This window comes from Spodoptera frugiperda, chromosome 25 (genome assembly GCF_023101765.2).
Source record: "Spodoptera frugiperda isolate SF20-4 chromosome 25, AGI-APGP_CSIRO_Sfru_2.0, whole genome shotgun sequence".
Taxonomy (NCBI): Eukaryota; Metazoa; Arthropoda; class Insecta; order Lepidoptera; family Noctuidae; genus Spodoptera; species Spodoptera frugiperda.
The window spans coordinates 20,844,518-20,916,606 of NC_064236.1; the positions used below are offsets into that span (position 1 = coordinate 20,844,518).

General features: G+C 37.1%; 3 protein-coding genes across 3 annotated transcripts; all 3 read left to right on the plus strand.

Moving 5' to 3' along the window:
* Positions 1–27,043: 27,043 nt before the first annotated feature.
* LOC126912314 (activity-regulated cytoskeleton associated protein 1-like) lies at positions 27,044–27,607 on the plus strand. Its single transcript, XM_050703905.1, has one exon. The coding sequence runs from the start codon at positions 27,044–27,046 to the stop codon at positions 27,605–27,607; it is 564 nt and encodes a 187-aa protein (XP_050559862.1).
* Positions 27,608–36,641: 9,034 nt separating this feature from the next.
* LOC126912315 (uncharacterized) lies at positions 36,642–40,417 on the plus strand. Its single transcript, XM_050703906.1, has 2 exons — positions 36,642–37,243; positions 37,910–40,417. Exons 1-2 carry the CDS (start codon positions 37,109–37,111, stop codon positions 39,788–39,790), a joined length of 2,016 nt encoding a protein of 671 aa, XP_050559863.1. The 5' UTR covers positions 36,642–37,108; the 3' UTR covers positions 39,791–40,417.
* Positions 40,418–40,938: 521 nt separating this feature from the next.
* Positions 40,939–48,711, plus strand: LOC118275718 (piggyBac transposable element-derived protein 4). The gene is made up of 3 exons (XM_050704540.1): positions 40,939–41,465; positions 46,329–46,355; positions 46,429–48,711. The coding sequence occupies exon 3, from the start codon at positions 46,753–46,755 to the stop codon at positions 47,902–47,904; it is 1,152 nt and encodes a 383-aa protein (XP_050560497.1). The 5' UTR covers positions 40,939–41,465; positions 46,329–46,355; positions 46,429–46,752; the 3' UTR covers positions 47,905–48,711.
* Positions 48,712–72,089: the final 23,378 nt, after the last annotated feature.

Genomic DNA, 72,089 nt, shown 5'->3' on the forward strand with positions numbered 1-72,089 from the left:
ACTTAGATAACATCTTAGTATTTGCAACCCCTATGGCTGTTGATATCGTGAAAAATGAGACCAGCTATTTGGGCGATGGTACTTTCAAAATTGTGCCTAAACCGTATTACCAGCTATATACGTTGCACGTAGATTTAAGCAAAACTGAAAATTCTGGAATAGTGCCCGTTATTTATGCTCTTTTACCGGATAAAAGTGAAAGTACATATAATAAACTTTTTTTAATTTTGAAAAGTAAATTGTTTTTAAATATTACTCATTATGTAAGTGATTTTGAAATGGCTGTCCTCAATGCTGTAAAGAATAATTTCATTGATGTCGAACTGAAAGGATGTTTTTTTCATTATCAAAGGGCCATATGGAAAAAATGTAAAGAATTAGGTATAACTTCCTATGATGAAGGCCGTGAGTTCGTAAAGAAACTTATGGTGACAGCTCTGCTACCTTCACAGCTTATGCCGGAAGCATTTATATACATATTTGAAAATGAACCAAACGTTCAAAATGTACACACATTCAAAGAATATTTTCATAATCAATGGATTAAAAAGATATCATCCAACGTTTTGAGTTGCTATAATGAAAAAAATAAGACGACAAGCTCGTTAGAGGGCTGGCATCACCGCCTTCGAATTAGGATAGGTATTCATCCAAAGTTATTTTTATTCATTTCGTTACTAAAAAAGAAGGAAGATTCCAAGATTTTAGAATAAAAAGGAACCAATCTAAACCTACAAAGCCTTCTAAAAAAGATCAGGAGCAAAAAGAAATTATTCAGAAATGTGTATCAGGTGACATAGCCATTCCTGAGTGTATAACATTATTATCTCGGTTGTAAAATATCTTATGTTTTCTGTTATTGTTTTGTATTCCCTGAAAACGCAGGTAGAGGTGTACTGATACGTCTTCTGTAATAATTAAATGTTTTGTTTTTACCATATCTATTTGTTTTTTATTGTAACTGTACTCTGATTAATTGAGATGCAGAAGAAATGAGAAATTGAAGAGATGCGAATCTGAAAAAATGCGAATCCGAAAAAATGCGAATCTGCAGAAATGAGAAACAGAAAACAAGCAAATAATTCTCTGACTACACTCCCATATTGAAAGACTAGTATTGTACTGTTTTTTCTTATAAAATTGATGTCCTGCTCGAAGCAGAATGTTTCCAACTCCTCTTTGTATTATCACAAAAGACGATTTACCCAAACTGGCACATGCATTATTTGTAGTATTTAACAACAGTGAGTAACACAACGGGTGGAACGAACGAAGTTTATGTTAGGAAATGTATCGTCAGTTAAAATAATAATTATTATTATAATTTTATTATTATCACTTTTATTTATTTCTTTTATTAAATTAAGTCAATTGACAGGAGTCACCACTCCAAAAAGTTTAATTAGTAATATAGGTCGCCACACAATTAAAGGAAACATAATGTTGATTTTTAAAATTTGATTCTATATAACTCTGTTCTGACATTTTTATTTAATAACTAAATTTTTTTTTTTCGACTGTTGTTAGCGTGTTGACATTGTGACTTTTTTATTTAATTCTATATGGCATAACAAATAAAAAATCTAAAATCTAATGGCACTTTTTATTTTAAATCGTAGCAATTGTCACCCTCCCCCCCCCCCCGGTGACAACTGAGAAACATACTTCCCATTTGTCCCCTCTAGTCAGCTTTCAAAGGGAACAGTCGGCACGAATTGTCACCCCGGTAACAACTGGGAAGACAATTCCCAGCTGTCACTCCGGGGGACAGGTCTAGAGGGGACTACTGGGAATAATCGTTAAAATGTGGGCTATATGCTGGTGAAAATTTGAAGTTTATATTTGAATTAGATGCTTGAGAGCCAATTTCGTCGGAATTTGATTTTAAAAATCTAGCCAACTCATTACATGCACCGACGAAACAGGTACCATTGTCAGAGTAAATCGTTCGCGGTCGTCCTCTGCGGGCAACGAACCGGTCTAATGCAGTTAAAAATGTGGTGCTGCTTAAATCGGTGACAAGTTCTATATGAACTGCTTTAATGGCCAGACAAACGAATATACAGACATATGACTTTATGAGTCTGCTTCCTCTGCCCTTTCGGTTCAGTATCATGACGGGACCGGCATAGTCGACCGCCGTGTTGGCAAACACATAGTCAGTATGTAGGCGACTGGAAGGAAGGTTCCCCATGATGGGTTGGATGCTTTTTCCTGCAAAACGACAGCATTTAATGCATTTATGAACGGTCTGTCTGGCTAGGTTTCGACTATTAATAAACCAAAATTTGTGACGAATTGTAAAAAGTAATAAAAAGTAATAAGAGTATATTTACTCTTTAATGAAGTTGCAATATTGCTCTTTAAAATGTGGTTCACGTTTGAATCTACGTTCTAAGGACAAGAATCTGGACAAAGCTTGTTCGTAAGAATCACCAAACCTATCAGGCGACTCCTTCAATGGAATCGTCACTTAAAATCGCCCATCAGGCAACCGGATAGTATTATTTATAAAGCTTTGTTCACATTCAAGCTCTTCCTTAGATATTTGTTTACGTGTAGCGACTGTTTCTAATTCAAAAAATTTAGATAATTTATTATGTAATTGATCGTCATTGTTTTGTAAAATAAGATGATTGCAATGGACTGTATTAGTGATTTTTGAACGTTGTGTTGATACTGGGCCTGCTATTAAGAAACCCAGTTTAGATTTATTTAATGTTGGTTTATTTTTACCCAACGATATATTTTGAGAACCGAGTATGGTCCAAAATATTTTAGCTCCAAGAAGCATATCGACTGGAGCAGGTATGTGGAAGTTAGGGTCCGCCAACATAATGTGCGGCGGTATATTTAATGTTGAAACATCAACTTTAGTAGTTGGTATTAACTGAGTAATGCGCGGAACGACATGACAGGAGACGCTCTCGCTATAATTATTAAATAATGACGATATGGGTACGTCACAGCACTTTGTTAGGCATGATATTTGGGAATTTAACCCTTCGACAACGGTTAAAGTAGAAGAAGTAGGTAAGTTAAGTTTAGCACATAGACTTTCAGTTATAAAACTTGAGGTACTACCACTGTCAAGTATAGCACGTACTTTGTGGTATTTACCATTGTTGTCTGTCACATGGATTAAGGCCGTGGACAGTAGAACACAATTGCTTTGAATTGCTGACAATGTTATGTCTTGAGTAGGACCAGGAGGCTGACCTTGAATATCAGGCTGTGGCAAAGCGTGTAATAAAACGTTACTTGTCGAAGGTACAGGCTGCGCAGACGGCGCAGTCGTTTCATGATCATGAAGCAAGCTGTTGCGCCGCACGCCGCACGAACGACATGGTCCTAACCTGCATACACTGTCAGCAAGACCTTGACGTAAGCAATTCAAACACAATTTAAGTACCTTAACTTTGTCAAATCTGGTTTCTAAAGGTAATGACTTGAACTTCTGACAATGATAAAGTGCATGATTGCCTTTGCAATATAGACAAGCGAATTTACGAGCTGGAGGAGAATAAGTGTTTGCCACAAGTGTTTTGTGTCGAACATGTGTAGTGTCGCTCGACCGACGCTTTTTATGATTATTCTCCATTGTGTCCAAGAAATCAGCACGATCCTTTAGGAAATCATTAAACATTTTGAGAGTGGGCAAATCTTTCAACCTATTACGATAGGATTCCCACTTATGGCTCGTGACTGTGTCGAGCTTGTTTGAAATTATTTGAATTAGCAATACATCCCAGTGCTCAGTAGGAAGGTTAAGTTTTTTGAGTGCTCTGAGGTTCCTATTGACTGTATCGATTAGGTTAAGTAATGATTTTGATGATTCCTTCGCTAATTGTTCCAAGTTAAAAATGGCTTGAATGTGATTGTTTACTAATGATCTTTTATTATTATAGCGATCGCAAAGAAGTTCCCAAGCTACTTCGTAATTATCACTTGAGAAGTCTAAAGACTGAATTACTATAGCGGCGCTATCTTTCAATGCGGCTCGTAAATAATGAAATTTGTTGATATTTGGTATCGATTTATTTAAGTGTATGAGAGTACTAAATGTGTCACGGAATTCCAGCCAGTCATGACACTGACCCGAAAAACTAGGCAAATGGATAGTAGGAAGTTTAAGTTTTGGCCCACCTTCAAGCGCAGTACAACAAGAACCTGTCTCCGAGTGGTCGCTGCCCGCAGGCTCGGCTGCTGGAGCCAGCAGGTCTCGAGCGCGCGCGATCACCCTGAAGTACTTGGTCTCGAAGGCCTCGCGTTCTTTGTACTGCTCATCTGGAATTTCCGTGGAATTTTCTATATCGCACTGAATTGAATCGAAATCGGTATAGATTTCTTCAATTTTAGATAAACGGACATTCAATTCATTTATTTGTAATCTACTTAAGCTGTCACAACTCTCAACGGTTTGCAAATAATTTTCAAATAGCGTCAGCTTAGCTTTTAATGATGCACGCCTTTTAATTAAAGTTTTTACTTCTATGGTGAAGCAAGTGAAACTATATTTAAACGTAAGATTTGAAAGTAATGTTTAAAAGTGACTATTTATATTTTAAATGCAAGCTAAGTTTAAGTCAGTATAAGGATATACCTATTATGTTAATTGTACCAAACAAAGCGATGAAATGAGTTGCTAGAAAAGATCACAAGCAATTAGCTCAATGCAGATAATTCAAAGATAAGAAAAATGGAACGATTACTTAAATTAGCATGAATGTGAATGTGTGGGTGAACTGAGGGACCACACTGGGAATTCGCGAAATTAATGTTCTAGGATTTAGTAGTAGACCTAAAACAATTGTAGAACGAATCTGGAAATTTGTAAACAAATATATTAAAAACTACGACCCATAAAGTGTGGTCCCTCAGTTCTCAAAGACGATCAGCCAGATCTCGGAAAGTATCTTATAAAAGAAGGTTTTGTGAATACAGACATTTAGTAAAGAATTTGTAAAGATATCTATTAAATAACAGACCACAAAGCATTAAAGATAAAAAAAGTATAGCAACTGAACTGTGGTCCCTCAGTCCTTAAACAAAGATAAATATTTTAGTGAATATTACTGAATAAAACCGTTATTATTCTACATAAAGTTTTAGTAAAAGTCTTAAAACATTATGTAAAAAGAAATGGATCTTAAATATCGAAGCATTTCGAAGATAGCGATGATTAAAAGTGGTCCCTCAATCCTCTCCTCCACTGACATTTAGACACTGCTAGCTGCTAGACGAGAGGAATATCAGAAAGTCTAGTGTACTTAACATTTAGTAATAGTTTTCATGTCCGTAAGGATTGAGGAGCCACATCAGATTTTTAAAATCTGATTTTACCATTATTTAGCAGCAAGGAAGCTGATTTTGCAGCACGAATTCTAGATTTAGCAGCAAGATATATAACTAGATATATTAATGCAAAAGTGGCTCCTCAATCACCTATAACTCGTTAAGTAATAGATGAATATTTTTGAAAATTTTGTATCATTTAGCAGCAATTTTGCATATTACCGTCTACAAATTTCGCTTCTGTGGCGCTAAAATGTAAGAAAATACAATACTTGTAGTATGGCTCCTCTATCTAAATTTAACAGGTGAATTTCTACTGGATATGAGCGATCAATTATTATATTCGACATAATGATCATTTAGTAGGTGTTGTGTTTGTTTTTGCAGTATAGGAATAAAATAGTAAAACAGAGTAAATTTTATAGATGAACGCATTTTCTTTGGCTCCTCAATCCTGACGTTCTAATTATATATGTTTGACTGTACCCACCTGAGATGACAACGGAATCTAAAGCCAGAGATACTAGCATTTAGCAAATATGTCTGCTAAATATATCTGCACAGTTCAGCAATGTATTTAATTTAGATTCTGAAAAAACAATACTTAACTATTTTCTTGTAAATTCGTAGTGTAGGGTGACCACAGTTTGAGGGTATCTACAAATTATTATTTCTCTTACCAACCGACAATAATATTTATTTAACAAAGTGTTCATTAGCAGTGAAGTATTCTCGTTTGTATATTCACGTAGAAAATAAATACTTAACTTGGATTTCCTATAAATATAAAGTTAATCATCACGTTTGTGTCATCATAGTTGAATTGTGGGGATATTAATATGTGCAATATTGTGCAGTGATTGATAATTTAAGTGCAGTACGATATCCTGTTTTCAATGTAAGTACACTTTGTGCCGACTATTGCTATTATTTATATTTATTTATTTAATACGCAGTGTTCGGATTCGAAGTTTACAAATTGAAATAGAAAAAATTTAAGCACTTTCATGTTCTAACATATTTGTTATTATTACGTTATGAAAAAATTCAACAACCAGTCGGAACCTGCGACTTTCGTGTCGTACCATGCTATATAAAAATTACTAAAAGTCATTTTATCCAACGAAATATTATTAGATTGATGATTGGTCGCTTCGACTAGATAAGTGACTGAGGATATTTATTATTATTGTTGTTTCAGAACCATTATGCCGAAAGGCCGCCAATCGATAGTAGATCTGGTGGATCAACAAAAAGTATTTTCTAAATATGCTGAGATACTACAAAATCCTAACATTAAAAGTACTGACCCTATTTACCCGACTGCGCCAGAAGGAGGGTTATGTTTTTCGAGAGTATGTATGTATGTATGTATGTATAATTGTTTGGCACGCTCTGCAGCCTAAACGGCTTGATGGATTTTGGCTTGAGAGGTGTCGTTAGATTCGTATTTACTGTGAGAGTGACACTGGATATATCAAAATAATAAAAAAAACAAAATGGCGGATTTTTGGCGCCAAATTCGAATATTGCTCACTCTCTAGCCTGAACGGCTCGATGGATTTCAGCTTGATAGGGGTCGTTAGATTCGTATTTACTGTGAGAGTGACACTTGATATATCAAAATAATAAAACTAAAAGAAAATAAAATAAAAAAAGGTAATTTAAAAAACTAAAAATCCCGACTGCGTTTCTTTATAATATGAAAATGAAAAAACCCTAAAACAAGAAAGTCATCGTAAAATGTAAGCAGTCGGGACCCATCTATACATATAATAAAATCGTAGAAAAGTGCTGTCTGTACATTGAAAATAAAAATAAAAAAAATAGCAGGGGTTATTGTTATGTCGATGTCGAACCCAAAAATGTAATTAACTTTTTTTTTGTCTGTTTGTCTGTTTGTCTGTTTGTCTGTTTGTCTGTTCGTCTGTGCGCGCTAATCTCAGAAACGGCTGATCCGAGTTGGATGCGGTTTTCACGAATATATTGTGGGATGCTTAAATTTACATTTAGTGTTTGTTTCATGTCAATCGGTTCATAAATAAAAAAGTTATGTCAAATTAAAGAATCACGTCGAACATTCTATGCTTATACCATTAATCTCCGCAACTATTTGACGGATTTGGTTGAAATTTGGTACAGATATAGTTTAGAACCTTAGAAAGGACATAGATATATTTTTATTTCAAAAATCAAAAAATAAAAATAAGAAATAAATTATTTATAAATAATTCTATGTCGATCGTTACACGACTTCGGTTCATGTTATTGTTTTAATTTATCGAAAAAAAGTAAATTAATAGTAAAAAGGTATGAAAAAAATAATATCAATATAATAAAACATTTAGTACAAAGAAAATGCTCTAACGGAGTATAGATAATTCTATGTCGATCGTTACACGACTTCGGTTCATGTTATTGTTTTAATTCATCGAAAAAAAGTAAATAAATAGTAAAAAGGTATGAAAAAAATAATATCAATATAATTAAACTTTTAGTACAAAGAAAATGCCCGAACGGAGTATAAATAAATAATCCAAGTTGTCTTTATCCTCGATAGATGGCGTTGGGATCGAAATAGATCGCGCTATGGTTTCGTTACATTCATTTGGTTGGGTATCGGCCGAGCGCTTCGGTACTATCGTAGAAAAAGTGTATTATCAGTCGTATGATTATTTGTCTGTAGTGGTCCTGCTGTTTCGTATATTCTAAATTGGTTTCGTTGTATTTGTCAATTAATAAGTTTATTTGTTGGGTTTTCCTGGTTAAACTATTTAACGTAGGTTTAGTTTGATATCGATTATTAGTAGTTACTGTAGTTAGTTTTTTTAATAAAATTGTAAGTCTATTTTTTTTTAATTAGTTTAGATTTAAGTCGTTTCTTTTAAATTATTTAGTTTAAGCTTGGTTATTATAGCATAGAGGATAGATTGTAATATAGTTTCTTTTTTAATTGTTATAAATTCGTAATTCGTAGTTTTCTTTAGTTTTAAGTTAGTTTAAGTCCGTTTTTAAACTATTTTTTCAATGCCCTAAGTGAGTATACATCTATTAAATTCAAACGCAGAGCTCATTATGTTGATTTTTGAAGAGTTCCCTGGAATATCTTCCACATCTCATTTTTGAAGAGATCCCGCGAGATCGGGAACTATGTGGTTAAAACCAAAAATTTGCCGGAAGTCACTATTCCACGCGAACGAAGTCGCGGGCAAAAGCTAGTTCTAAATATAAAGACTTTGTGAGGGCACATACGGCTGGCTTTCTAGAATGGGTCCCGACTGCTTAAATTTTACGATGACTTTCTTGTTTTAGGGTTTTTTCATTTTAATATTATAATTTCTTAACCATTTCCAAAGAACTAGATTTTAAAATGACCCCGATAGCCTTGTATACATCATTAAAACGTAAACGTCATATATTTTTTGAAAACGATGTATCACTTCTTGAGCAAGAAACAACTGGCGAAATACATACTATACAAAATACAAGTTGTAACAGTAGTGACACAGATACGTCATTTAAAAGCAAAGATTTTGATTTCGAGAATAGTACACAAAACGATACAGTAACATTTAAATATCAAATGGACATGCATGACTGGAAAAAAATTCAGCCTATATACGCATATCAAAAACGAACAGGCACTACCACCTTTAAGAAATACAGAACCATGCCCAAGTTTAAATGGAGTAATCTATTAAAAGTAAACATTTATAAACATACTAAACTACCTTGTACTTGGACATTAAAGCGCGAAAAAGTGGTAAAAAATAAAATCTTTGTTAAAGGTAATTGTTCGCAATGTACTGCACATGCTAAAATAGAAAGTTATGAAACTACTGATAAAATTAACACAATCTACTGTAAAATAACGAATATAGACCGAACTGTCAAACACAATCCAACAAAGAAATTCAAGTTAACGCCCTACAAAAGACAACAACTATCAAAAATATTAAGATACAAGCCTGCAATAGTAGTTCATAATGAAATGGCTTCAGAGATCCTAGGTATTAAGAACGATGAAAAAGAGGTTGTAAATACACCAGCGTTGCCTTCTCTTTCCTGTTTGCGACAAATAAAATCTGAGGCCAGGAGAAAACAGTGGCTTGATCCTAATCCAATCATAGGTCTAGTGGTTATGGCCAAAAGTACACATAAAAATGTAATACGTTCTTTCAGTGTACACCCTAGTTTCTTTGTTTATTATTGGAATGAGAACCAAATTGATTATTACAATCTGTACCTACGGAAATTTGGAAGGGTAACTGTTACAATAGATGCTACGGGCTCATTCTTCGAAACAATGCGGCTCCCTGATGGCACAAAGCTGACCAAAAGATTATTTTTATATGCAGGTTTGATAACAGCAAATCTAAAGTTAAAATCCGTACCAGTATTACAGATGGTTACCGATGCACACGACAAGAATTCTATATTACACTGGCTAAATCAATGGAAAAAATCAGTTGATAGATCACCTCATGAGATTATTTCGGACGATTCTTCTGCCCTTAATAGTTTACGTTTTAATGATGTATACAAGGCTATCGGGGTCATTTTAAAATCTAGTTCTTTGGAAATGGTTAAGAAAATAGGGTCAGTACTTTTAATGTTAGGATTTTGTAGTATCTCAGCATATTTAGAAAATACTTTTTGTTGATCCACCAGATCTACTATCGATTGGCGGCCTTTCGGCATAATGGTTCTGAAACAACAATAATAATAAATATCCTCAGTCACTTATCTAGTCGAAGCGACCAATCATCAATCTAATAATATTTCGTTGGATAAAATGACTTTTAGTAATTTTTATATAGCATGGTACGACACGAAAGTCGCAGGTCCCGACTGGTTGTTGAATTTTTTCATAACGTAATAATAACAAATATGTTAGAACATGAAAGTGCTTAAATTTTTTCTATTTCAATTTGTAAACTTCGAATCCGAACACTGCGTATTAAATAAATAAATATAAATAATAGCAATAGTCGGCACAAAGTATACTTACATTGAAAACAGGATATCGTACTGCACTTAAATTATCAATCACTGCACAATATTGCACATATTAATATCCCCACAATTCAACTATGATGACACAAACGTGATGATTAACTTTATATTTATAGGAAATCCAAGTTAAGTATTTATTTTCTACGTGAATATACAAACGAGAATACTTCACTGCTAATGAACACTTTGTTAAATAAATATTATTGTCGGTTGGTAAGAGAAATAATAATTTGTAGATACCCTCAAACTGTGGTCACCCTACACTACGAATTTACAAGAAAATAGTTAAGTATTGTTTTTTCAGAATCTAAATTAAATACATTGCTGAACTGTGCAGATATATTTAGCAGACATTTCTGCTAAATGCTAGTATCTCTGGCTTTAGATTCCGTTGTCATCTCAGGTGGGTACAGTCAAACATATATAATTAGAACGTCAGGATTGAGGAGCCAAAGAAAATGCGTTCATCTACAAAATTTACTCTGTTTTACTATTTTAATCCTATACTGCAAAAACAAACACAACACCTACTAAATGATCATTATGTCGAATATAATAATTGATCGCTCATATCCAGTAGAAATTCACCTGTTAAATTTAGATAGAGGAGCCATACTAAAAGTATTGTATTTTCTTACATTTTAGCGCCACAGAAGCGAAATTTGTAGACGGTAATATGCAAAATTGCTGCTAAATGATACAAAATTTTCAAAAATATTCATCTATTACTTAACGAGTTTATAGGTGGCTCCTCAATTTAAACGTTTAGATTGAGGAGCCACTTTTGCATTAATATATCTAGTTATATATCTTGCTGCTAAATCTAGAATTCGTGCTGCAAAATCAGCTTCCTTGCTGCTAAATAATGGTAAAATCAGATTTAAAAAATCTGATGTGGCTCCTCAATCCTTACGGACATGAGTTTGACGGGGTGGAAGAATAATACGCACTTGAGTTTGCAAAGCAGTAACTGAACTACTTATTTAATTTTCAATAACAAATAAAATTTATTTCATTACAAATTACGCGCCAAAGCAGCCATGTTGTTTTTCTTTTATTTATTCTTTTTTTTTATTTATTTATTTTTTTTGTCATAGACAACTGTCAGCTGCCATTCGACCTGTTTGGTAACACAGGCATTTATTGCAGAATTAAAAAATTACAAAATTCAAAATAAGATGCGTGCCGGTTCACAATCGTCGTCGTCGCTCGCGGCTGATGTAGTCCGTGTCGTAAGCGTGTGTGCGTGAGACATCGGTGAACGCACGCATGCTAGGCGTTAACAACGACTGCAAAGAAGCAAAATTTCGACTTGATAAATTATTAAACGGAGTAGAGGAAGAATTTGATCAGTTAGATTCAGAAAGAAAATCGGATGAAACTTACAAAGATGACATTACTGAGGATTTTACTTTTTCACTATTTGGTTCGAAGATATTATTAAAACTGTTAAAAGAAAAAATCAAGTTAACATGGTGTTAAAACGTAATGAAAATTTATACTATTTTCCACCATTTATTCCAACATTAAGAAGAATAATATTAAGACTTCCATTGTGTTCAAATGTATCGTGCTCTTATTTCGATTCCGAAAATAAAGCACCATCATCGTCAGGTATAGAAAGTTACTTTAAAACACTTAGTTTTTAAAACTAATGTACAAAAATATAGAATCGATGAGTTTATCAAAAAATACTCAATTTTTATAGATAAACTAATAAAAACTACAGTTGCTGACCTAGGTGAAGATATAGTGAATAAAATAATCCCACACAAAAAACGGCCGAGAAAGAGAAAACTTACAAATGTAAGTCAAGTAAAAAAAAACGCCAGGAAAGTGAAATCTAATATTTCTACTGGATATTTTAATGCGGATTCAATTTTTTTCTGATCAACCCTCTGTTGTTGAAAATTAGAGAGGAGAAGCTGAAATGAATAAAGAGAAAACAAATCATAACATAAAATTAAAATGGAATTATTAATATTGATTATTTCAGGCAGAATAATATCCCAGATATGGAAGAATATAAGAGATGCGTGGATAAAATGCGACAAAAAGATACGTGAATCGAAATCTGGATCAAGTGCAAAACCAGTACATAAATACCAATAATATGATAATTTACAATTTTTGAAAAAAAAATACCCCACGCCCATCCCGATCTGGATCAAACATGTCGGAAGAAAAAAATCTGAAGTTACTAATTTTAACAAAAGAAAGAAAAACGAAGATATAAAACTTGTAGATAAGAGAATGATTAAGTTTACAGGAAACGTTAGAAAAAGATGACGACAGTAGAATGATTCTTTTTTAAAGGTATACCTCCTACCGTGGAACGCTTCAAAAACGAAGACATAATTAAATTTCAATATCAGGTAATTAATATTATAAGAAATATTCAATATAAACATAGTTATAGCGCTCCACATCATTCACGCACAGCAGATGCAATGGGGTGTCCATTGCATCTGCTGTGCATTGCATACTTTAAGTGAATGTAAAATACCTAAATCTTCCTGAAGTGATTCACTAACAAAACCTGGTAATTGGTCACCGTCAAACCACTGAAAATGGTATTGGTTTTCTACCAATTTCCACCCATTGTTCTCAGGAGCGAAAATGCTTGGTTGTTTTTTATTAGCATTGTTCCATATACTTAAAATGTAATTAGCTTGGCGAAATTGTTGGAAAAGCTCACTTTTGGATGGTGGTACATTGCTTGCATCAAAGTTTCTTATATTTTTAGGATTAAATTCTTCATTAACATTAGAAACGTAGTAGTAGTGTAGTTATTAATGAACAGCTGAAGTCTGGCAGCATTCACATCAAGTAATCCAGTAACATTGTAAATGTCGCAGATAAAGTTCTGTATTGTGTTAAACATTGTTTGTTGTATATGTTGATTTGCAAATGTATCTGGCTCACCAAATTCCATGCACGCTTGCATGGTATGGCACGATATTCATGTTTTTTCTTCAATATATTGAATGGTCTCTGTTTTCCTTTCTTGAAGAAAGCAGGATTATAGTCGCAACCGGTTAGAGTATGAAATCCGGGTAAACTTCTACACAATGACGGTCCCAAATACTCGTAGACCTTCGTTAAATCAATATATCTTTGCTTCTTTCCAGTGCCTGTGAATATCTATATGTTTGAATCGTCATCTTTTAAATTATGCATATGTCCCAACATTGTATTGTAGCAATATCAGTATCAGAACACCTAATTACAAAATTTGCCTTAGCATCAACATTACAAATATGATAAATTATTTTTGTGTCAGCCTCTTCATGTTTTAGACATGACAGACTGTCATCTACATTTGATAAAACTTTGTTATTATAAACCATGTAAGAATGACATTCCTTGAAATTAATAAAAACCTGACTATTGCCAATGAATGGTACCATTTCTGATGGTCTAACTTGGTGAGGTCCAGTAATGTTGAAATCGATTTGTGTAGACTCTTGTCGAAGGGATCTTTCGTAGTCTTTAATATGTAGAAGGTAAAAAGTACTGATCGAAAATTACATTACCAATTAAAGCAACTTACATACATAACTAAAATATAATTAAACATAACTATAACATATCTTGGCGCTTTAAGTTGAGTTACCATTTGAAGCATCTTTTTTGATATACCTCCAAAAGTTTTAGGGACATTTCTCATCGTGTGTAACAAAAAAAAACCATCAAATAATAAAATATCAATTTAAGAAGGTGGATTATGTTCAACGTCTTTTTCTAAAGATTTCATCAAGGTCGACTTTTGAGATTTGCAGGCTCTCGCAGACTGGGTTTTCTTCCCGGCTACCAGCCGGAGCCCCTCCCTGACGGCTTGGCGAAGCGTCTCCAAAAGGCGCGCACCTTTTGAACCCTCCCCGTCCGAAACCTCCATCACGGAGGAGTCCGAGTGAGCTGCACTTTTCAGGGTGCTAGCCGACACGGCCGGAATCTCAGCCGGTTTGGACCGGGCAGTGGCTGCACGCCTCTTTCCCTTCCCCCTGCCTCTACCCCGCGCAGCCGTAGGGATTTTAGGGGGGGGGGCCGGTACCTCCAGCGCGTTGGAGGACGAGGACAGTCCCAGACTTTCTTCCGTCCTGGGACGTTTAAAAGTTGACCATGTCTGGAGCCTTAAAATCACGCTCGCGCCAGACAGGATCAGGAGTCGGACTCCGAGTCCGATCCCTTCCAACTTGGGGTCCAGCGCCTCCCCACGGGCACCAGAGCCACTCGGGCCCTCTACTGCAACAACTGCAGGCGAGCTAAGCTCACCTGCCTACCTGCCTTCTCCTCCTCTGCTTTTTAATATAAATATTCAGTCCACCCAGGCAGTGCCCGCTGTACCTGGGTAAGTGTATATTTGTAACCCAACTAGAGGGTCCACCGGTCTCCTAGCTGGGGGTGCGCTCGAGACTGACACTACTCCTCAGCCTCCTCAGAACTTGGTATTGGAGCATTTTTTTTATAGAGATTAACTTCCTCGCGGTCCGTGCGATTAAGCCAAGACCCTCGTCCCGTTCAGAGTCATAAAACATAACTATGACCTCTTCCCGGATTACGATGTCAACGGTTGCAATCGAAGACAGCTTGTGCCCCGATGCTGCTCGTTGGCAGGGTGAGTGCACAACGAGCACCGTCCTTGCCTCTCCGCTACGCTCTCTGCTAGGTTCAGACAGTCATGCGAAACAATTGTAGCCAACCCACATTGGCAGATTTGGTATTTGTAGAGCATGCAAAACATTTTTTGAAAAGAGTAACGTAGTAGTTTCTTTCTCGTTCTTCTCCATTCGAAGAAACACTTTGGAACGAGCGCCTAGCTTCACTGACAGACAGACTGACGGACAATTCAATTTGACGTTTCAAAAGTGCCTTATTTAGGATTAATTGAAATAAATGCTTTGACTTTGACTTTAACATGACTCAGCATCCAAATTGTGTCGATGTTATTATACAGTTGCAAATTTGCAGGTTGTTCATTTTCGTTTTCGTGAATAGAAATTTCTAAATTATCAATCATCTTCGGCTGTTTAGGATATGGTTCTTCCTCAACATTTATCTCCCCAAATGTTTTTCGTTTTCTTTTTATTAAGTCTGAAGTTTCCTGAGTTCATCTGGAATGTTTGGGTCTACATTTTGGTATATTATCCCAACTGTATCGTGTAATGTATCTTTACCACTTTTGGTTTCAACATACCGATCAAAATTATCAAAGGCAACACCGGTGGATAAATGTGGAGTATATCACCTTTTTGATGATTTAGATAAGAGTCCTGACTTTTGGTATAGTTGATTACGTCATGGCTTCTCTATACACTATAATATACAGGGTGACTTTGAATTCGACGTATTCCTCTCGGGAGGTGATAATACAACTAATTTCCTACAAAAATAGCCCTGAGGTTATTGGGCGAAAAGTGGCCAGTTTCTGAGATATTCAACATTTTTGATTTTGGTAAAAATATCCCGAATTGATTACAAAAACATCAATAAATAAAAAAATACTGGTTGGATTTTAGTTATTTTAGTTTTAAACAGTTGCCAATACATCAGTTATCATTTATAAATACTAATAATGGCAGAAATATCATTCGTTTTAAAATAGCAAGTAATTTCCTATGAAATTTTGTTTTGTTCCACTAATTTGGTCAATAGATAACTGGATTTATTTCGAAAAAAATGTATTACACTAAGCGTACAAACTATTAGAAAAACTTCCTTGGTTTATTAGCTACCCAGAAACGTAAAATTATTTACAATATTCCCAAAAACAAATGAATTAATTGATGATAAGTAGAGTGTAAAGAGAAAAGCGCAATTTCAAAAACATCTTAATTTGCAAAATTTTGTTCAAAATGATCTTCCCTACGACGTATACATGCTCAAACACACTTCCTTATCCCTATGACGGTCACTCTTGGGCTGAATATGCGTTTTATTTCGTAATTATCTTCAAATCTGTTTCGGAGAAGAATTACGGCTTATTCCACTTTTCCCCGTTGGATGATCCCCATTGATGGGGATTAGTGAACTTTTTGTTCACTATTCCCCGTTGACCCAAAATTTTTATTTAATGGGGATAAGTGAACTAAAAAGTTCAATAATCCCCATTAGGTAGGTACAATACTGTAAAAGATGCTCATTTTCTAGAGGCGCGCGCGCAAGGCGTTGGCGGAGCGGGGTGCGAGTTAGCTCGTATGTGATTGGTCGACCCATCTTTTGTTTTTGTTTCGTAGTCGTTAAGGGTTAGTAGTGTGTAGTGTAGTTCAAGCGTGCAGTTCTTATCAGTTCGCAGTTATTAGTTTGTTCGGAAACGTCCGAACGAACATAAAAACTTACGTATAAATACTTTTTGTTTGCTGGCTGGCGACGGGAAAAGTGACGGCATCAAAGGGAAGATCGCGACTCGCCACTTTCGCCCGAGCAGCTGTATAAGCATCACATGTACGCGTCGCGCGCATAAAAATTATTCTTTTGTTTTCTTTTCCTCATATTTTTCTCATATATTTTTATAATCCGTTGTATAAATATACCAGTACCTATTATACAGCCCAAGTATTCTTTTCTTAACAAGTTTAATATAGGAATAAATAAAGGAAATGGCTGGTAGTTCAACTGACGTTTGTTTAGAGTACGTTAAAAAAGGTAAAGCTACCATACTTCTCCGGGCCGGACATCAATACAGTAAAAAATGCAAATATAAAAATGGTGGAGTTTTGTGGGAGTGTACCACAAGAAAACAAAGTAAATGTGCCGGATCCATCACTGTCATGGTAAGTTACTTATTATATTTTGTGATTAATAATGACAATAATAACTCAGGTTATGTGTGTTATCAATATCACGTTTATCAATATCAAAATTTTAAAATCAACGTTAAAGTTTAAACACTGTTTCTGTCATGGCGGCACGTGTGACGTCATTCTTTTTTCAAACAAGTCTATTACACCTAGTGTAAAAGAGTGTAGCTGAAGTGAATTGTATATATTTAATTATTATTACATATTTTAGTTAAGCATAAAGTGAAATATGTTTTGTTGAACTATTCTGATAGGATAACAACAATTTGTTATAAGTTTTAAAGGTTGTTAAATAGCCTATTTAATTTTGTATTCTATGTAAGTGCAATATTGTTTACTTAAAAAATAATGTAAAGTAATTAATTATTATTACTTAATTTTACAGGACAATCAAGTTGTAGCTGAGAAACGACACAATGTTTGTGAACCTGATTTTGCGCGAAATGAAGTTACCTTGAGGTTATTCAAACTAAAAACTACACTTGCGGATCCAGAAGCACCTGCTATTCCCACTGCTTACAACGCGGCTGTGAGCTCACTAAAAGATACCGGAATTGACAAAATAAAAGAATTCCCTGCCCTGAAGTCTATCAAAACAACATTATATAAACACAGAAATGCAGCATTTGAAGTAAGTAAAATTGAGTTCAAAAATGTTGAAGAAGTTAAAGTACCTCCAGCTCATCAGGAATTTATTTTAGCAGACTACAATGACAGTGGTATCCGTGTAATAGCTTTTTGCTCTGAATTTGCCCGACATCAAATGAAAAATTTGAAGATGTTCTTGGGTGATGGAACGTTTTGGATCTGTCCATCTCCCTTTTACCAACTCTACACCATTCATGGGGATTTGGGCAGTACAGAAAAACACATAAACATTGTGCCACTTGTTTATGCCCTCATGAGCCATAAAAATCAACAAACATATGAAATTTTATTTAGTATGCTAAAATCTGCATTACCTGATTGGAATCCAGAAATATTTAAATGTGACTATGAAGTGGCTCCGATGAACGCAATGCGAAATGTTTTTGTAAATATATCTATTAGCGGCTGTTATTTCCATTTCACCCAGGCAATATGGAAAAAAGGAAAACAACTCAAACTAACAAAAGATAAATTAACCAGAAGACAAGTTGCACTTAGCACTGCTTTGGCTTTGTTACCATCAGATAAAATCATTGCGGGTTGGTTTTATGTTGCCTCTCAAAGCCCTGATGATGATGATAATAGCAAGGAGTTTAGAAATTACATGCTCAGACAATGGCTACAAGATGATTTTATTAAAACGTGGTGTGTATTTGGACAGACTCATCGCACTACGAATTTAGTCGAAGCATGGAATAATAAAATAAAAAAGCGTGTGAAAATAAAGAAACCCAACATTATGAAGCTCCTCACAGCGTTGGCTGAAGATGCATCGTATTACGAAGTTCTTGCATTGGGGGTTTCTGAAAATAAAGGTATAGCGGAAAAAACAAAAAAAGCATCAATCGCGATAATTATATACAGGAGGTCCAAATGGAACTCATTAATAATGAAATTACGATTGGGCACTGTTTAGAAAAACTTAAGTGAGTGTAATCTTTGATTTTACAAGGTATAAGAAAGAAATATTTTCATGCTACAATTTTAAATTAATGATTGTAACAATCTGTGACTTTATTAGGTATAAGAAAGTTATATTTTTTATTTTAAATTAATAATTGTACAATCTGTGATTTTACTAGGTATAAGAAGTTATATTTTTTATTTTAAATTAATAACTGTACAATCTGTGATTTTACAAGGTATAAGAAAGTTACATTTTTTATTTTAAATTAATAATTGTACAATCTGTGATTTTATTAGGTATAAGAAAGTTATATTTTTAATTAATAAATGTAACATGATTCATATATTTTATTTTTTTAACGTACCTACCTAATGGGGATTATTGAACTTTTTAGTTCACTTATCCCCATTAAATAAAAATTTTGGGTCAACGGGGAATAGTGAACAAAAAGTTCACTAATCCCCATCAATGGGGATCATCCAACGGGGAAAAGTGGAATAAGCCAGAATTACGATACACGGCCAATTCCTTCTGTATAAACAAGGGACTTCATGTAAAAATCAACCGGCGTTAGGTTCTGGTCATTGTGCATGCCATGTAGTTGGACCGCCCTACTAATCCAATGCCTAAAAATCAATGTTTTCGACCATTGCCGCACAGTAGTTCGATAATGCACTTGACAATCGTCATGTGGAATAAATTCGTCAATCAAATTAATAAATTAATTCAATAAGTAGAATAAGTTCATTCATCTTGTTTCTAAATTCAAATTTAAAACAATGACCCTAGCTCATTCCTTAAATTTTTTTCGTAATTCTCACCATTTAAATTGTTGGATGAAAAGTAGGGTCCAATCAAATAATTAATTATGATACCCCTGCAAACATTTGAATTAAAACCGCGATGCGCTAACGATGGTTTGCTTTTTTCGGATTTTGTTGACTTTTTTGGTGCTAATAATGGATATTGTGATAGATCCAGCACACTATCGAACTACTGTGGGGCAATGGTTGGATACCTTGGTTCCCAGGTGTTTATTGGCACGGGGTCCAACTACATGGCAAGCGCGGTGTCCAGTATCTAACGCTGGTTGATTTTTACATGAAGTCCCTTTTTTATGCAGAGGGAATTGGCAGAATATCGAAATTCTTCTCCAAAACATAGTGACGAAATAAAACGCATATTCAGCCCAAGAGTGAACGTCATAGGGATAAGGAAGTGTGTTCGGGCATGTATTCGTCGTAGGGAAGATCATTTTGAACAAAATTTTGCAAACTCGTCATTCCCATATCTTGAGTGTCATTTGTATTTGGTATTTGTGTTTAATTATTTACCATTATAAGTTATTTTTGACCATTCATTCACAAACCGTTGTTTTTGAAATTTTCTCGCGCTTTTCTCTTTACACTCTACTTATCATCAATTAATTCATTTGTTTTTGGGAATATTGTAAATAATTTTACGTTTCTGGGTAGCTAATAAACCAAGGAAGTTTTTCTAATAGTTTGTACGCTTAGTGTCATATATTTTTTTCGAAATAAGTCCAGTTATCTATTGACCAAATTAGTGAAACAAAACAAAATTTCATAGGAAATTACTTGCTATTTTAAAACAAATGATATTTCTGCCATTATCAGTATTTATAAATTATAACTGATGTATTGGCAACTGATTAAAACTAAGATAACTAAAATCCAACCAGTATTTTTTTATTTATTAATGTTTTTTTGTAATCAAATCGGGATTTTTTTACCAAAACCAAAAATGTTGAATATCTCAGAAACTAGCCACTTTCCGCCCAAGGACCTCAGGGCTATTTTTGTAGGAAATTAGTTGTATTATCACCTCCCGAGAGGAATACGTCGAATTCAAAGTCACCCTGTATATAAAAGTTATAAAATAACTTGGTTTTACATAGTGTTTGTATGAACGACAAAGTTATATTTGCGGTTTTTGAAAATGTTTAATTTCTTAAAAACTTTTTTTATCTCGTTCAAACCAATTTTCGTTGTTAGTTTCTATTGAAATTTACAGCATATATTTTTTATAGTTTTCATTTTTCGCTCTCATTTTTCCACTTTGGAAGTGTCTAACTTTCAATCGGTTGATTTTGACGAAAAATGGTTTTAGGAACCTTAACCCTTAATTTGGCACCGATAAAAATGTTTAAAATATATGAATTTGACAATATCATGGCTTCAGGGGTATCTTATAGTGTCTTGGAAAAATGAAAAAAAAATCTACAATAGTCCACTGTTGGGAAAAGTGGTGTCCGTCACAGCGGACATTGCCAATTACTGAGAAATTAATGGTCAGATTTATATGTTCGCTGAGGCGGACACTGCCAAATTAGGGAAAAATAAAACCATAATTATTTTTATGTTTTTTTATTAAAGAAAAATACAAAAATGAACATTTTAGTACTAATTGATACCGAAATACACTTTATTTTGTATGAAAATTTAAAAAACAATTTCTGGGTGCTTTTCCTGTTACAAAACATAATCGTGTATTGCATTTTATGCAATAAACTACAGTTTTCTTTTGACAGAACCTGCAGCGCCCTTCTTCCATGGTGGAAGGGAAATGTCCTGTATTATCATATTTTAATGGACTCAAAGGGCGGGGTGCTTGGGGTTTCTTTATTTTGACTGATTCAGTCTGTTTTCGTTTAGCTGACCTGTTTGACTTACACAATAACTCGTAAACATCAAATCTAAACACTTTCAAAGGTTTCTTACACTTTAAGTTGTCGGAATGTTTTTGGCGGTACAATAGCCAAGCATTATTTATGCAAATATCAATCATCTGTGCAAATATAACTAAATACCACCTCCTGCTTTTGAAAGGGGTTTTGTATAGTGATATAAGCATATCTGAGAGATCAACACCTCCCATATGTCTATTATATTGGCGCACGATCTGTGGACATTGGACATCAACTTTGGCTTTTACGTCTTTGGAATATCGGCGTATATTTTCTATAGGCTCACTTGCTACAAAAGAACTAATAAATGTGACAGCCTTATTGTCATTCCAACGAAGAACAGCTAATCGGTTTTTATTACATACTGCTTCTACAAAATGTCCTCGAGGTTTCTTTCTCATGGCTTTTTCAGTAGGCAAAACTTTTTCTGCTCCTCGAAGGCGATTGCCTCGAATAGTACCTAAGGCAAAAACACCATAGTTTTCTCGGAGAATAAATAGCAACTCTGGTGAAGAAAAAAGTTATCGCAAAACACGAAAGATGGTTTTTGGGAAATACTTTGACATAATGCTATAACCACCTGAGCACCAAAACCTAGAGACAATTCTTCTTCAGTGAACTTATGGTTGCGAAAAGTATCGTCACCTCCATAAAGCACAAAATCATAAATTATCCCGGAAACTCCGGCCCTTACAAAATTTTTGAATCCCCATTTGTTGGGTTTATCTTTCATATATTGTTTTCTCTTACCGGCCTTAGTCCCTTTATATGCAATCATCATTTCATCTATACTAAATTTTGTCTCTTTTTTTGTTGTTTCAGACAATTTTGTCGTATTTGCTCTACGACTGGACGAACTTTGAAATATTTGTCTCCATCGTCCATGGTATTGTCAACAAAATGTAAATATCTTCGTATCAGCTGATATCTTTTCAAAGACATTATATCTGCGACATTACCATATCTAAATTTTTCTGACCAATAATCAAGATAAGAAGGCATTACTACAATCCCCATAAGAACATGGATAGCTAAAAAGTCTCTAAATTCTTCGTCGGTTAGTTGAATTGACTTGCCGGTTTGTTGGACTGAATATAAGTTTGTCTGCTCTACAATATTAGTAAGAATATCTTGAGAAAAAAAAAGGTGAAAGAAACTTAAAGGTGAATCATCTTCTGGCAGGTCTATGTAATTATTATCCTCACCCTCTTCTATTGTCGCTTGGTGACGGAATTGAGCTACTCTCCAATTGTAAGTCAGCTGAAATTTTTTGGCTTTTTTTGGTCTTTTGGCTTTGACTGTGGGCGGTTTCCTAGATCTTGTTTTTCGTGGTACTAATGAAGAAGCTATTGGTGTTATAGGCGTTGCAGGTAATGAAGGAATAGCAGATAGAGATGGAACATTTTCATAAATGGAGTTGCCAATTTCACGCACGATAGAATCCGGTATAATATCAGTATCTTCGGAGTTTAATTCTTCGTCATCGGATGTATCTATTGTTAGGTTAGCAAGGGAGGATGCAATTGATGGCGCAGGAGAAGACAGCGGGGTGGAAGAGTTAGTACGTGCATCGTGCAATTCTGTTTCAGAATCTGATATTTCGCTAGCATCGGAAGGTGCATTTTCATTCGGCATTAAAACAATAATAGCAGTACTTAGAACTCACCACCATAAGCACACAAGCAAAAGCACACACATTTTGGCGTTGTCCGCCGCAGCGGACATAGTAATAAAGTCGTACTTTTCTAAGCAATTGGCAATGTCCGCTGTGACGGACAAAGCATTTTAGTTACAAATAAACATCATAAAAATGTAATAAAGTGCGTATGTTTTTGTAAATAGTGATTGACATGTTAATTATCTAATAAATAAATCTATATTTTAGTTAATTTTTGCACAAAAAATAAGAAAAATAATTATAAATACCTTGAGCAAAACAGGTGGCCGCCTTTTCGCAGACATTTTGTGTCCAAACTGACATTTGCAGTGTTGCCACAGTCATTATTATTTTTTTTACGATTTGTTTATGGTATAAATAAACATTTAGTCAATTAAAAATCGATGAACATGAAATAAAAACTTGGCAGGATTTATTTGAAATAAGTGTCCGTCACACCGGACATTGTCAAATTAAGGGTTAATGCCTTTTTTAAAGACCTACCCATAGACACCCATCACGGTAATGTTAGGCCAGCCGTACACGGACGGCTTCAAGCAGTTATAACCGACTGCTTGAAGCCGCGACTGCGCGATGAACTATAGCCATTCATTCGCTGCCGTACACACGACTGCTCGAGCCGTCGCGAACACTTCAAGCCGTCAACAGCTTCAAGCAGTCGACGCCGACCGCTCGAGCAGTCCGTGTACGGCCGCCCTTAGCTGAAAAAAAAATATTTTTTGAATCAGTTCCATGTATGGAGTCCTTTAATTTTTAAATTTAATATTTTTTTATTCAAAATTCGAATAGCGGTTATCGAAATACATCAACCTACAGAGTTTCAACTATGTAGGCCCAACAGTTTCAGAAATAAATGGCTGTGACATACGGACGGACGGACGGACGGACGGACGGACAGACAGACAGACAGACATGACGAATCTATAAGGGTTCCGTTTTTTGCCATTTGGCTACGGAACCCTAAAAACTATCAACATTCGTTCTATATTTAGACTTAAGATGTCGTTGCAAGTACTATACTGAATTGCGTAACGTAATATTTTTCTTCTTGAACTCACAAAATTAATCATATCTTTTGATAGAGTGAACCGATTTCGATGAAACAAAAACTAAGTTATACCTCAAGTTACGTAATTTTTGTATACAGGGTGTCCCTGAAGTCGACGTCCAACAGGCACTAGATGATCGGCAAGGTTCTAACTGTTATCAGAAAAAAATAAAAAAAGTCCTACAGTTTTTAAATTACAGTGACTTATGTGTTATCTACGAAAAGTACACCCTGTGCCAGTCTTTTGACTCTAGTTGCTACAAATCTTTATTTTTTCGTCTGAAGTCTTCCTTACATTATCCTGAATAGTGCTTCAGTATTATGGAATCATAAATTCTTAGCCAACTGCTTTAGATTGGAAAACATTATCAGTTTTAGACAAACCAAATACTCCGAATAAATTTTTCCCCTTACTTTAAGTGACTGTCCTGAATAAATTATGTACGGCGCTAGTAGTGGCAAATTTCACCAAAGTTGGCGCATTTAATAAGGATTCTAAAATGGTATAGCACCTAGCACATTACTTCTTAAATTCGGCACAAAAAAAAGATTTTTCAGCGAAACGGAGTTTCGATGAATTCATTTGAACTTACTAAAAATTCTTCTAGTGTACTCAAAGCATACTTTATAACTTCATATGCACTAGACAACACTTTGCACGCGATTTGTTATCATCATGTTGAAAGTCAGCGAGGATCTCTTGTCAAACAACATTGTCTGTCTACTCATGATTTCGCTTCCAGTATTCGTCGGCAATATTATCGCTAGAGGAACTGATGTTGTGCATCTCGAGCCATCGTACTCGGGATACGGCATTTTGGCTAAACACTGGCTTTTCTGCGTCGTTTTGATTTTTTTTAATTATTTTTTGTTTTGCCTGCAATTTCTTGTAACGGTGCAAATTAATTATTTATTTCTTTCTCGTCAAACTAAATAACATTCGATGCTTTATACCCCACTTGATCACAAGGCATGATCACGTAAGTTAATCGGAGGATCCACCCAATTTTTTTTATGGTGATATGAGAAGTAATCGTTCGTAAGGACTCATGTACACCATACCACTACCGCGTCTCCCTCGCACCGCCACCGCGTCGATATGCTGTGTACATGACTCTGCCGCGTCAGTTCCTTTTAATTTTACTACACAGTTGATAATGTGTTTGATGCACTTTTAACATCATATTGCAATCATTCAATATTATTTAGTGAGACATGATGCACAACATCAGTTTCTCTAGCGATAATATTGCCGACGAATGTTGCAAGCGAAATCATGAGTAGACAATGTTGTTTGACAAGAGATCCTCGCTGATTTTCAACATGATGATAACAAATCGCGTGCAAAGTGTTGTCTAGTGCATATGAGGTTGTAAAGTATGCTTTGAGTACACTAGAAGAATTTTTAGTAAGTTCCAATAAATTCATCGAAACTCCGTTTCGCTGAAAAAACAAATTTTGTGCCGAATTTAAGAAGTAACGTGCTAAGTGCTATACCATTTTAGAATCCTTATTAAATGCGCCAACTTTGGTGAAATTTGCCACTACTAGCGCGGTACATAATTTATTCAGGACAGTCAATTAAAGTAAGGTGAAAATTTTATTCAGAGTATTTGGTTCCTCTAAACCTAACAATGTTTTCCAATCTAAAGCAGTTGGCTAAGAAGTTATGATTCCATATTACTGAAGCACTATTCAGGTTACTGTAAGGAAGACTTCAGACGAAAAAATAAAGATTTGTAGCAACAAGAGTCAAAAGACTGGCACAGGGTGTACTTTTTCGTGGATAACACATAAGTCACTGTAATTTAAAAACTGTAGGACATAGTTTTTTTTTATATTTTTCTGATAACAGTTAGAACCTTGCCGATCATCTGGTACCTATTGGACGTCGACTTCAGGGACACCCTGTATAAACATTTTCAGCATTGAATTCGTAGATTTTACGTGATGTGCGCACAAACAAACAGACAAACAGACAAAAATTGAAAAAATGATGGAAATGGGTTCTGTTACTTATCTTTTCACACGCTGGCTATTTTTTTTTCAATTTCTTCAATGTACAAAAATGACTTTTCTACAGATTTATTATATGTATAGATTTTTTAACAGGTGATTCTGACTACTAGAGGGAACTCCTGCGTCCAAATATAATGTGGCGCATGGAAAAACCAGGGTTGTGGTCGAAAATACATTTGGACGTCTGAAAAACTGGTGGCGATGCTTGTCCAAAGACCGCACACTCCATTAGGCTCCAGAAAAATGTGCCAAAATCATAATGGCTTGCTGCGTCTTACATAATTTGGCTATAAATTTTAATGTACCTGAGCCACAATCAGAAACAACCACAACAGCCCACCCACAAGGTACGCCTGATACCTCTGCTGATGCAAATCATGAAAATGAAAGAGGAGATGATTTGGTTAGGGGAAGGGCACTTCGCAACATTTTGGTGGCAGAATAAATAGACTTCATACTTAATTCAAGTGTTTTATTGTTTTTTCTACAAAAACCTCTTAATTTTAATTAACTACCTTAAAAACGAATTTAACCTAATCTTACCCTAATCGTCGTCTAGAGCGCGCGGTGTCAGAGAGTTGACGTTTTTGGGTTTTGACACGTTCGCGCGGGCAAACGGCTCGCGCTCAAAAAGTTAATATTGTAAGATTTGTAAGTGAGTTTTAGTAAGACATTTTGTGTGTTCTTGAACAATAAACGGTTAACATAATCAATGAGTCCTGATTCGCTCCCCACCGAGGCTATAAATGGCTGCCCAACGTGTGTAGGCATTTCGTGTCGTGTATTACGGAGTGCAGTACGCGAAATAACTTGCAACGATCACAAAAGTGACCGTAGGGGACTATTATCGAACCTAGGAGTGCATTCGTCAGAAGAAAACTCGGACTCGAGTGGCGCCGCGAGCGCGGCCGCCATGAACATTACAATGTCTCAAGAAACTCTCGCTAGCTTTATAGCATCAATACAACAAACTCAGAACGACTTCTGCCAGCAGCTGATCCGAGAAGTACGCTCATCGACGCCGCATAACATCTCCGAGGACCAAGCCCAGCAAACATCATTTGTTGTTGGCGCGAACGGAAACTTCGCGAAATGTGCCTCTCGTTATGGCGGACGCGCGGACGAGTCGTTGGATAATTTTTTGGACGCCGTGAGTACTTACAAAGACTGCGTTAATGTATCTGATGTGAATGCTCTCCGTGGTTTTTCAATGTTATTTGAAGGACCTGCTGCAGTTTGGTGGCAAGGCGTGAAGCAATCAACTAGCACGTGGTCAGAAGCTCTCACCAGAATAAAATGCGCCTTCGGTGAACATGACCCGCCACATCGCCTTTACCGGAAACTTTTCAGTCTTGTTCACCAAGAAGATGAAAACACAGACTTCTTTATTGCTAAGGTACATGCATTATTAGCCGAATTCCCAAAGGACGACCTTTCAGAGAAGGTCAAATTGGATATCTACTTAACACGCGCATCAGGAAACGCGTGACGAGAGAGTGCGTGAATACCTTCGACGAACTGCTCCACAAGGCACGACAGGTCGAAGATTCTGTAAGAGAAGTGCATAACAACAAGCACTCAGCGTCGAAGGCATCATTGTCGTCATCGAGTGCAGTAGGCTGCGCGTCTTCGGTCGATTCGTCCATCGGCGCCAGCGGGGGTGTCGCACAGTGGGCTGGGATTACAAAGTTTGGACTTTTTTTTTTTATTTTTTTTTTTATATATTTGGTATCTAGGTATAATATTATTATTTTATCATCACTGTGGTGATGATCGAGACACTGCTCAGCACACGCTTGTCCTGAATGGCTCGGTGAGCGTCGCGTTCTTGTCGAAGTAATCGGTCATAACCTTTGCTTACCGACAGTCATTTCGGCTATGCTATCAGATCCAACAACATGGCAGGCCGTAGTCACCTTCTGTGAAACCGTTATGTTTCAAAAGGAAACTGCAGAGAGGGATCGAGAAAGGATGGACCCAACTCGGAGAGAAAGGCGGCGTGGTACGAATCGCCGTAGAATTTAACACCGAAAGATAGGACGCGGTAACAATGAAATGAGTGTCACTGGCAAGTTCGTTCACTCGAGTACTCAGCGACCTTCTTGTTTTCAGGGAAGGAGTGTGAGTGTGGTTTTAGTCGGTAAGAGTCCGACATAACCTGCTGTCTGGCGTACATCGTAAGACAAAAGGTATCCATGACGATTTCCACACGTTAAAAAAAAAAAGGTATTATTTATAAACTTTTTCATTAGGAACTTTTTTTTATTTAACTAGTAGTTTGAGAGATATAGCCATTTGTATTTTGAATAAAAAAAAAATGTTTTATAATTCGCAGTCGTTTGTTTTGACACATATTTCCGAGAATTTAGTGATAAGAGTGCACGTACACAACCACAAGTTATGACGTGTCGTAACGTGATTGGTGCATCAACATAGCACAAGATATTCAGTTGCATTCAAATCCACTTCAATGTTCTATTATTATCCAACGTAAGGCAGTTGTCCCACCGGCAACGATGAACGAGTAACGAGTAGAGCTAGAACTAGAAACGAGTAAAGCGAGACGTGGCGAGCGAGTGTGTAGTTCTGATATTTGTGTAGCTCGGCTACAAGCGAGTGTGCGAGTGTGGCGGGCGGGCGGGCGATTACTCGCTTCACTCGCTCGCGGCAGTCAAGCGTACAGTCAGCAAAGAGTATAATAAGTATAGTTTTATTTCATTAATTGTCATTAAGCAAAAAGTATTTAGTTACATGCCAGTATTAATGTATTTCATTATTACCAAATAGTATGCATATACTATTTGTACAAAAATAAAGGGAAAAAAAATACGATTTTGATTTTTTTAAAGTACGATTTCTTATCTGTGACCGGTGTTCTTAACGGGAATGCAAGACAATCTGTAACCGGTGTCAAATAATTACATTACTAATAATAATAAAGTTAGTAGGTACTTAGAAATAAATAAATATTACTGACAGTCAGTGTTGCGGCCTCATACACGTTTTTCCAATAAAAATGGATGAGTTTTATATTGAATGTGTCCGACAGTATCCGTGTCTTTGGGACACAAAACTCATGTCATATAAACAATTAGACGTGAAGGACGTAGCTTGGAAAGACATTTCAAAGAAAATGAACATAGAAAGTGGTAAGTTTTTTATTTAACATCAGTCTAACACAACATATACCTATAGTTAAATCAATATCCAGTTTGCAGAGTCTAATGTAACTTACATTAGACTATGTATTATCCTATCAGAATCTAATACATTTTGCACACGGTTATTTTGCCACGAAGTTGTTCCAATGGAATTAAAATATTCCTTGAAATATTCTCTCACAAGAAAGCCGTCTTCAAAATCTGCTGAGTTTTGTCCAGATACCTCGGAGTAATTGCCTGACAAAACTGACTGTGAAGGCGCCTGTTCGATTTCATTGCGTAATACATAGTTATGTTGAACGCATGCAGCCTTTACAATTTTTTTGGCGGTACTTATTTTAACATCTAATGGCCTAAAAAAGATACGCCATTTGTGCACCAACATACCAAACGCACTTTCTACCATTCGGCGTGCTCTGCTCAGTCTATAATTAAATATTAACTGATCTTTATCCAACCTTTCATGATCAGGATATGGTTTTAATAAATGTGTCATCAACGGAAATGCACAGTCACCAATAAAAACATAAGGCTGAGGCAAACCTCCTTCATATAGGGGTCCATCTGCGGGTAATCTCGATTCATTGTTTTGCAACGCATTGTAGAAATTACTATCTTTGAATATTCCGCTGTCACTGTATCTGCCCATTGATCCAACATCGATCATTATAAATCTTACATGGGCATCAGCAATTGCTAACAGTACAATCGAAAATGTTTTTTTGTAGTTAAAGTACTGTGATCCTGACTTACGGGGCGAAAAAATTACCACGTGCTTGCCATCAATTGCACCAAGGCAATTATTGAAATTCCACAAATCATAAAAGTCTTTTGCTATAACTTTCCATTCGGGTTCAGTAGGGAGTTTCATTACTTTTGGCTGCAACTTGATCCATAAAGATTCACATACTACTGGTATTATTTCGGAGAGAGTAGAACGGCCTATTCTATAGCTTTTTGACAATGCTGTATATGTAGTTCCGGTTATAAGATATCTAAAAATAAATAAAAATATCAAATAATATTAGTTAATAACATTTGTAAATTAATTTTGATGTGGTGTGTTATAATTATTTGTTTTATTTACAGGTACACAGGCAAAATTAAAATGGAAGAATTTGCGAGACACGCACCGTGAAAAAATAAAAAAAATCAAGAAGACAACAAGTGGACAATCACAAAGAAAAATAAAACCATGGAAGTACATGAGTCACATGGAGTTTTTGCTTCCATATATGACAAATGGGGAACGCGATACAAATGTTCCACCACATCCTGATATTTCGACAAGTTTCGAGGAAGCAACTAATACAGATTCAGCAGATACAGCTCCAAAAATAATGAAAAAAGATGAAATAATTAATAATGACGACGATTTATTAAATTTTTTAAAGGATATGGATGAAAATCGAGCTAAACGAACTGCGCAGAGGGATGAGTTGCGTAAAGAAGTACTAACATCAAGTGATCCTTTAAAAGCTTTTTTTGATTCAATGTATCATAGTACAAAGCAGATGCCGGAGTATTATCAAAGAACCATAAAAAGAAAATTATTTAAATTGGTAATGGATGCTGAAGACAATATTGCCAATAGTAACTATTCATATACCGGTTTCTACCCAAACGATTATTCTTACAACTCTCGCCCTTCTACGAGTCAGACAAATTTTTCTTCTGGACACGATTGTGCCTCACCTGAACCCGGCTGGTGTGCAGCAAATTGGAATTGGAGTACATACTACTCGTAGCCAAAACGAAGAGATCCAAGATTCAATTTCTGCCGCTGAAATAACTCCAAGCGATGGAGCCTTACCTTAATGTAATGACGAGACACTCTCTTGTACCAATAGCTTCTCTATAATTTGTATTTTCTTTTTTAATGTCATCTTCTATTAAACTATGCAAATATTCAAACTCGTCTCTTGTCATTCTAAAATATGTGCGAAAGCCATGATTTGTTAATTCATAGAATAGTTTGAATTCACTGCATTCTTTTCTAAAATAATTAATCTTTTCCATCCATATTCTTCTTTTTTTCTTAATTTTTTCCTTACGTTTATTCAGAATTGCCGCAGCCACTACATAAATCCTATCATAGAATTCATCATCATCGTCGTCTGAACTAGATAACAATGATAATTCAAACGAATTTTCGATATTCGTATGTACTGTCGAATTCTTTTGGTAATACTTATTTTCTTTTCGCATTGATATACTTTTCGTTTAAATTGGCTCTTCGTTTTCGCTCTTTTCTAGGCTGGTCTTATACTTTTCTTTTTCTTCCGCGCTCATTCTCACGATTTCATTGTGGTTGTTTGATACAGTTTAAAATGCTTGATTGATTATTATCATTTTCAGTCAGTTGTGTTTCAGACATATCTATGCAATCTTGAACAACGTTATCAGTATTAGAAGTTGAAGCTACTACCATAAAACATTTTTTTTTTTTTTTTTTGAGGGGGGAAAATCATCCAATGACTTTTCTCGCCTTGGGCGAGGCGAGAGGGAGTGTCAGACTCTTACTGACTAAAAACCACCCCGTTCCTTCTCCTGCTTTTCGAGCCGGAGCCCCGGTAAACCCGCTAGGTAGTCCGCAGCTCCGGATCAGGCATCAGCCCTATTGGGCCCCATCTGTGGTGGTCTGATGGCTCTTTGAGGCGCGCGCGGAACGCGACGCGCCGCACGCACGGGTCTGGTTCTGTTCGGGCGGTGAGCTACCCTTGCTCGCCGTCCGCAGGCCCGCACTTACGGTGGCCGGAGATCGTCTCGGGATCCCCTACGCCCGGAGTGTCTTTCGCGACGGCTGGGGCGTGAGGAGGTTTGTTCTCTCACGCGCCCCGCCTCCTCCTTAGCTAGCATGACTGCTTCGCAGAAGGAGGAGACGGCATCCCAGTCCCTCTCGCTCCGCACCATGGCCTGAACCAGTGCCGGGCGCGAGAGGTCGCCGTCGCCGACCACATCCCTGAGGACTTGGCGGTGCTCAGCCCACGCAGGGCACACCGCCACCGTATGTTCTACCGTGTCCTCCGGGCGGTCCTCACAGTGATGACACCCGGGCGTTTCCTCCCGCCCAATAAGGAACAGGAACCTACCGAAACTCCCATGTCCGGTAAGCACCTGCGTTAGGCGGTAGGTGAGGACGCCGTGGCGCCTCTCTAGCCACTCCTCAAAGAGGGGACTTACCGCTGCGATGACAGCGAGCCCAGCCCTCGGTTGCGACAGTCGTTGCTGCCATTCCGCCATGAGATCGCGCCGGAGCTCGTCCCGCCACACACTTATCTGGCGCGGCAATGGAGTTTCGCCCCGGCGACACGCGTCGGCGCGCAGACTGAAGACGCGCGCGAGCACCTTCGCCTCCAAATCCCACGGCGGTAATCCGGCAAGGAGGTTCGCCGCCTCCCCGGAGATCGTGCGATATCCACGAATCACCCGGATGGCCATGACCCTCTGAGACGTGAGCAGCGCCCGAGCTGGCCGCCGCATCAGGTTCGGCGCCCACACAGGGGCGCCGTAGAGGGCCATGGACCGCACGATCCCCGCGTACAACCTCCGGCAGGAGGCATTTGGCCCCCCGAGGTTTGGCAGGAGCCGCTTAAGCGCAGCCCCCGTCCGCTCCAACTTAGGAGCCAAACGTCGGAAGTGTTCCACGAAGTTCCACCGACTGTCGAGGACGAGTCCTAGATACTTCATCGTCGTCTCGACGCCGATGGAAACTCCTCCCGCCGTTATTTGGGACCCACCCGGAGGTGGCGCGTTCCCGCGGCCATGAAAGCACATGGCCTCGGACTTGTGGAGCGCCACCTCGAGTCCCAATTGCCGGATCCTGTCAACAACTGTCGCAACCGCTCTCGCCATTAAGTTGGTCGCCGCCTGGTGCGACCTCCCGTGCGCTAACACTAGCGTATCGTCGGCGTAACATATTACGCCGACGCCGTTCGGGAGGTCGGTGCGCAGCACCCAGTCGTAACCGATATCCCACAGGAGCGGCCCCAAAACCGAACCCTGTGGAACACCGCGCGACATCTCTCGCCGTTTCCATTCGCCCTGGTGACCGGGGTATATGACATACCTGTCTGTCAGGTAGGCCTCGATTATATGACGGAGGTAGGTAGGAACCCGGTGATACCGGAGTGCCTCCAGTATGCAGCTCCAGGGTAGGGAGTTGAAGGCGTTGGCGATGTCCAAAGACACCGCTACAACGACCTGACCCCTGGACACTGCAGTCCCCGTCGTGAGGTCCCTTACGCGCATGATGGCGTCCACCGTGGAGCGCCCTCTGCGGAAGCCGAACTGGCCATCCGCGAGGTCCGGCCCAGATCCGGACAAGTGCGCGACGAGGCGGTTCGAAATTATCCTTTCGAAGACTTTACTACCATAAAACATGGCAACTTTACCATATTTTAGAACAAAAAAATAAATATATTTTTAACCATAAGACGCATAGAAACCAAAACTTTATATTTATAATTGTAGTATATCTAGCTCACTTCATCGTAATCGTCATTTTATACAAACACTTATTTTAGCCGTAGTAAAGAAAAAACAACAAAAGATACCATTTTTTTGGCAACTTTACCTACGCGCCGTATTCATCGTGTATTGCATATTAAAGAGTTGTTGAGGTAAAGAGGGCATCATCTAGGACTTCTTCGTATTATAATGCAAACAATATGAGGAAATCTATAAAGATAACGGCTACACAGACAGTAGGTAGGCCTCGGCCTCGAATTTTGCGGGCAGCGGGGCGGCGGCGGCGGCGGCGCGGGAGCGGGGCGGCGGCGGCGGCGGACCCGTTCTCGAAACTAGCGGGCAGATCGCGCGGCACTACAGCGGTGTAGTGTTGTGTTCGTGGTTGTGTTGTCGAGATATTTGTTTTTATTAGCGAACGAAATGTGTGAAAAACGGCGACAACATCTTTTTGATTCAAATTTATTCCTAACGCTCGATTTTCTGTGGGCAAAAGAAGAAGTGGATACCTGCTATAGGGCAAGAAAAATAAATGGCGAGCTTTATCGAAATTATGAAAAACTAAGACAAAATCCCGACAAATTCTACAACTACACCAAAATGAGTGTAGAAACTTTTGACTATATTCTTGAAACTATCAAGAGTGATTTAGAGTCTAGAATTAATTTTTCTTCTATTTTTATGGTTCACATCTTTGCTGTTCCATATGGGTGTCCTCTCAAAGATTGCCGAAATCATTTGCTCTTGCAATGTAGGTGCACAACACTATACTACAATGCAGACGCGCAACGCGGGCGGTCACCGCTTGACTGGAGTGCACCGCTCGTTGCCCGCTCCCGCGCCGCTCCGCCGCCGCTGTGTTCGAAAACCGGTCCATTTGATTATACGCATAAGATCCTGCCGCTCCCGCGCCGCCGCCGCCGCCGCCCCGCTGCCCGCAAAATTCGAGGCCGAGGCCGTAAAGTTGCCACGGGTTTCATGTTAATTTACATACAAATAATTTGTTACGATTGGGATTGTCAAAAAAGGAGATATTTTTATGACATGTATATTTAAAAAAAAATAAACCTTAAACCTAAAGTAAAAAAAAAAACGCACAAATTTTTAACATATATATTGTTCCCTTTCAACTAAATTAAGATCTAAAATTTTAAGTATTTATGTTTAAAATTGTAAATAAATAAATTAAAAAAAGTAAAAAACCCGACTGCATAAAAAAACACTTTAAATAAAAACTGAAAAGTAAATAAACAAGCTTAGTCTAAAAGTGTAGATAGCAATGCTATTACCACAAAATTAAATAATTTCATAAACAATACACAAAAAATAATAATGTTATGCGAAACATAATTGAGTGCAACAGTCGGGACCCATATTGAATGATTTTAATCTAGTTTATTTAATGGGTCCCGACTGTTACACTCAATTATGTTTCGCATAAGATTATTATTTTTTGTGTAAATGTAAAAAAATACTATGTGCAATTAGGTTCTTTATTATCCAAACTAAATACTCGTATAGTATTTAGTTTGGATAATAAAGAACCTAATTGCACATAGTATTTTTTTTTCTATATGTCAGTGATATACCATTTTGGAATCCTCATGATGAGCTCTTTAATTTGATACCCATATTGTAGCAAATAAAAAAAATTTTTTTTTTACTTCTATCTAGGGCGCCTCACGGCCGCCATGTTGGTATTTGTTTTACGTCACATATCTAAGAACACTTGGGTAATTAAGACGAATCCAACGATGCCCTGATTGTCGAAATCCATCAAGCCGTCTCGAAGAAATGAGGTAATAAAGAATATTAGGCTCATACATACAAGATACGCGCGAAAAACATAACCCTTCCTTGGCAGTCGGGTAAAAAAGGCTACAAAATAAAGTTTCATCTTTTGACTTTTTAATTTTTTGACTTCACTATCTCCATAGCTAATTTTAACATCACTTCCGTATAATTTTTACATCGTCTAGCTCCGAGTTTTCTGCGGTTTTGTTTCATGGGAGCCATTTTGGCTTTAAAACAAAAGGTATTATTAAATACATTATAACTTATCATCCAGGATATTCACTATTATGCTGTGAAATTTAGGTATTCGAAAATGGTTACATACACAACCCTAACTGTAAGTAAAGTTGCCACAAAGCAGTCAGTGGCAACTTTATCTAACCTGTGTCAACATTATCGAAGCGATTATTTATCAATAAATTAAGAAAAAGCAATTGCTGAAATTACAACAGTAATCCCAACTATAATATACATACAAGATCAAAATTTCACTCACCTGTGACAAATAATTAAGGCTCTGTAAGCACAATTTAGCAACAACTAACTTTTAGCACATTTTCACGTACTACACTGTGACGGCCATTACTGGCATAATAGCTGTCTTGCGTCTATGCAAAATATAGGTTTTTTTTTAGTAGGTAAATATTTCCTTATAATGTCTAAAAAATACTACTATTACAAAACAGAATTAGATTGGGTAGATTTTTAGATAAATGAGTTTATACCGAATACCTATTGTTAATTACCGAAGTAATTGTTGACCTAATATAGCTACTAATAGGGTTGAAATTAAACCACTATTTAGTGCTTGAACTGCTGGTTCGTATATTTGAACTATTTTATCTCAACATGACCACACGACCTCATTGGAATGATCTATTTGGTCGCAACACGACGTCACGACTTTATATTTGAACTATTTGGTCGCAAGACGACATTACGACTATACGACGACTATGCATATAAAAAATTGCCCTCTTATGTAAATCCTTGACATACAATAACATACCGCCCACCAAGGACATTATTGACGGAATGTCCTTTACATGAATGAACTTAAAATTATGTAAAAGTAAAATTAACATCCTTTACAAAAAAGGTCATTGGGCGGAATCCGACCCGGTCGCGGACACGAATGAAAATGGTATCAAATGAAAGAGTATACATTCACCTATCCTTACATACCATTATAATTTTATTAATCCATGGGAGAACAAAGTTAGAACAAAAAATATATTTACTATTAAATATTAGTGATCGTTCTGTTAAATGGCTACTAAAGTGAATAAATATCAAGATCCATTATATGTTTTAAACCAAAAAATATGTATGATTCAATCTTAATATTTTATCTTTAAATATTTTAAATATAAGGTTACCAAATCTGTTAAAAACCCTTTTATAATAATAATAATTACGATAGATTTGAAAATGGATGACTGACACGTAAAATCACTATGGTAACCATCCTGAAGGCGAAAATAATAGCGGCTTTTTAGAAATTATTCTTTCAATAATTCATCTATTTAAGTGTATTTATATAATATAAATATCTAAGTTTATTTGAAATGGATAGACAAAATAATTGTGAAGTGTGTGCCAGATCTGTGTTACGACGCAGAAAACACATACTCACAGAAATCTTTTTAGAAAGATATCGGAGTCACGCAGAGTTATTATTACAAGAACTAATACCACGCGAGGTAAGTTCTGTATTTACATGCTTTATCGGCTTTATCACTGGGCCGGACCTCGCGAAAGGCCAATTCGGCTTCCACAGAGGGCGCTCCACGATAGACACGATCATGTGCGTAAAGGACTTCACGACGGGGAATACAGTGTCTGTCGTGGCGGTATCTCTGGACATTCAAATCTCTAACCTGGAAGGCATATTGAAGGCACTCCGGTACCACCGGGTGCCTACCTACCTTCGTCGTGTTATGTTATCGAGCCCTACCTGACGGACAGGTATGTTACGTACCCCGGTCACCAGGGCGAGTGGAACCGGCGAGAGGTGTCGCGCGGTGTTCCACAGGGTTCGGTTTTAGGGCCGCTCCTGTGGAACATCGGTTACTACTGGGTGTTGCGCACCGACTTCCCGGACGGCGTCAGCGTAATCTATTACGCCGACAATAAGCTGGTGCTAGCGCACGGGATGTCCTACCAAGCGGTAGCCAACATAATAACGAGAGCGGTTGCGACAGTTGTTGCAAGAATCCGGCAAGTAAGTGTCTGACACTCCCTCCTCTACTCTCACACACACACTCCAGTAAGAGTCTGTTATTGTGAGTCAACCATAAAAGATAGACATAATGCTGTCATGGAATATTTTTTATAAATGTTAAGGAGAATATTTCCAATTATTTCAGATACCTTTTGATGGTACAAAATCAATTTGTCATCCTTGCTGGCAAAGATTTGATCGCGCTGTGCACAATCAGCATGCCCCAAATATTCAAGATCATCAAGAAATGCCAGTCGAGGGTCAAGGTGCAATTACTATTCCTGGCTATTTACGTGCATCAAATACTGCACGACGCTGCATATTTCAAAACTGCAGAAATACTGTAACCCGAAGTGTACCTTTATATGCCAGATTTTATTTACTACATAATCACAATTTATATATACCCGAACTAGCACGGGCTTGTCAGCCACATATAATGACAAATGACTGGGACATACTTGCAAATGGTCAGATAATACACGAAAACTTTAATAGTGCACACTTGCTAGACCTAATAAATCTGTACAAATGGGGATATGACCGTCGAAACCAAATGAATTTCGAAAATATTGATGAATTTGGTGATGACGAGCTGCATTTTTGGACATCTTTAACTAAAATTCAATTTAATTCCATTTTACAACGAACTCCTTCTCTTGGTACAAGATCTGATTGCCCTGCCACCGTCTTAGGGATTTATTTGGTAAAAATAAGAACTGGCGAATCCGACGAACGCCTGGCATCTAAATTCAACATGTCTAGAAGAACATTTGAAAGGAAATTGCAAATAGCTAGACAATGCTTAAGTGAAGATTTTATGCCGTTATATTTAGGCTTGGACCATTTAACTAGAGCTGATGTAATTACTAGAAACCTTTCGATTCCAAGTCATATTTTTGGTGGTAATCAAAATGAAAAAGGAATTTTCGTCATGGATGGCACGTATTTATATGTGCAAAAAAGTTCGAATTTTTTATTTCAGAGAAAAACTTATAGTTTACATAAATTCAAAAACTTAGTTAAGCCTTTTCTGGTGGTTTGCACTGATGGCTATATAATAGACGTTGTGGGGCCATATCCAGCGACAACATCAGATGCCTCAATCCTGCGTCATCTGTTAGAAAGTGAAGAATCCCCGTGGCATTGGTTTTTAAGACCTGGTGATATTTTTATTTTAGATCGCGGATTTCGTGATTCTATTTCCATAAGTGAAGAATGTGGGTATGTACCACATATGCCACCATCTAGAGGAAGGGGAGAACAATTGACGACGCCAGATGCCAACAAGTCAAGATTGATTACTATGTGTCGATGGGTAATCGAGGCCATAAATGGCCGTTTCAAGAAAGATTATAAAATATTTCGACACACGTACTTCAATGTAGCTATGCGAAATATGATGACGGACTTTAAAATAACTGCTGCTATCATCAACGCTATCAGACGTCCTTTTGAAGATAGTGCATATGTCGATCAGTTCATTAGCATTATAAATGATAGAATGGGTAGAGAAAACGAACTGGCGCAATTCGTTATAGAAAATAACATGAATAGACAAAGAGTTGCTTTCCTCCCATTAGATGGAAACAATCCAGATTATAGAGACTTCCCACAAATGACTTTGGAAGATCTTACATTATTCACCTTGGGCAGCTATCATTTAAGACTGGCTAGGTCTTACTGTAATGAGCACATGAGACCAAATGGTGTCTATTTAATAGAGCTCTATCGGCAACGAGAGCTCTTAAACAATAAAATATTATTAAGAGGAAGAATTCAGTCGCGACATGTCAGAGCGCGACAGTATTATACCTATATTTTAATTAACCCAACAATACAAGGAAGACAAAGTGTTGAAGATTATTACTGTTCCTGTATACACGGCCGCCGTACCGTCGGGAGCTGCGCGCATATTGCCAGCATCGTTTATTTTTTATCCTGGGCTAGGCACCAAGAACAAATTGAAGCCCCTGCGGTATTTTTAGATGAAATTATTGCAATTGATATTGATCATGCCGAATAAGTTATTTGTAATATGTGTGTCACAATGGAGGGTAGAAATGGAACACTAGCGTCCCCCCTCGGCGCTCGACGAAGTCAAGGATTCATCGGCTGAGCGGCGTGTTGATCACTTCTCGTGCAGCAGCCGACCAGTGCGGTCGAATATTGAACCGTCGTGTGTTTCAACTGTATACCTAGTCTGTAACCTGTTAGTTTGATATTTTAACAGTTTATTATCTTTCAAGTACTTTGTAACCATGTTTGCACTTTGTAAGTGACTGAGACATCTGAGTTTGTTTCAGCATTTCTTCTCAGGGTAATCGGTAGAAAATGCCGGCCCCAGCAGTAGCTTAATAAAAGTAACAGTGCAATGTACAGAAATGAACAATAATATCATATCGAAGACTTTCAGGTTTTGACTTTGACTTTGACTTTGATTTTGACTTTGATTTTGACTTTGACTATTACTGCTAACCCACCCACATGTATTCCTGACATCAGAAGAGATCTCTTTTCACCGAAAATCGAAAGTGAGATATCTACTATCCCCGACATGTATAAGTAATTTTTCCTCTAAACTCCCACATCCCACAAGAAAGCGACCCTTACCATGATAAACTAGGCACATTTTATTCATATATCCACACAATTTCATTTCTGTCCGCTGTGTGTATTTTCCCCATACTATTTGCCCATTTACCTTTAACTTATAAAATTATGAAAGTAAAATTGACATCCTTTTCAAGAATTGAACTTAAAATTATATAAAAGTAAAATTGACATTCTTTTAAGGATTGAACTTAAAACTTAACTTAAAACTATGTAAAATTAAAATTGACATCCTTTTAAGGATTGAACTTAAAGTTATGTAAATAAAAATTAACATCCTTTTCAAGAATAGAACTTATAAAATTATATTATAAAAGTAAAATTAACATTCTTAAAAGGATTGAACTTAAAATTAAATAAAATTAAAATTGACACTTGTAACTACAAAACTGACAAACTGTAATAAGTTGATCTCAATCAATCGGTTACTGGTAGAATGCACAGCTTGGAAGTCGTTTGATTGTGAATGATTTTGTTCTTAAAGTGCTTTTCTATAATTCTACCTAATAACCAACGACTTGTGGCAAATGTTATGGTAATGTATAGGTGGAAACCTACTTTTTTTTTTTTTTTTTTTTTCAGGGGGGAATATCATCCAATGACTTCTCTCGCCAGGGCAAAGCGAGAGGGAGTGTCAGACTCTTACTGACTAAAAACCACCCCGTTCCTACTCCTGCTTGTCGAGCCGGAGCCCCGGTAAACCCGCTAGGTAGTCCGCAGCTCCGGATTAAGCATCAGCCCTACTGGGCCCCATCTGTGGTGGTCTGATGGCTCTTTGAGGCGCGCGCGGAACGCAACGCGCCGCACGCACGGGTCTGGTTCTGGTCGGGCGGCGAGCTACCCTTGCTCGCCGTCCGCAGACCCGCACTTACGGTGGCCGGAGATCGTCACGCGATCCCCGACGCCCGGAGTGTCTTTCGCGTCGGCTGGGGCGTGAGGAAGGTCGTTCCCTCACGCGTCCCGCCTCCTCCTTAGCTTGCTTGTTGTTTAATGTAGAATATATGATAAATTGTTCTTTTTTTTAGATCTTTTCTACGCAGAGGCAGCCGAGGTTAAAGCGTCGACGTCCGTAGGGGCTAGTATTCCCGGTAAGATAATTAATTATTTGAGACTGACTTCTTTCATTTGTTATTTGAGATAGACTACATCATAATATATGTAATGAAAACTATATTTTTCATTAATTAGAGTTTTTAAGTGTTTTTAGTTATTACCTACGTTTAAGTTTACTCTTTGGTGGAGAGGAGTTTAAGTTTATTATGGACGTCATGAAAAAAGTAACTGTCATTGTGTATAAAATGAATATCGATTTAATTATAAAAACGACACAATAATAAACATTAAATGTTGTTTCTTAACAACAAAGAAACTCAATTGTGTTTTGTGTCGCAAACCTGGGAAAATACCTTATAAAACAACATTTATTGTAACAAGATGGAAAAATTAAAGTTTACATTTGAAATAAAACCAACAACAGATGGAAAGTCAAACTTTATTGCCATAACATCAATTGCCACGCAAGACGACAAAATTTACTTAATTCCTGAAGAATATCAAGCAGTATCGCTTCACAAACATATCCAAGCCTCGAAAAGCTTCGCCACTGTGAAAAATACGTTAAAAAAAGATATCAAACCAGAAATGTTTGGATAAAAACTACAGAGGATATTTTAAAAACATATGTCGATGAGGACAGCAACATGATTTTCCAGGACCAATTTCTAGAGGAAACTACCCAGGAACAACTATCTTGTGTGAGTAAAAAGTATTCCGAAGATCCTGTCGTGAAAATTTTAGAAAAATTAGTTGAAGGTCAACAAAGCAAGGAAAAGAAAAGTGTAAAAAAGTTAGCGGAGAGATTTGTAATTGAAAAGTTTGACGGAAAAAACACAAATGCAAATCAGTGGATGAATGTATTTGAAAACGAATGTGCAAGGTTTGACATACTAAAAGATGAAGAAAAAATTGAAACGTTCCGACTATTTCTAGAAAAATCATGCACTGACTGGTATTCTTCCATGATGATAAAGCTTAGTCTACACTCCGAATGGTCACAATGGAAATCAAGTTTCTTGCAAACCTATGCCAATAAGGGTTGGGCATCTAGCAAGTATGCTTTATCATTCAAGTATCAATCAGGATCTTTACTAGAGTATGCAGTGAAAAAGGAAAAACTTTTGCTCGAAATAAGGAAAACAATAGATGAAGGAACCCTAATTGACATAATTGCTGCAGGCTTACCGGATTATATAACAGACAAACTTAACAAAGAAGAAATTATACATACAAGCAATTTATTCAACGAACTCGGCAAATTAGAACATCTGGTCACAAGAAAAAAATATATATTCAAGAAAAAGAAGATACAAAGCCAATTAAAGAAAAATGCAGCATATGTGAAAAATTAAATAAAGGCATACGCTATCATTCAGAAGATTCCTGTTGGTTTAAACAAAAAACAAATATTGAAAAGGATAAAAAGCAAATAAAACTTATAAACAATTCAGAATTAGAATGTGAATTACAATGTGAAGACCAAAAAAACTAATAGTGCCGCCATTGATCAAAATAAAATTAGTACTCAATGAAAATGTTGAAGTATTTGGAATCTATGACTCGGGGTCAAACGTCTCATTGATAAACTCAAAATTATTAAAGATAAAAAATGAGGAAACCGGTCTCTCCAACAAAACTAATTTAAAAACGATTAATGGCGTCAAAAAGGCAAATGGAATGATTACTCTTGATGTTGCCATATTTGATTTGAAAAAGAAAATGAATATTTTTGTAATAGACAAAGAAAATTTTGATTATGATTTTTTGGTAGGACTAGACTGCATAAAGGAATTTTATCTAGTCCAAAATGAAAACTTGGAAATTAGTCAGAAAATACCAATACAAAGAGGTGAAATTGATTCTAAGGAAGTCAATAAAAGAAGTATGGATTTTAAGGAAATAAAAGCCGAAAATTTAGTAAACTTCAATGAAGACCTCAATGAAGAAAACTTCAAAATTTGTATTAACCACCTGGACTATCAGGAAAAAGCATTGATTGATGAATTAATATCCAAATATAAAACAGTGTTCGCAAAGGACAAATATGACATAGGAAAGGTAACTGATTATGAAGCACACATTGATCTCCTAGTAGAAAAATATTGCAGTAAAAGGCCATATCGTTGCACAATGGAAGACAAGAAAGAAATTGAGAATCAAGTAGCAAAATTATTAGAAAAAAATATAATAGAAGAATCGTATAGCCCATTTGCAGCACCAGTCACGTTAGCATTTAAAAGAGATGAAAACAGAAGATCAAGATTGTGCATAGATTTTCGAGACTTAAATAAAATAGTGGTACCTCAATCACAGCCATTTCCACTTATTGAGGACCTCATAATAAAAACAAGAGATTGCAAATATTTTTCAACACTTGACTTAAATTCAGCATTTTGGTCTATACCTTTGCGTGTTTCAGATAGACACAAAACTGCATTTGTGACACAAGAAGGTCACTACCAATGGACCTGCTTACCATTCGGATTAAAAACTTCTCCAGCCATTTTCCAGAGGATAATGTGTAATATTATACGAAAGCATAAGCTAACAGAGTTCACGGTTTGTTACATCGATGATATTTTGCTATTCTCAAAATCTTTCTCGGATCATGTCAGGCACCTAAAACAACTATTTCAAGCAATTGAAAGTGAAAGCTTAAAACTAAAATTCTCTAAATGCACATTTGCAGCAGACTCAGTTAAATACTTGGGTCATATAATACAGAATAACTCAGTCAGGCCACTAAAAGATAACTTAATATCAATAAGAGATTTTCCAGCCCCAAAAACTCAAAAAAATGTGAGGCAATTTTTGGGAAAAATAAATTTCTACCATAAGTATGTGCCAAATATAGCAATAAAATTAAAACCATTGCATAACCTTTTGAGAAAAGGACAACCTTTTAACTGGACTAAGTCATGCCAAAAATCATTTGAAGAAATGAAACAATTATTGTGTTCTCAACCAATATTAACAATCTTTGATCCAAACTTACCTATTCACATATACACAGATGCTAGTATACTAGGAGTGGGAGCTGTCCTAAAACAACCACAAGAAAACAGCGAAGAGAAACCAGTAGCATACTTCTCAAAGAAATTAAATGAAGTACAAAAAAGAAAGAAAGCTGTTTATCTAGAATGCCTGGCAATTAAAGAATGTGTAAAATACTGGCAACATCTATTGATAGGTAGGAAATTTACTGTCTTTTCGGATCACAAGCCACTGGAGAATATGAACATAAGGTGTAGAACAGATGAAGAATTAGGTGATCTGTCATACTACTTATCACAATATGATTTCCAAATTAAATATTCTCCCGGAAAATATAACATTGAAGCTGATTGCCTGAGTAGGAATCCAGTCCTCGAACCCCATGAAAACCAAGAGGAACAGCTAAAAGTAGTTAACACAATAACACTAGAAGACATCTTTAAAGATCAAATGAACAATGAATATATACAGTGCAGAAAAGATAGGTTACAAATAAGGAACAATGTTTATTACAAGAAAGTAAACAAAAAAGAAAAAATAATTATATCTGAGAAATTCAGCTTAGAATTTATGAAAAATGTCCATACAGATCTTGGTCACATAGGAATTAAACAGATGCAAAGAATGATAAGCTCAGTGTATACAGCAGAAAACATGTCAAAAAACATAAAAAGTATCTGTGAAAATTGTATAGTATGTTTAAAAAATAAATCAAGAGGGCAAAATAAATATGGATTGATGTCCCACTTGGGTCCTGCGACAAAACCTTTTCAGATATGCTCTATTGATACCATTGGAGGTTTTGGCGGTTCTAGATCAACAAAGAGATACTTACACTTGCTATCAGACCACTTTACTAGGTATGCATATATTTTAACATCAAGCACTCAAAATGCAAATGATTTCATTAAACTGATAAGAAACTGTGCAGAAAAGGATGAGATTGAATTGATACTCTCAGACCAATACCCAGGGATCAATTCAAAGGAATTCAAGAATTTTTTGGATGAAAAGAATATTTCATTAATTTTTACTGCAGTGAACTGTCCTTTCTCAAATGGCATAAATGAAAGGCTAAACCAAACGCTAGTCAATAGAATCAGGTGCAGGATAAATGAATATGACACAAAAATAGCTTGGTCAACTATAGCACACAACTGTGTAAAGAATTATAATGAAACAGAGCACACTGTTACAGGGTATGCTCCAAAATACCTACTCTATGGTACAGATGTAACAATTTTACCAAATGAGCTAAAGCAGAAGAAGACAGAATATAATTTACTCCAGGCTAGGAAAAAAGCTCTGGAAAATACAATCAGATCACATGATTACAATAAGACAATTTATGATAAAAATCGCAGAGATATAGACTTCGAAATTGGTGATACCGTTTTTGTGGAGAATGGAAACAGACTCAATAGGAAGAAGCTTGAAGAATTAAAACTTGGACCTTACAAAATTATAGAAAAAATATCAAGGTCTATTTACAGGGTAAACACTGATCATAGGAAGTCAGAGTCAAATTTTTTCCACATCTCAAAACTAACGCCAGCCCCCGACTGCATCTGAAGAGTATCTATAATGACGCTCATTATTTTATTTTCTCTTTGGAGGGGAGATGTAATGAAAACTATATTTTTCATTAATTAGAGTTTTTAAGTGTTTTTAGTTATTACCTACGTTTAAGTTTACTCTTTGGTGGAGAGGAGTTTAAGTTTATTATGGACGTCATGAAAAAAGTAACTGTCATTGTGTATAAAATGAATATCGATTTAATTATAAAAACGACACAATAATAAACATTAAATGTTGTTTCTTAACAACAAAGAAACTCAATTGTGTTTTGTGTCGCAAACCTGGGAAAATACCTTATATATATATTATCTTGCTTGTTGCAGAATGCAGCCCGGTAGTTATTGAATACGGTAAGTTATGATTGTCTCCGCGTCATAATAAGACTTAAAAAATGGTTTATAATACAAATGTTTTTTGTTACAGTTGACGAAGCTGCGCCTGTGGAACTTGGCAGAATGGGTACGCCTGAGGCAGATACTGTCCCTAACTCTCCGTACAGTTCTCCAAGTCGATTGTCGACAGAAAATAATATACCATATGTAATATTGAGGCCTACTAAAAAAAGACCATACCCGCAAAGCTCTTCCGAATCGGAGTAATAGATAAGTTTAAATAAATAATTGAAACTACTATTCTGTTTTTTATTTTCTAGATATTGGTTCAGAAGTTGTCGTGACCACATCATCCTCGCCTCGTATCTCTTCATCCTCGAAAATTGGTAGGTAATAAACAACAGAATACTTATTAATGCCGTTTCTACATTTCATAAAAATTTATAAAGTATTTTTTAATTCAGGTCCAAACGACGAAAAATTCGAGGATTTTATAAACGACTGGTTGAATGTGGCTGACTTATCAGACAATGACGACGACATAGACATTGACGTTGACGAATGCCTTATCCCGACTGTACAAGAGCGTAACGCTGCAGCTGAACCCGCATGTGACAGTGACTTGACGCTATTTCAAGCGGAAGTGTTACGGAGGGAGGACGACGCGAATGACCGAGCTCTTCGTGACATTACGACTGACGACTGTTACACTTTCGCTTGGAGTAAGGACAGGACGACTTTTTTGGGACGCCGTGAGACATTCACGGGTACATCAGGACCGACATTTGAGGTGACTGACCAGACTCGAGCTATTGACGTTTTCGACAAGATTTTTGACACTGACTTTATTGACCATCTGTGTGTTGAGACTAATAGGAACGCGGAGCAAAAGATTGCATTGATGCGTGAGCAAAACAAAATAGCTCCGCATTCTCGATTTCACCGTTGGTCTCCCACTGACAGGGACGAAATGGTTAGCTTTTTAGCTATCATAATTTTACAAGGTCTCTACCCCTTACCAGAGGAAGAGGCCTACTTCAAGTACAATGGTTTTGGTACTATGCCATACTTTTCTAAAATTATGACTTATAACCGTTTTTTATTGTTAAAATCATTTCTCCATTTCGTCGACAATCGGACTTGCCGGGACACGACTAGACTTAATAAAATACGACCTATTGTTGACTATTTTAATACAAAATTTTCCAGCCTATACATGCCTTCACAAGAGATAGTCATTGACGAATCTCTTTTAAAGTGGCACGGTAGGTTAAATTTCGCACAAAAGATTTCGTCGAAGGCCGCACAAGTCGGAGTTAAAACCTACGAATTGTGTGAATCTTCCAGTGGCTATCTCTGGAAGTTTTTTGTATACGCTGGAAAAGATAAAGCAACCTCGACTACTCACAACACTGACGTACAGAACTCACAAACAAATGACAGACTAGTCGGGGACGAGGCGACTAGATTTACTGATGACGAGACAAATGACAGACTCTTTCTTTCTTTCTTTCTGATAGTGGAGACCGTCCCACGAACGCTACTGCTAAAATTGTTTACGACTTGATCGAGCCACTGCTTCACCGTGGGCAATAATAATGGACAATTTTTATAATAGTCCATTACTATTGCGTAGCCTGAAAAAACAAAAGACTTACTGTTTTGGGACACTAAGACTTAACCGAGAATTCGTACCTGACTCGATCAAGACTTTGACAAAGACAGAACTTCGAAAAGGTGAAGTAGTGGCCACGTACAGTTCTGATTTGGCAATTCTGGTATGGCGAGATGCTAACTTAGTTAGTATGATCTCTACATACCATAATCTCCAAATCGGAACACAAGACAAGTACAACAGACTGACGTACAAACCAAGTATAGTACTCGACTATAACAGGAGCATGGGAGGAGTTGATAGGAAAGACCAATTCCTGTCAGCTCAACCTTTGGAACGTCTGAGGAACAGAATTTGGTACAAAAAACTCTTTCGCCGATTGTATAATGCAGCGATATTTAACTGTTTTGTGATATTTTCCAGTTTTCACCGGAAAATATCACATCGTCAGTTCCGTACTGTATTGGCGGAAGATTTACTCAGGAGACATAGACAAATTGACTTAACGACTGAAAGCCGATGTTTGAATATGAAATCAAAGACGACGGGACAAGAGACGACGACATTAATAAAACGACGACATAAGACGCAGGCCAGAACGATTGTTGAAGCTAACCATTTCCCAATTCGGACTGGATCAAAAAATACCTGTTGCTGGATGTGCCCTAAAAAGACCAGGACAATTTGGAAATACGAGGAATGCGACGTGAACCTTTGCATCGATGGATGTTTTAAAGCTTATCACAAGCCTTAATATATATATATATATTTTATTTCCTAAATATACAACATACCTACAATAATTGACTATCATTTAAATTTAATTATTTAATAATAAAAAAAAATCAATCTATTCCTAAAACAAAATATCCATCTTGCTGTCATTTCGTCATCCGAGGCGATAACAGATTGCTGCGGGAATGCCTTGTTTATTTTGGTTTATTGTGCTACACTGTTTATTCCAAGTATAATAATATTGGTGTCAAAAAAAAGCTTATTTAATCTAGTTTAACAATGAGTGTAAATCAATGATAAAAGTTAAATAACGTTTAGTTAAAACTTGTTCAAACAAATATTTTACTTGAATTTAGCCCGTTCTGTTAAGTTCAACTTTTTTTTATGCATTTGTGATTGATTTCTGTACTTTAATTAGTACATATTTTGATTCCTTAATAATTCAGCTTTATACTGGTATTTTTTACTTTGCTATAGCTGCAATAATTTGCTAGAAAATACACTTTGAATCGGTAACGGCATGGGGCGCTCGACGCGGTTCAACACAGATCGAGCGCGTGAACGTACAAGGTGTTGACAGGTGTCGCACGCGAACGTTTGAGTTGTTACTTATGATCGATTATGACGTCCGCCATCTTTGTCGAACATATGTTTTGTTATTGTTTACATTGTTAATTTAAATTTCACTGCATTAATAGCAAATTGTCTGATTTCGGAGATTAGATTTTTTTGAATTTTCTAGAAGAAACAGAGAAGTGGGACCTGGGCGATATTTACGTGACTACTCTGATCCTTTTAGAAAATACTCCATCCGTGAATTCGACGTGAAACGATACAGATTTACGCCTGAATCCTTTAAAACCATTATCTTGCCTTTGCTGGAGCCCGATTTAAGAAAACCTATAAAATGGGGATTACCGTTTGCCCCTGAAATAATGGTACTGATGTCGTTACGCTACTACGCAACAGGGAGTTTTCAGTTTAGTGCTTAGTAGATATTATTTATTGAATTATACTGAATTAGGTAAGATAAGTATTAAATAAACGATTTTATGTTAATAGAATGTCGTTCTTTATTTGCAGAAATTGGATGGAGACGTGATGAATGTCTGCCAGCAGTCAGTATCCCGGATCATAGCCCAAATTTCTATGCTATTAGCAAACAAAATAAAAGATTTTGTAAAATTTCCATCCACTGAAAGTGAAATTAGTACAGTAAAGTAAGTACTTTCTTTGTGGGTTGTGTGTAAATGTGAATTTAGGTAAGTGCCTATACATTTAACTGTACCTTTTATATAATTTTTTAATGTACATGATTGTACTAATTGTTCTTTTCTTTTTGTTCCAGGCAAACATTTTATGAAATAGCTCATATTCCTGGAGTAATTGGGTGTATTGATTGCACCCATATTAAAATAAGAAGCCCAGGAGGACTATCTTCAGAAGTTTATAGAAATAGAAAAGGGTATTTTTCAATCAATGTGCAAGCAGTCACAGGGCCAAACTTGGAATTTTTTTATCTAGTAGCCAGGCAGTACACATGAGAGTTTCATTTATAACAGCAGTACTATTAAGCAAAGATTAAATACTGATATATTAAAGGGGATTATTTTAGGGGACAGCGGGTATGCAGTAAGCAGTGTTTTACTTACACCATTTTTGTCTCCACATACAAACCTACAAGAAATTTACAACAAAAGCCACATTAAAACAAGAAATACTGTGGATAGATGTTTTGGCGTTTGGAAAAGAAGATTTCCTTGTCTTCAAGTGGGAATGGGTGTGAAGGTGGAGACAGTTGTAGCAGTGATATGCGCATGTGTAACATTGCATAATATTGCATTATCAGTAGATGATATGATGCCAATGAACTTTGAAGACATTGACATTCAAAATGATGATGTTGCTGTTGCAGTATTCGGAGAAAATACCAACAGCAATGGTTTTACAGTGCGATAATCGTTGGTCGATAGATTTTTTCAATAACAAGATAGTTGCCAAAGATGGCCTGATAACTAAAAAAAAACAATTATGTTAAAATACGTATATGTAAACAAAAAGACTCGATTTTCAAATAAATATATTACAACATCCAATATGTTTTTCTTTACTTTATTTGGAAGATATTTTTAATATATTTTAGTATTGTCTCTAATAACTCTGAGTAATATTTACATAAATAGGTGAATGAAAATGATTTTTTATTATTTATTATCTCTTCACTGCTAATGTCATGAAACGCCAGCTCGTGAAAATCTTTTAAAGTCTTATGCCCGGTTCCTATATTTAACGAATCGTCGTGGTATAATTTAATTTAATTTAATAATCTTTATTACGAGTAACAGTGACTCAATTAGTGTTAGTAACAATGAACCTTACAACTATGTTAGCGACACAGATAAATTCACATGACAAATACACAACACAAGCAAATTATAGTAAAACTAACACAATCAATCATCGCTTCAGCAATCCAGCTGAGATACTGGAGCAACGATTAACTATGCAGCAGTCCAGCCTATCAGCAATAATGCCCAGGATGCCGCTGGGACTGGCTCGCACCCTGCGCACCAGAGATGCACATCTTTTACGCGTTAATGCGTAAAAGCAATCAACACGCATTTCTGCAAACATCCCAGTTATTCTGTGTTTCCTAACTATCGTTTTCATCTATCTGTTCTCGTCTAATCTTTCACTCCTTCTACAAACTATACTTGTGTTGTGCTGAACTCTTATGAACTTCTGTGTATAAAAATAAATTATATATATTTCTACTGTGAGAGACTTTCGTATTCTTCAATCTTCATACTCCACAACCTACAAGGTGTTATTGTTTACGACTTCGTTTGAAAAGAAGTTATTGTCTGAAATGGATATTACGCCGGTGAGTACCTAGAGATAACATCTTATATGAGTTATTTCTACAAAGTTGTACATTTTGCTTCGGTAAACCCTCATTCAAGAATACTTATTTATATTACAGAAAACAAAGAAGGCTATGAGCAAGGATGAGGTTTCTATACTCGTGGATTTAATACAAAGCCACCCAGTAATAATTACTAAAGAGACCAATGCTGCCACCAACAAACTTAAGGAGGAATCGTGGATTTCTTTAACCAACAAATTTAATTCGAAAAGTGGTCAAATACCACGTCATGTCGGTCAGCTTAAATTAAAATGGGACAATTTAAAAAGAGCAGTTCATAAGAGAGCTGCCAATATAAGGATGAACAATTTAAAGGTAAGATTTATATTATTATTAATTACTAGCTGTACCCTACGGTTTACATCCATGAATCCCACTCTTAAGTCTGTCTATCCAAATACACTAGGCCAGGTAGGCAGTGACTCCATGTAAAACAACTGCTTCTGGTTAGACTGACTCCAACATAGTTGGGAAAAGGCTTGGCAGATAACGATCAACCAAATTAATAATAATGTGTTTTATTTTATTGTGGTGGCAAACCAGATTTTATTTCTGCTTTTTTATAGGAACGCTTTAAGCTTACGCTTCGTATATAAAACTACTATTCGTAACTAAACGGATCGTTTCTCAATTATAGGAACCGGGTTTGATGTTCCATTTGGTGGTGATGGAGTAGGTGCTACAGAAAATGTCATCGACAGATTTGTTGATCGGACGTCTCAAATATTTTATAATTTTTGCGGCCCGGTCGTGTTTCCGTCGCGTTCCGCTGCCTATCGCTCGCACAGCTGTTACGTAGCATTTAACAACACGAGCATTAGGTGTGCGCCGGGCCTCCCGGTTGCACTGCCTGGTAAATAATAATTATGGATAATAACACTAGTGCATCACCGCGTTACGTTACGCCGATTTTTATGATAGACAGCAATTCAGAGAATAATACGCCTCTTGTAAATGATATTGCTGATCGAAGTGAGCCTAAGACCAATGAGGTATTGTTGAGAGCATCCAAGAGAGAAAGAGAGGGGAGTACGGAGGAAGATGAGACATGGACAGAAGTAAAGGGAAAGAAGAAATTACGGTAGCTATAATACATTTAACCCTAGAAAGATAGTCTGCGTAAAAATTACGCATGGGTTTGCGAAATATAGCTCTATCTTTTTTAATAGTGGGAATCCATGGATGTGCGTTTAGGACATCTCCTTCGACGCTGGGAGCTTCCATATGGCGCACGTCGCAGTAACGTAAGTATAACCGATTTTAAGATATAACGACCGCATGCGTTAAAATTACGCATGATTATCTTTTACGTGACTTTTATGATTTTGACTTGTATAGTTTATTTTAATTTTTTTATGTTATTATAATTGTATATTATTACTAACTTTAACAGTTTCTTTTTATAGATATTGATGCAACAATGGGAAGTAGTAACTTGGACGAAGACCATATCCTGGCCAGTCTCATGCAAAGTGACGACGAGCTTCCCTGTGAGGATACCAACAGTGAAGTAGGTGACCATGAGAGTGAAGATGACGTGCAGAGCGAAACAGAAGAAGCTTTTATAGATGACTTAGAACTAGACAGAAGATAATACTGAAGAGCCTGTAGTAAAAAAAAGTATTTACAGTACTTTTTGCCCTTCTAAAATAAGGCGAAGGTCAAAAAAATATTATGTGCCAAAACTGTTTGTACCTAACAGATTTTTATAGAATTCTATGTTCCTAATATGTATAGGATATTGTTATTGTTGATTATGTGAAAAAAAGGCTCATCATCACAGTTAAAAATAATTTATAGTAGCAAAAGTAAATGTTAAAAAGTTTATTTGATTTATGACAATAGTTTATAAGTTTGGTTATTTTTTAATAAAAAAATATTTATAAACATATTATCTGCAGTTTTAATTATTCTTATATATGTGCCAATATATATAACATACAATTTTATTAAAATAAATGAATAAACACCAATTTACAGCTAAATAAAACACATGCGTCAATTTTACGCATGAGTATCTTTTCCGTACTACACAATATGATTATCTTTCTAGGGTTAAAGAAGAAATGAAACATCAAGTTTATATATTTAGTAAGGAACGTCTTCCTAAGCAATATATCGTGCCCGGCCCCAGCTAAGCTTATATCATTTCAGAGGCTTAATCGACGAAATAGAAATGAAGGCGGTTGTTGCCCGAGTGAAACCCTTAGATTATGTTTTGACGGCAGCTACTTACCAGCAACTGTTCGCGTATGCGATATCAACGTAAGGGTTTTCCCCTTTATACATCAGGTATCCCAATGTTCGCAATGCTGGAAATTAGGCCATACCCGTAAAATGTGTCCCTCCAAAAATGTAATTTGCCCTAAGTGTGGCGGTCATCACGAGAATTGCGATACCACATTGTATTCCTGCGTCAATTGTACCGGAGACCACATATCCTTGAGCAAGGCCTGTCCTGCGTACAAAAAAGAGAGGAAACTGAGAGAGATCATGGCGGAGTTCGAATGCACATACAGAAAAGCATTAGAGATATATGTCCCACCTGAAATGCCCCTTCCCTCTGAAAATGATCAACCTCTACTAACACCTAGGTATGGTGACACTTTTCCACGTCTCATTACTGAGCCCACATCTATACCACATAGATATCCCGATCTGTCGAGTCAACCAACTTATGCCGACACCGTCAAGACAAAGGCTACTATTCGCGAAGTAAAGACAGCAGTCAAAATTACCCCTCGTCCCCAAAAACCTAATATTAAGTCGGCAAAGCGTCATAAGAAATACAACGAGGAGGACTGGACATTTTGGAATTCCGATGGAGGCAGTAAAGATATGGATGATAATATGCCGTCTGATGAGGATGAGGAGCAAAAGGATCAGTGTCCCACCTTAAAGGAGTTGTGGGTCAGAATCAAGGAAGTGATTTTTCTTAAGCAGCTTAATCTTTCTTCTAAAAATCAGATCCATATTGCAGTTATGCCTAGAATGGTTTATGTTAGTTTCAGTTAGTTTTGTTTCAGATTGGCCGTGGATAAAATCATTGTTTAATTTTATATACTTGCCCGTGATGGCTTCGAAATTACTTAAATTAAATATTTTACAGTGGAATGCCCAAAGTATCAAGCCTAAATTAGTTTCCTTTAGCGAAATTTTACGTCAAGAAAAGGTTCATATTGCTGTCCTTAGTGAGACGTGGCTCGAACCGGAATGTGATTTTAAGGTAAATGGTTACTGCGTTTATCGTGCGGACAGAGATGACTCATACGGCGGTGTAGCTATCTTAGTACACAAATCCGTTAAAGCGCAACGGAAATTCTTTCAAATTCACAATAGTGGAATTGAAATAGTTTGTGTTAAAGTTTTTAATTGTGAGCTTTTTGAAAATATTATTGCAATCTATTGCGCTTCTCGGATTGTAACCACTCACCAGGATTGGAGTAATCTACTAGCATTATGGTCCACCAAAACACTAATCTTGGGCGATTTTAATGCCCATCATGTCAGCTGGTCATATAAAACTGATCTCAGAGGCACACTCATCCATGACTCACTTTTGGATAGCAAATTTTTTGCCTTAAATGATGGGATTCATACGCGAGTTCGTTTAGTGGATAATTACCTACAGCAGTCTTCTCCCGATATTTCATTGGTTTCCATAGATATTGCTCATAATTTCAATTGGACTGTTCTAAATGAAAATCTGGGTAGTGATCATTTACTTATAAAAATTTCAACATTAACTTTTTCTCACCTACCCTCAGTCACGAAAAGAAATTTTCGTAAAGCTGACTGGTTATCGTATAAGAAATATTTAGAATTTTGTAGTTTTCAGTTACCGTATGATCTTCAAGAGGCATATGACAGTTTTTTAGATATTATAAATGATGCTGCTAACAAATTCATTCCGCTTGTAAAATTAAATCAAAACCCTACTTCAGTTTTTTCACCCAAACCGTACGGGTCAGCAGAAATCTCACAAGCTGTAGCTCAGCGTAGGTTAGCTTTATCCCAATTTAGACGCAATCCCACTCCCGAAAATCTTGATATTCTTAATGACAGAATACATTTTGCGCAGAAGCTGATCCGTCAGGCTAAGGGGGAGGGATGGCAAAATTTCTGTACAGTTGATCACACGACTTCGGCTAAAGAAATGTGGCACAAAATGAGATGGCTAAAAGGTCGTCGATCTCCTGCACATTATGTAGACTGAAAATTCCACAAATCTGTTACATTCTTTAACTCCAGATTATGTTTCCCCAATGCCCCCTACAGTTAAACATAGCAACCCTTTACTAGAATGTGAAATCTCTATCCAGGAATTAAATAAATGTATTAAATCTAAGGATACATCTCCTGGATGCGATGATATATCTTATTCTATGATTAAAAATTTACCTGATGTAGGTAAATCGGTGTTGCTTACTTTGTTTAATAAATTCTTTTATCATGGGTTTGTTCCGTCTCAGTGGCGCGACATCTGTATTGTGCCTGTTCCAAAGCCCGGTCGTGATTTAAGTAATGTAGCTTCTTTTCGTCCCATTTCTTTGTTATCTTGCATTTGCAAAATATTTCATTATATTTTACTTAGAAGGCTGGAGTGGTTTGTTGAGAAAAAAAACGTCTTTTCCGATAATACAATAGGTTTCCGTAGAAATAAGACGTGTTTAGATGGTCTGGCTTGCTTGATAACCTCTATTCAAACCGGTTTCTCAGAGGGTTGTGGTACGCTGAGCTGTTTTTTAGATATAGACGGCGCGTACAACAATGTTAATAACTATAGCTTAATTAACGTGTTGGACCATTATGGAGTGGGTTCCCTTATTTGTAATTACTTGTGGAATTTTCTGCACAGAAGGGCACTCAAAATAAGAACCGGCAACAACTTCATTAGTAGATATTCGGATTGTGGGTTGGCGCAAGGCGACCCTTTATCTCCATTGTTATTTAACATAATAACGGCAAACATCTGCAATCGTCTCCAAAATGAAGTTTCTATCTGCCAGTACGAGGATGATTTCGCAATATACATACAGTGTTCATCTGTTAACGAGGGACAACATAAAATCCAATCTGCCTTCAACACTATTAATAAAATGCTAACAGACGTAGGACTAGATATTTCGCCGGGTAAAAATGAAATATTCACAAGAGGTAAACACCTATTGTAGACATACGATATTTAGGATTATGGCTAGACAGAGGTCTCCGGTGGAAAAAACACGTTAATGAGTTATGCGAACGAGTCCTAAAGCTAGTCAATATTTTTAAGATTTTGGTGGGTCCCGGATGGGGTATTCATCCAAAACACTTAAGACGGTTGTACATATCACTTATTCGTAGTCGTATTGAATTTGGTAGCATCTAACTTGATAATAGTGCTGACACCCACTTGACAAAATTATATAGATTACAAAACATTAGTCTACGTTTGATAGGTGGGTTCATCAAAAGTACGCCAATACACGTGATGGAGTCCGAGTTGTCATTGCCTCCCTTATTTATTCGCCGCCAATATTTAGCTAGTAAATTTTATCTAAAATCTAAGTGTTATAATTATCCTCTACTTAATATACTGAACAAGCTTCATCATCTATGCAACAATACATATTGGAGAAACAAGAAAAAACCTCTTCTTGTTTCGATACACGATGTTTTAAATGGAGAACTAATTTACTGTAGCAAGACAGTTCACATGTTTCCCATGGATACTTGGGTCAGCAATATAGACTTATCAAATATTGTAAAACCGGTTTAGGAATCTATTGATAGGCCAAAGCGTTGTTTTAATATTCACCAACTTATGTCACTTTGTATCAAATCTCTTAATTTATTATATAACGGCTTTTACCCTATTTACACGGATGGTTCGAGACACGATAATAACTACGGCGCTGCCTTCTATGATCCTCAAACAGGTGTTTCTGTCAAGCTCAAAATCATGTCCAGATTATCTATAATGCATTTAGAATTGATAGCTATAGCAGAAGCATTCGCTTATATCTCTTTAGAGGGTGCTCGCTTTGTTTTATTTTCCGATTCAAAAAGTGCTCTTCTCCATCTTCTTAAAAGCACTTCTGTTCACGTAAAAGTTTGTATTTTGGCCAATAGATGGCGTTGTTAGTTGAGCGCCGATTTCTGAATCGCGGTGTTGAGATTCTCCGGCGTTTAACTAGGTCAAAATAGTAAAAGCTTTTTTTGGTGTGAGCTGCAAATACTGTGGTTATTATATTATACGCGCTTAATATAATCCAGTGTTTAATTGACCACCCCTCCTAGTCGACCTTCGTTCATGGTCCTTCGAGCCGGATTGGTACGGGAGTGTTTGTGGTGGTTCCGGTGGTGGTAGAATCCTACCACGCTTCGCGTCATTACTGGGCAGTGGATCGCTGTCCAGAGCAAACCTTCCTTCGGCGGGCACCAAGTGCGGTGACCGGAGATTGGGAGGCATCAGTGAGGTGCATCAGCTGGAGCTGGGAGCTGGGAGCAGCCTGGAGCGCAAGGAGTAGTCAGTGGAGCGTGGTGCAGCGCTACTGGCAGCTACAGCCAGAGGAACAACGCGAGGGAGGTGACGAGCGGCAGAGGGCGCCACTTGTGGTGCAGTACAGCGCGCCGATACGGTGCAGCAGTGTGTGTGAGTGAAGTGTGGGTGAAAAAACCGTGAGGACATTTACCACTTTATTTATTTGGAAGAATGCAACTGCAAGTTTTCAAGAAAGTGAATTGGGAAATTGAACTTTAATTCCAGTAGAATATAAACTCTGTCTGTTGTAACAATAATTTGGACTTGTACTAATTTTAGTAAAAATTGGCTCCGACGGGGAATCCATGCCCGATTTCGGACCAAATAATTAGTGCAAAAAACACTTGTAAAATTTTCGATTATCTACCACCATTTATTTTATAACTTGTTGATATTTGCATGCGTTTGTTTGTGTATTTTAAAATATTTGTGCCAAAATGGAATATTTGTTTAACATACAAGATGACATTAACTGAAAAATGTGTAAGGCTAAGACTAATTTAAAGAAGTCTCCTAAAGAGAGATTAACCCGCGCATATTTAGAGACACGTCTTGAGAATTTAGAACTATTGTGGAAAACGTTCACCAACACACACACTGAAATTTTAAGCAAAGTTAAAAAGGTTGAATTGGCTAACTCGAATTATATTAAAGATTGTATTTATGATGAAGTTGATGAATTTTATGTAGAATTTAAAAGTGAGTTAAAGTATTTATTGGATAAAGGTCATTCAACTACGCTAAACGTCGATTCTAAGTCTATTTATCAGGAACAAAAGAGTAGAGTCAAGTTGCCAGAAATTAAAATTCCTTAATTTTCGGGGAAATATTCGGAATGGCAAACCTTTAGAGATTTGTTTGTCGGATTAGTACATGAAAATACATCTCTTGAGGATGCACAGCGATTTTTTTATTTCAAGTCTCATTTATGTGGGGAGGCTGAGCAACTATTAAGAAATATAACGGTAACATCGGATAACTATAAAATTGCATGGTCTAAATTAGATAAGATGTATAATAATAAAAAGTTCCTCGCAAACAATATTATGAAAAGATTGCTTAGTCAAAAGACGTTGTCCTGTGAATCGTCAAACGAAATAAAGAGGCTTATTACAACTACCTCTGAATGTTTGGAATCGTTAAGTAATTTAGGAGTGCAGGTTTCTTCCTGGGATCTGATTATAATACATAATATTATTAGCGGTAAATTAGACAAAGAGACTAGGAAACACTGGGAACTCAAAGTAGCTTCAGATTCAAGTAATGAGTTACCAACATTTATACAGTTTTCAGATTTTTTAACTAGTCGCTTTAGAGGTTTGGAAAACTTAGACAAATCAGAAAACAGGGAAAGACCTGCACATCAAAGGGGAACTCAATCATTCCATGTTTTGAAAGACAAAAAGTCAGTATCATGTGATTTTTGCTCAGCCGACCACAAGATTACGTCCTGTCCAAAATTTTGTAAGGAGACAACCGAAGTTAGGCGTAGTTTTGCTATTGAACATAATTTGTGTTTTGTATGCCTTTATAACAACCACTCTGCCAGACACTGTAAAAACACTCTCCGATGCCAATTGTGCAAACGTCGCCACCACACTTTACTACACCCGACAGGTGTTTCAGGGTCGGGAGTTGGTGAGGGTAATGGGGCGGCTCACGCGGAAACTTCATCAGTTGTTGCAACGTTGGTGAAGGAAAATAGTAAAATTAATAATAGGGACATAGCCGCGCAAGCGGAGGGGTCAAGTAAGCCACTAATCGCATGTTTCTCATCGAGAACTGGTCGTAAAACGGTTTTATTGACTACAGCGTTAGTCAAAACGAAGTCGAGAGATGGGAGCTATCAATTAGTAAGGGCTTTACTTGACCAAGGATCGCAAGGGACGTTTGTTACGGAGTCCACGGTCCAATTTTTGGGATTACGTAAAACGCCATCCAAGCAGACGGTGATAGGCGTAGGCGGCGAAAAAAGTGCAACGGCTAAGTCAACCGTTATACTTCAACTGAGATCTAGAATAGATCCGACGGTCCAAATAAATGTGAAAGCGTTCGTACTGAAATCAGTCACGGCGCTTCTCCCAGCTACGAAAGTATCTCGGGTAGACTGGTTAGATTTGGGCGATGATGACTTAGCTGATCCGGAATACGACAGGCCTAATAAAATAGATGTTTTATTAGGCGCTGAAGTTTACAGCCAAGTAAATCAGGAGGGCATTAAACGGAATCTTGGTGGCACCCTTTTAGCGCAAGATACTAAGTTAGGTTGGATACTGTCAGGAACGTGTGTAATGGAACATTAAAGCTTTCATTTGTGTTTTTGTGTGTCTGGCTACCAGAGCCGTCCACCTCGAACTTGTATCGGACCTCACGAAGGAGGCTTTCTTGGCTGCCATGAACCGCTTTATTGCTCGAAGGGGGAAGCCACGTAACATCTTTTCCGATAACGGTACAACGTTTGTCGGGGCTTTCAATGAGTTGGCTAACTTGCTATCACAGGACCTGAACTTAAGCGTCATTGATCCGGGTATTAACTTCTCCTTTATCCCTGCGTACACTCCTCACTTCGGCGGATTATGGGAGTCCGCAGTTAAATCTACGAAGCACCACCTCAGAAGAGTTCTAGGTTTAACAAATCTTACTTTTGAAGAGATGCAGATAGCAACATGTCTAATTCAAGTGGAGGTTATCTTGAACTCCAGGCCTTTAACTCCGCTTTCCAACGATCCTTCCGACCTTACACCTTTAACTCCGGCACATTTCCTTATTGGACGCTCACTCGTTTTGTTGCCTCATCCACAGATCGAGAGTACGAACATCACCAATCTGCAACGGTTTCGACGGGTTGAATACTTGAAACAACATTTTTGGCATCGTTTCTCTCAGGAATACATTCTGTGGCTGCAGGAGAAGACAAAATCGCACCGATCGTCAGGAGAGCTGAAAGAAGGGACACTCGTTGTCATTAAAGATAAAAGCTTACCGCCTTTACTCTGGCTTTTAGGGCGCATCACACGGGTGCTTCCTGGCAGAGATGGCGTAGCCAGAGTCGCCGACATCCACACGCGAAGGGGTGTCATTCGGCGAGCCTTTAACACCATCTGCCCTCTACCTGTCTCTGTTGAAGACTCTTCAACGGGGGGAGGATGTTGACGCACACACTCAACTACGTGCGGCGTGCGGGAGGACGCCACCGGCGACGACGCGCGCGGCGAGGGCCGCCCGCCCCGCGCTTCGAGAGTACGCTGTGAGCCGCGACAACGACCCCGCGCTCGCACTTACAATCTTATATACTTTTCGTATTCTTATATCGTTCCGTATTGTAACAGTTCTTTCTTATTTTACATTATAACATATTATACAGTCCACCTTTATTATTTATTCCACCTGCTGAGCTATCGTCGCAACAGTATAAAGAGATGTCAAGAAGAAGAGTTTTCTGAAGATTTAAAGAATTTAAGAAATAATAAGCCCTTAGCGAACAAGAAAGTTAATTTAAAACAATTAAATGTATTCCTCGATTCCAATGGGATAATAAGAGTTGGAGGCAGATTGGAGATGTCTCAGCTGGCTTACGATCGCGTGCATCCCATTCTTATTCCAAAGGAGTCGTTTTTAACAAGCCTTTTAGTAGCTGATGCGCATAGTAAAACAATGCATGGTGGTCCGCAGCTGATGGTGACATACTTGCGTTCAAAATATTGGATAATCGGAATTAAGTTGCTCGCAAAGAAGTATGTTAGGAATTGCGCCCGATGCATTCGTTATGCGTCCACCCCTAAGTCGCAGCTGATGGGTCAGTTGCCAACCGCACGGGTTACACCGAATAAACCATTTTTAAATAGCGGTGTAGATTATGCAGGTCCCATAACTATTTGAGTGTCAAAGGGTCGCGGTAATAAGGCTTACAAGGGCTACATCGCGTTGTTTATTTGCATGGCCACTAGAGCGATGCATCTAGAAGCGGTAAGCGAAATGAGCACGAAGGGTTTCTTGGCTGCGTTCAAGCGGTTTGTTGCTAGGAGGGGTCGATGTGCGCAACTGTTTAGCGACAACGGAACCAATTTTGTAGGGGCAGCACGAGAGTTACTTCATTTGTTTAATGAAGAAAGGTCAGGAATCAATCCCGAATTAGCAGAGGAGTTAGCTAATAATAGCACGGAGTGGCATTTTATTCCCCCTCAGTCCCCCAATTTTGGAGGTCTTTGGGAAGCAGGGATAAAATCCACAAAATATCATCTTAAAAGGGTAATTGGTAACTCTACGCTGACCTTTGAGGAGATGGCAACAGTATTGTCTTAAATTGAGGCATGCCACAATTCGAGACCCTTGTCATATGTGGAGGATCATATGTTATAATTCCAGACCCCGCGCACATGTTGAAATTAGTTAGAAATACTCTTGGTCAAAAAAAGAATTATTAGATGCAGAGGGTCGAAACATTTCGTGGCAGTATATTGAAAAATTAAATGAATTGCAAGAAAGAGAAGGTGTTCATTTAGCTAACCGTCTCAAAAATCAGCATGTTAACTTTACAAAGCAGGTTATGAAAGTAAAATTAGCCGCGCAAACTTTCAGCAATTCTGTTGCCATTGCTATAAAGTTTTGTGATGAAACCATGAAATTGCCAGAGTTTTCAGGGTCAGATGCCACAGTCGAATTTATAATCAAAATTAATAACTTATTTGATATCCTTAATAGTCGGACTTTAAATGCATACGGGTTTAAAAAACCAATTTGTGAAAGAAATGCAAAGGACATTATAGAATACCTAACAGAAATTGAAACTTATATTAAAGAAATAAAACTAATGGGAAAATCTATACTCGAAACTAACAGGAAAGTTGGATTTTTTGGCTTGCTTATATGCATAAAGAGTCTAAAGAAAATGTATAACGATCTTATTGTGACAAACAAATTAAAATTTCTCCCGTTTTACAAACTAAGTCAAGATCACTTGGAATGTTTCTTTAGTTCTATAAGAGCGAAAGGTGGTTTTAATAATAATCCAACTGCCTTCCAGTTCCAAAGCGCGTATAGAAGATTAATAGTACATGGTGAAATCAAAAGCATTGAATCTGGAAATTGTATTCCACTCGAGGAAATTAAAATTCTAACACACACCGATGTTAGGTACGAGAAAAAAATTGATAAATATGCTAACCGAAGGATTGTGGAAACCGAAGATCCAAACCTTCATCAACAGGATGATGATGATCATGATTATTTACCTGATCCATGTAGATTGACCATGTTCACTCAAGAGATCATTCCATACATTGGTGGATGTGTAGTAAAAAAAATTAAAAAATCAATAAGACGCGAAGATTGCTATACATATATGGTATTATTTTACATTAATAAAATAATGTTTAATTAATATCTTTGGTTGAACATTCATATTTAAACAATTACACACCAATTCAAACAAATCCAGGCATAACTAACTGTTTTGTCATTTTAGGTTTTAGTTGCATTATATTTCTATGCGACTGGGTCTTACCAACGTCCCATTGGAGATATTGGCTCACACTCGCTCCCAGCCAACAGTTTCAGTTGTGATTAAAGAAATTACAACTTTATTGAATTTGCCTCAAATAAGGGCAAAATATATTAAGTGGCCACAATCATCAGCAGAACGCCGTGCTAATGTTGTAAAGTAACTTTAAAAAAACATCATATTTTATCATGTACTCCTCTACTACCACCAGGCATATTCATAGCATGTTTACAATATAGTGACCATATAGGCCTTAACTAAAACTGCCTAAGTGTGGCAAAAAACTGCAAGAAAAAGAATAAGAGTAGGGAGGCTTTTGCCCAGCAGTGGGACATTACAGACTTTTAATGATAATAATTTGTTTTAACAATTTGTAATCTTTATTTAATATCACATAACCTCTCAAGCAACTGAAACAAGACACAATGAAAAATCAATACTTTTGGGGGGATGTCTGTGACTCATGTCTTTAAATGTATTAACCAGATTCTTATTTAAGATAAACTTTGTTTTTCAGATTCTATAATAAATTTGGCATGCCCGGTGTGTTGGGCTGTATTGATTGCACCCATGTTGCAATTATTCGCTAGCAGGAACATAAAGAGAGATATTACTGCAGAAAACAATACCATTCTCTTAATGTACAATTGGTAAAAAACTCATAAATAATTATTAGGATTTATTTGAATAAAAAGTAACAAAAATTAAAGTTATATTTATAATAAAACAAGAAACTTAATAACTATAATTAAATCACTCTAATAATCTGAAACAAAATATTTTAGATTAGCAATGCTGACATGGAGATAATCAGTGTGGATGCAAGTCATGGAGGTGCATCGCATGACTCATTTATATGGGAGAGCCATCCACTTAAACCATATATGGAAGTCATTAATAGAAATGAGTCTTTATGGTTACTGGGTATGTAAAAATAATAAATATAAATGAATGTAATTATGAACAGTACACAAATTGGATTTTCATTGATATTAATTTATTTTTAGGTGATTCTGGTTACGCCCTGAGGAGGAGGTACATGATGACTCCAATTGTCAACACCTCTCCAGGCTCTCCAGAAGCCTCTTACACTTACCTCCACACAAAAACAAGAATTATAGTTGAAAGAACTATAGGGTTGCTAAAAGCAAGATTCCGGTGTCTATTAGTACACCGGGTCTTACATTATTCACCCTTAGTAGCAGCCTCAATAGTCAACGCTTGCAGTGTTGCACAATATTTGTGTAAGAGGCAATGTAGAGGAAATACCTCAATTGTCAGAGGAGGAGTTAGAGTATGAAGCATCCATGCAGCAGTCACAGCCTCACCATGCACAGGGTGCAACAGGCAGCGCCAGTGAGTTGAGAGATGGCTTAGCTGCTAGGAGCACCCTCGTCGCTCTGCCTCCCGTACTTCTAGACAGTAATTTTTATATAGATTTATTAATGATAAATAAATACAATGTAAATACAGTGAAACTTGGTTAAGTGGGACCTGGATAAGTGAGAAACCTCCACAATGTTATGTTATGTCCTCCATTAATGTGTAGTAGTAATAAGAAAATATATACATATAAGTATACATACACGTGTAATGCTAACCTATATAACCCAATGTGTTATTATAATAAAGTCAGTCTTGTATCAACAGCCGATCGTTTTACTCATCTCCTGGCGACCCTGCCTGTGAGGTCCGCGCGACGAATATGACACTCTCCATGTGTGGTGTAGAATATTTCTAAGAACAATTAATGAACTGACTCAAGCTATGGCGTTCTATCTTGAGCTGCGTGACTGTGCATTCGTGTTCGTGATTTACGAAAAGTTAAGAAAGAGTAACATCCGTGAAGATGGGCAATTCTCAGACTTAAGAGGAGACTATGATCGTGCAGACCGCATTGGGAAGTAACAAGGCAGGAGCTGAACAATTGCAATATCACCTCAGCCTCAGTAACATTTTGCTATGCATCATCGTGCTTGTATGACTGCTGGGAACTCTGTACTGTGTATACCGGGACGTACAGGCGCTGTCATGTAAAGTGGATTACCACGGAGATCAATAGGAATACCTTGCGAAGATCGTTCTTCCGGCAGCCACAACTCCCTACAGCTACTAATGTGAAAGAGGCGAGCCAACACAGGGCGTATTATAAAGTGTAAACGATTAATCAGTGTTTTACGTGCGTATGAAATGCGTTAAAAGTGCGCGTCTATAATCGTATAATTATAATAAAAAGTAATAATCAAAAGACTTTTTTTTTCTACGTTATTGGACTTTATATTTTATGTCATGTATTCAGTTTACTATGCGTAATCGTCATTTAATCTAATAATAATTATTATTATACATGCATATTTTATACTACGTAAGTAGTTTCGTCGGTATGTACTACGTTTGGAGGTAAGTTATGAATATTTCTTTAGAACAGATATATGAGACATTGAAACAAGTTAGAACATATCTAATTAAAATTGGACCAAGTAGACGTGAAAGTAGAATTTTAGAAATTAAGTTGAAAGAGGCAAATGATATTTTTTGTGAATATTCTAAATGGTTATTAGACTTTGAAAATAAAGTAAAGGAAGGTACGATTAAATCTGACGATTTTCCATTGTATGAAAACTGTCGTAAAAACTTTGATTTGTTATATCAGGAAATTAAAATATTGTGTCAGCCTGTGATAAAACCTCAAAATTCGAGCAATATGGATAGTTTCGAGTTAAAAACAGCTTTACATTTATTACCTGTAATTTCAGATGATGAGACAAGCGTAAAACAATTGATAGACAATATTCAGTATTATAATTCTTTGTTAACCAAACCGGAATGCAAAAAGAATTTAATTAAATTCATATTGAAAAGTAGACTGTCTCAGTCTGCTAAATTACGCCTTAAGGATGATTATACAAGTGTTGAGGCATTGATTAGAGACATGCAAATGGAGTTATTGCCAAAAAAAGGTGCCGCTGCAATTCAAAACAAATTGCAAAAAACACGCCAAAATGAAATGCCAATTGTTGACTATGGGAAATTAATAACAGAGTTATTTGTCGATCTCACGATATCGCAAGCCGACAGAAACACTGAATGTTATAATATCTTGAAATCTATTAATGAAAAACAAGCGATTAAACAGTTTTCCGACGGTTTACGAAATCGCCGAATCGGTACAATAATTTCCGCTCGAAATTACAGTTCCCTGAAAGATGCTATACAAGCTGCTCAAGATGAGGAAACTTCATCTTCGGCCGCAGGAGAGGTGATGGGTATGTTGAATTATTCGTACGTGGCAATGGACGTAATCGGCAAACGTTTGCTCAACGAGGACACTACTATGGAAACTCGCAGCGATCGAGTCGAGGACACTACTATGGAAACTCACAGCGATCGAGTTCATGGAGCCAGTCGAACTCGCGTAGCCAAGGACACCGAGGACATATTCAATGACAACCAGGGTGCACGGAAGCTGTGTCCAAGCCCAATCTTTCATAAGCGTACAAAGCATATTGATATTGATTGATGGATTGAAAGTTCTATATTTGCCAACAGCTGATATGCCAGCAGACATTTTAACTAAACGTTTATGTTCAGCAAAACATTATTTTTCTGTTACTTCTTGGCATAGTAGTTTGGTTAGAATAGTTTTGTTTAAAATTGTTCAATGAATATTGCGATAAGTGGGGGTGTTATTTTGTATCGATAATATCACTCATTACTCATTATAAACTTGTAGCGCCATCTACCAGATAATATGTAATAGTAATAGTGCATCTGTGCAATAAAGTTAGTTCGCAGTGTCACTCAAGTTTTTCATTAATAATAAGTTGAAATGGACTGCTCGTACTAACAGGTTATTGGAAGCCTACTTTACGATGTTCAAGGAACCAGACCTGGCATATATTGTCAGTGTTCTGAGCAGATAGGTGCAATAAAGAACCGAGCTCTGAGCACTGGCGTGCAATGAAAAGAGTCATGAGGTACCTGGAAGGGACTAAACACTACAAACTTACATACACCAAGAATGGTAACAGAAAAATCACGGGCTACTGTGACGCATACTGGGTGAGTGATGTTTGAGATCAGAAATCGCGACCAGTTATATTTTTCTCTTTCAGGGAGGCGCTATATCGTGGTGTTCCCGCAAACAGCAGGCCTTGTCCACAGCCGAGGCGGAGTACATGGCCATGGGAAGCGCGGCGCAAAAAGCTCTCTAGCTACGGCGGCTGCAGGCTGAAGTTTGGCGCGGCTCCGACACCCTGCTCATTTATACTGCGACAACCAGAGCGCCATCAAGTTATCCGCTAATGATTTTTACTTACCTCGCTCATATAGATATTAAATACCGCTTTATTAAAGATTATATAATAAATAATAACTTAAAGTTTTATTATATTAAGGGTTGTGAAAATGTATCAGATATTTTAACCAAGGGAACTACTGTAGAAAACATATGTATTGTGTCACTAATATGGGTTTGGGTTCCGGAGAGGACGTAAGAAATATTGGTAGAATTGGAACACAACCGGAGTAATTCCAATAATTGGCGTTTTATTTCTAAAACCTCCTAGAAACTCGTATGGTTCGCAATGTCAGGTATTGTTGAAGAATGTACCAGCTGTGAGAGACCATAGGCCAGAGCGAATTCGTGAGCACACCTTCCTGCGTAGTCAGTGGACTGAGAACTAAGTCATTCGGTATGATGGGCGTTAAACTCTCCTAAAATCACCAACTCCGCAGAAGGGCATTGCTCAATAACTCTATCAGTCGACAATTGGAGGTGCTGGAATATAGGCACGCGTATATTATACGAGTGTGGCCACCGTAGTCTACGCGCAACCATAATATCGACAGGTCCCTGTCTTCGAAATAGCGAAGACGTGGACAACAGACATCCCCCGAATATACAGGCATACACCAACACTTCTCACAAAAATGTGTTCGAGTTTGTAGTCGGGATAATTCAGGTACGATGTATTGGCCGGACGGGATATCGAGATTTCCGTGAGAAAGAGTAGGGTCCACTTCGCAGTCTCCAGGTGTTGGTGGACTGCGTTAAGGTATGCATAAAGTCCCCTAATGTTGCAAAAGTCCACTTGAGTGGATAGAACATTTCCTCCTTTTTATTTGTGGATAGGGAAGTTTGAAAAGATTTAGGGAGGATTTATTGTATTGGTAGCTTAGAAGAAACATTTGCAATGCTAATCTGCCACAGGTTAGCACAGGAGCGCGATTTATCGACTCAGCGTACGAGAGGGTCCCCAGTGCTCACTACTGAAATGCCAGGTCCACTCTGGCACGCTCACTACAATAGGGTATTTTCGCGTGTTTGCAGTTCAGCCTCCCAGGGCGGAGATGATATGATCCCTGGGAACTCAACAGACCCGCGGGCGACCAGCGGTGAACCGTTTCACTGGGTCTCAGTGACCGCTACGTACTACGTACAGTCCACGCCTGGACTAGCCTGCTACCGTATCATTTGCATCACCCGACATCAACACAACAAGTCCTCTGCAGCTTTGCACAACACTGCCGAAAGAGTGTTATTTTTTAGCTACAGTCTTATGTAAGGCGGAGGTCCTTCCCCAGTCGAGCTGCTCCAATTTCGAGAGGGATATACCTATGAGCAATTATTATGAGTTTGCCCAGAAAGCTTTGTGTGACAGATTTAATAATGAAAAATATTTTATTAAATAATCACCTGAACGCACTTTAAGATCTAATTATTTGATCTAGTTCATAAAAACGTTAAGGCATTAAACGATTTAAGTATTTCCACAGTAGGCTGGGATCCATTTATATTATTTTTAATTGCTGCAAAGTTAGACCTTAGCCGCCTTTCACAACCCTTAAGGAATTTAGTGAGTTCATTTAATATAGAGCTAACGTTTTAGAAACAGCTAATTATATCCGTAGTAATGGTGATCATAAATTCTATTTTAAATAAGGATAGTAACTTTCATCATAAATCAGTTCAATCTTTTGCAAGTTTAGTTGATAGTTCCAATGGTTTACAAACACAATACAATATTGCACAATAAGAATAGAAATGACACTGTATCAAAAACAGAAAATGCATCTGACTCACCGGAGTCATCTAATAATAATAATATGCCAGTATCATTATCAGCAGTTTCTTCAGGACAAATTCTCTTATGTACTGCACTAATTGAAGTTGTGAATGCACTTATAAATAGCACTTACCTTGCTCGTACATTTCAAGGTACTGGCAGCCAGACTTCTTTCATTACTGAAAATCTTAAACAGAAACTTAATTTACAATCTAGACTAGATAAGAGATAGGCTTTTTATTCAGATCTTTACTTAATATTATATATATTTAAAAATATTATTAAATTTCAAATAACAGTTAAAGTTAAAACTTATTCTATGATCTGTTGTTTGGTAGCTTTCGTAGATCTGTTTGCCAATCGACAAAGGCCTCCTTTTCCACTCTGTCCTTACTTGAGCCACTCTGTTCTTCATTACACTCGCAGCCTCCCTGACGTCATCATCCCGTCGTTTCTCTCTCTCTTCCCTTTCCCCTTCGTTGGGTGTCGTACAGTAACTTTTTTACTCCATTTATCATGACCTCTTAGCATATGGCCCGCTCATCTTGATTTGAGTCTTTTGATTTTCAGAATAACATCTGCGGTTTTAGATTTATTGCTTATATTCAGCGTACTCCTCTCCATAGCGTATTGGCAGGTTGCAAGCTTGTTTATCAATTCTTGGGCTATTCATGGTTGAGACCCAAATAATATAAGGATAGGTATGATGCAAGTATCGAACTGTTTTTTGTTTTTGGTGTTTAAATGAAGTGTTTTATATTTTATAATTTATTTTAAGCTCCAGTATTTTTTCAATCCATTTATAATTCTTCTTTTAACTTCCTCGCGCATTGGTTCTTTATATGTTATGACCTGTCCAAGGCTATTTTATACATCAGAGTAGTTAATTTCCTACTTTTCCAACCTTTTTCCACATGTGGTGCATGTCTATAATTGGCATAAGCACAAGATCTTGTGTCTTCATCTTGTCTTTCTTTAATGTTGGTGTTTATTCTGTTGACGTGCCTTATGATGATAAATAAATAAATAAACCTTACAGGGGTTTTGATTACATTTGTCATCAGCCTCGTTTTTTTCTGGTGTGAGCTTAAGTCCTAACTTTTCGCTTTTGTCAGCGAGGTCTGTTATCATTCTATTAATTACTTTACATATTTTGGCAAATAGGACTACGTCATCAGCGAACCTCAGATGTATTAGCGATGTACCGTCTTCGTATGATCGGAACGCTTGAGGGACAAATCAATTTCATTATCTGGTGTTTTGGCTTCGTACAATTTCTGGTAATAGGATGTTGCTATTGGTAATAGGATCATGTGCGAGAGGGACGCTATGCTATTGTCATGCTCAGTGATCGACCATCAATTGTAATAGCAGATGCTGTTCGGTGATATTTGAGGATAAGTTTAGTACGTTGAGAGCTGCGATGTAAATTTTGTTTGCAATTGATTTCTGTCGTTATTATTTATTGTTGGAGGGTTGTGGTCTTCATTCCCTTCGAAGACGTGGGGGATGAGGAACGAAGATGAGGAGCCTGGCTTGGGGGAGGTTGGTGTTTTCTTGTTTCGATTTTATCAGTTTCATCGGTTGGGTTCGGTTTGCATTTGCCCATTGTTAGTTGTTATTGTTTTTTGGTAGTAGACATGTTAGAAATATAGTTCGATCTGGGTTGCATCATATCAAACGCATTTGTTCTGTTTGGTTCAGTTAAAGCTACAACCCGTTATTTTTTTTTGCCTGTCTATTTAAGAAGAGGATGAAAAACAGATGATTCTCCCTTTCTTTTTTCTTAGCTATCTTTGATCTCTTTCACTATGAGTCTGTCATACTTACAAAAATTACCTGTTTTCCTCTTTTCCAAAACTTCCTTGGAATAATGTTCACTAACATTGATTACCTTCAGGTGTTTTTTGTTTTTAATTATGGCTGTTTTTTTTTTCAGTGACAATCAAATGATCATAGTACCGGCGTCGGTTTGTTATGGTTTAGTTCCTAAGCGGTATATTTTGTTGATTTCATGATCTTCAACATTAATCTTCATATCAATTTTAAAATTTTCCCTTAGTTCTTTACGTAACGACTGCCTCGTTGGTCGAGCGGTCGCAAGTGCGACTGCCGAACAAGGGGTCTCGGGTTCGATTCCCAGGTCGGGCAATGTATTGATGGGGTGTTTTCAGTTTTTCGAAAATTTCTCAGTAGTAGCACGGAGTCTGGAAATGTGCCCGGTATATGGCAATAGGCTCATCACCTATTACATGGGACTTACAACATAAATTGTGAAAAGTGGATGTACACAGTGGCATTACGTGCCATAATGTGCACCTCTGCCTACCCCTTCGGGGATTAAAGGCGTGACGATATGTATGTATGTTCTTTACGTAATTC

Bases quoted from the DNA above. Each gene is read 5' to 3' on its own strand.
- LOC126912314 (XM_050703905.1), top strand. From the start codon at position 27,044: ATGTCTCAAGAAACTCTCGCTAGCTTTATAGCATCAATACAACAAACT.
- LOC126912315 (XM_050703906.1), top strand. From the start codon at position 37,109: ATGGATAGACAAAATAATTGTGAAGTGTGTGCCAGATCTGTGTTACGA. The intron at 37,244-37,909 runs GTAAGTTCTGTA...CAATTATTTCAG, and splicing joins AAGAACTAATACCACGCGAG to ATACCTTTTGATGGTACAAA.
- LOC118275718 (XM_050704540.1), top strand. From the start codon at position 46,753: ATGCCGTTTCTACATTTCATAAAAATTTATAAAGTATTTTTTAATTCA.